Genomic DNA, 72,089 nt, shown 5'->3' on the forward strand with positions numbered 1-72,089 from the left:
GTTTGAAAGAAATGGAAAGAATTTTGTGGAATGGTTGAAAAACAAGTTTTAATGACTCCAACCTAAATGTTTGTAAACCTCCGACAATAACTATAGCTCGGTGGGGCAACCACATATCACAAGCATAGTAAGTACACTGATCCTCAATAAAGTAGTTATTAGCAATGTCAGAGCTAGAAAAAGCAGGGAGGGCAACACTTTGGAGTTGTCAACCATGATGGAGAGGTTGACAACTCTCCAACAGGTGGTGGGCCGACATCCAAGCTGAGATTCTAACATTAATTAATCAATCAACCAATGAACACATATTGTCCATGCTGTGAATATTATCTGACTAAACATTTGAACCCAACATCTAAAGTGAAGTAAACCCAGGAGCAAAACAACCTCTGATTCACATGCAGTCAGATCCCTTCACAGTCAGATCAGCCTGCCATTCACATTAAGCCAACCACTTCAGTCCAGTTAATCTTCAAACAGTGCATCCCTTTATATATTTATGCACAGACACACGTGGCCTAACACTGATCAGGGAACTGTGTTTAATAGAGAGCCTCTTACAAACAACTAAACCCTGGAGAAAAGAATACATACTGATCCCATGCCACTCTCAGCCACGTACTGCCTCAACACACACACAAATGCATGCGCGCATACACACACATGCACACTTGGTGCGCACCCACAAACAGACACACATCTGCGTGCACACACACAGACACATGCAAACACATATAGACACACACAGATACAGACACAGCCAATCACATTAGCCACCAGCACGGCTTTGTTTCAGATGTAGCTACACATAGGCAGCCACTCGTATGCCGGAGAGGTTGGATGTACTGCAGGAGGTCACCCCTCTGATCTATTGTTTTTCAAACTCATTCATTATTTCTACGGTGTTTTGAACACTGTAGGTGTAAATCTTCATGTTCAGTGTTTTGGATAAAACACAACGAAATGTGTCTGTGGTACGATAACGGGTGAGAGCTTAAGTATGACTAAAATATTCAAGACATACTTCCAGTCTATGCAAACAAACATTTCCAAGAGTTTCATTGGAAGCACATAACCGATATACACACACCGTTAAGCTAAATGATAGTGAACACGGCATCTTAGCTCAAATATACAGTCAGATCCATAATTTTTGGCACCACAACGTATCTTAGCTCAAAATAGAATGGCTATCAATATTGTTTACATCTTTGAAACAATAAATGATTACATCAAACTCATAGTTACCTTCTCCTGCACGCCACAAACACATATTTGACCAGAGCCAGTTTTGGGCTGTGTCAGTGTAACAGTCATCACCAGGTTTTGGTGATAGGTTCAGCATAGAGGGGAAGTCTTCCCACGGAGTATCACATGCACGCACATACTCAAGCACATACACACACAAAACAGAACCACTGCTTACAGTGTGGAAGCTTAAATTCACCAACCCGGAATGTTCTTTCATGTCCACATCGATCCAACTTATTTAGTTATTTATCTCTTAGCAGGGGAAAAAACATACATACATTCATTCATCTCTCCCTTTGTTCCTCTGTCTTCTCTGTCTCAAGAGCAGAGCTGAGCAATGTTCTCTAAATGGTTTCAAGACGTGAATTGTTGAATTAAAGCTCAACATTTTCTGGCCAACTTTATGTGCTTTCCAACTAGTTTTCCCACCATGTAGAAACCCACTGTTTTGAACATCCTCCTTTTATAGTTAATTGTGTTTTAATTGGCTATCTTGGAGCCATCTGTAGACATGATGTGAGAAAAAGTACTGTATAGTTCGACACTGTGCTACCCTATCCTTCCTCACTGAGTTTCTATGTTCAGGGGATCATTTTCACGCCAAATGAAATGTGTCATAGACAAATAAAAAGCCCAATTGTCCCCCTAGGTAGCTGAGGGGGTTCTCTTTACTCCATGGTTCCCCCTCTGGTTTGGGGGAACGGAGCACTGAATCAACTTTAAAGCCGATGTAGGCTACTCTCAGTATTTGATGCTGTTCTGTTGCATTAACCTCCATCCCGCAATGCCCATATTTAATGTGTCGAGTCGGGCTTTCTCTCACACTGGGCTCAATGGTGCAGAGCTCTCCAGGTCTCACTGGGGAGCTACCATCATACAGCCGCTGTCACGCCTTGGTCTTAGTATTTTGTGTTTTCTTTATTATTTGGTCAGGCCAGGGTGTGACATGGGCTTATGTTGTTGTATTTCGTTTTGGGGTTTTTGTATTATTGGGATTGCGGCTGAGTAGGGGTGTTGTATGGGCTTGGCTGCCTGAGGCGGTTCTCAATCAGAGTCAGGTGATTCTCGTTGTCTCTGATTGGGAACCGTATTTAGGTAGCCTGGTTTCACTTTGTATTTTGTGGGTGATTGTTCCTGTCTCTGTGTAGTTTCACCAGATAGGCTGTAATAGGTTTCACGTTCCGTTTGTTGTTTTGTGTTTTGTAATAGTTATTTCATGTGTCGCTTTTTCCAATAAAGTCATGAGTAACTACCACGCTGCATTTCGGTCCGACTCTCTTTCTACAAACGAAGAACGACGTTACAGCCGCACTGGCGCACTCTACCGCACCGCAATGCACCGTGTGTGTTTGTGTGTGTGTGTGTGTGTGTGAGTGCATATTCAGCAGCACCCAACGAGTCCATTCAGCGTATTCGTAAGTGATTACAGAAATCAATGCCTGGCTGTCACTGCTGAGGGCCCAATGCAGGGACCAGGATAATCAAAGAGCCTGTACCTGTTCACGTCCCCTAGCCACCTGTACACACACACTATGTACACAAACTATTTTGACTCATCACATGCGCTGATGTTACTATTTATTATCTATCCTGTTGCCTAGTCATTTTATCCCTACCTACAGTATATGTGCATATATCTACATCAATTACCTCGTACCCCTGCACATGGACTCTGTACTGGTCCCCCATGTATATAGCCATGTTATCATGGACTCTGTACTGGTCCCCCATGTACAGTGCCTTGCGAAAGTATTCGGCCCCCTTTGCCACATTTCAGGCTTCAAACATAAAGATATAAAACTGTATTTTTTTGTGAAGAATCAACAACAAGTGGGACACAATCATGAAGTGGAACGACATTTATTGGATATTTCAAACTTTTTTAACAAATCAAAAACTGAAAAATTGGGCGTGCAAAATTATTCTCAGTCTCAGTCTGTTACGACATAGTCTGTAACACGCTGTGGACTCTCCCTGTCTCAGTCTGTTACAGCACGTCACAGTCTGTAACACGCTGTGGACTCTCCCTGTCTCAGTCTGTTACGACACAGTCTGTAACACCCTGTGGACTCTCCCAGTTTCAGTCTGTCACAACACAGTCTATAACACGCTGTGGACTCTCCCTGTCTCAGTCTGTTACAGTACAGTACAGTTGTCTAGGGTTTTTTTGTAGGTTATGGGATTGTGGTTAGTGGGGTTGTCTAGAAAAGTCTATGGTTGCCTGGAGTGGCTCTCAATCAGAGGCAGGTGTTTATCGTTGTCTCTGATTGGGAACCATATTTAGGCAGTCATATTCTTTGAGTGTTTTGTGGGTGATTGTTCCTGTCTCAGCGTTTGTTTCCACCAGATAAGGCTGTTTAGGTTTTATATATGCCATTTAGCAGACGCTTTTATCCAAAGCGACTTACAGTCATGTGTGCATACATTCTACGTATGGGTGGTCCCGGGAATCGAACCCACTACCCTGGCGTTACAAGCGCTGGCGTTACAAGCCCAACTGAGCTACAGAAGGACCACAGGTTTTCACGTTACGTTTATTGTTTTGTATTGTTCGTGTTTATCATCTTCATTAAAGATGTATCGAAATAAACACGCTGCATTTTGGTCCGCCTCTCTTTCGATGGAAGATTGCATTAACAGTATCAGTCTGTTAAGACACATTCTATATCACGCTGTGGACTCTCCCTGTCTCAGTCTGTTACAACACAGTCTGTAACACCCTGTGGACTCTCCCTGTATCAGTCTGTTACGACACGGCACAGTCTATAACACCCTGTGGACTCTCCCTGTATCAGTCTGTTACGACACAGTCTATAACACCCTGTGGACTCTCCCTGTATCAGTCTGTTACGACACAGTCTATAACACCCTGTAGACTCTCCCTGTATCAGTCTGTTATGACACGGCACAGTCTATAACACCCTGTGGACTCTCCCTGTATCAGTCTGTTACGACACGGCACAGTCTATAACACCCTGTGGACTCTCCCTGTATCAGTCTGTTACGACACAGTCTATAACACCCTGTAGACTCTCCCTGTATCAGTCTGTTATGACATGGTCTATAACACCCTGTGGACTCTGCCTGTATCAGTCTGTTATGACACAGTCTATAACACCCTGTAGACTCTCCCTGTATCAGTCTGTTATGACATGGTCTATAACACGCTGTGGACTCTCCCTGTATCAGTCTGTTATGACATGGTCTATAACACGCTGTGGACTCTCCCTGTCTCAGTCTGTTACGACACAGTCTATAACACCCTGTGGACTCTCCCTGTATCAGTCTGTTATGACATGGTCTATAACACCCTGTGGACTCTCCCTGTCTCAGTCTGTTATGACACGGCACAGTCTATAACACCCTGTGGACTCTCCCTGTATCAGTCTGTTATGACATGGTCTATAACACCCTGTGGACTCTCCCTGTCTCAGTCTGTTATGACACGGCACAGTCTATAACACCCTGTGGACTCTCCCTGTCTCAGTCTGTTATGACATGGTCTATAACACGCTGTAGACTCTCCCTGTATCAGTCTGTTACGACACAGTCTATAACACCCTGTGGAATCTCCCAGTTTCAGTCTGTTACAACACAGTCTATAACACCCTGTGGACTCTCCCTGTATCAGTCTGTTACGACACAGTCTATAACACCCTGTAGACTCTCCCTGTATCAGTCTGTTATGACACGGCACAGTCTATAACACCCTGTGGACTCTCCCTGTATCAGTCTGTTACGACACGGCACAGTCTATAACACCCTGTGGACTCTCCCTGTATCAGTCTGTTACGACACAGTCTATAACACCCTGTAGACTCTCCCTGTATCAGTCTGTTATGACACGGCACAGTCTATAACACCCTGTGGACTCTCCATGTCTCAGTCTGTTATGACACAGTACTGTAACAACCTGTGGACTCTCCATGTCTCAGATTGTTACGACACAGTACTGTTACACCCTGTGGACTCTCCCTGTCTCAGTCTGTTACAACACAGTCTATAACACCCTGTGGACTCTCCCAGTTTCAGTCTGTTACAACACAGTCTATAACACCCTGTGGACTCTCCCTGTATCAGTCTGTTACGACACAGTCTATAACACCCTGTGGACTCTCCCTGTATCAGTCTGTTATGACATGGTCTATAACACCCTGTGGACTCTGCCTGTATCAGTCTGTTATGACACAGTCTATAACACCCTGTGGACTCTCCCTGTATCAGTCTGTTACGACACAGTCTATAACACCCTGTGGACTCTCCCTGTATCAGTCTGTTACGACACAGTCTATAACACCCTGTAGACTCTCCCTGTATCAGTCTGTTATGACACGGCACAGTCTATAACACCCTGTGGACTCTCCCTGTATCAGTCTGTTACGACACGGCACAGTCTATAACACCCTGTGGACTCTCCCTGTATCAGTCTGTTACGACACAGTCTATAACACCCTGTAGACTCTCCCTGTATCAGTCTGTTATGACATGGTCTATAACACCCTGTGGACTCTCCCTGTATCAGTCTGTTACGACACAGTACTATAACACCCTGTGGACTCTCCATGTCTCAGTCTGTTACGACACAGTACTGTAACAACCTGTGGACTCTCCATGTCTCAGATTGTTACGACACAGTACTGTTACACCCTGTGGACTCTCCCTGTCTCAGTCTGTTACAACACAGTCTATAACACCCTGTGGACTCTCCCTGTCTCAGTCTGTTACAACACAGTCTATAACACCCTGTGGACTCTCCCAGTTTCAGTCTGTTACAACACAGTCTATAACACCCTGTGGACTCTCCCAGTTTCAGTCTGTTACAACACAGTCTATAACACCCTGTGGACTCTCCCAGTTTCAGTCTGTTACAACACAGTACTGTAACACCCTGTGGACTCTCCCAGTTTCAGTCTGTTACAGTACAGTACTGTAACACCCTGTGGACTCTCCCTGTTTCAGTCTGTTACAGTACAGTACTGTAACACCCTGTGGACTCTCCCAGTTTCAGTCTGTTACAGTACAGTACTGTAACACCCTGTGGACTCTCCCAGTTTCAGTCTGTTACAGTACAGTACTGTAACACCCTGTGGACTCTCCCAGTTTCAGTCTGTTACAGTACAGTACTGTAACACCCTGTGGACTCTCCCAGTTTCAGTCTGTTACAGTACAGTACTGTAACACCCTGTGGACTCTCCCAGTTTCAGTCTGTTACAGTACAGTACTGTAACACCCTGTGGACTCTCCCAGTTTCAGTCTGTTACAGTACAGTACTGTAACACCCTGTGGACTCTCCCAGTTTCAGTCTGTTACAACACAGTCTATACCACCATGTGGACTCTCCCAGTTTCAGTCTGTTACAACACAGTCTATACCACCATGTGGACTCTCCCAGTTTCAGTCTGTTACAACACAGTCTATACCACCATGTGGACTCTCCCAGTTTCAGTCTGTTACAGTACAGTACTGTAACACCCTGTGGACTCTCCCAGTTTCAGTCTGTTACAGTACAGTACTGTAACACCCTGTGGACTCTCCCAGTTTCAGTCTGTTACAACACAGTCTATACCACCATGTGGACTCTCCCAGTTTCAGTCTGTTACAGTACAGTACTGTAACACCCTGTGGACTCTCCCAGTTTCAGTCTGTTACAGTACAGTACTGTAACACCCTGTGGACTCTCCCAGTTTCAGTCTGTTACAGTACAGTACTGTAACACCCTGTGGACTCTCCCAGTTTCAGTCTGTTACAACACAGTCTATACCACCATGTGGACTCTCCCAGTTTCAGTCTGTTACAGTACAGTACTGTAACACCCTGTGGACTCTCCCAGTTTCAGTCTGTTACAGTACAGTACTGTAACACCCTGTGGACTCTCCCAGTTTCAGTCTGTTACAGTACAGTACTGTAACACCCTGTGGACTCTCCTAGTTTCAGTCTGTTACAGTACAGTACTGTAACACCCTGTGGACTCTCCTAGTTTCAGTCTGTTACAGTACAGTACTGTAACACCCTGTCGGATGCCTTCTCTCCCCAGAGCCAAGTGCCAGGATTGATCTAGCTGTAAAATGGAACAGTACTTCTTTATGAGACTCTGTTGTTTTAGTGTTGGCTGAGGTTGGGGACTACAGTAAATCAGCTGCTTTGAGATGCTACTGTGTTTGCAAAGCAGTACTACTAGCACCTGTCACACCCTAATTCTCATATCGTTACCCCCATCTCCTACTAGATTGTCATACTTGCACTGACTTTGCTGAAAACCACGTTACTGAGAAAAAAATGTGGTTGTCTCACCCAGCTATCTTAAGATGAATGTGCTAAATGTAAGTCACTCTTAATAAGAGCATTTGCTAAATGACTGAAATGTAATGTCATTTTTTTTATATATATGTTTGACCAGGCACATAAGGTATTATACTTAAGCAATAAGGCACGATGTGGTGTGGTATATGGCCAATATACCACGGCTAAAGGCTACAGCCCTTACCCGTGGTATATTGGCCATATACCATAAATCGCTTAGGTGCCTTTTTGCTATTATAAACTGGTTACCGACGTAATTAGAGCAGTAAAAATAAATGTTTTGTCATATTATATTATTATGGTATATGGTCTGATATACCACAGCTGTCAGCCAATCAGCATTCAGGGCTCAAACCACCCAGTTTATAATACAGATCATGTCACATCTGTGGAACATCAACCAGAAAATTTAGTGATTGGATATTTTCTCACAGTGATCAATGTGATAATCAATAGATTTGCTTCCATTCATCCACAAGACCATTAGTGAGGTCAGTCCAGATGGTGTCCATATAACCATTTACATCCCCATGCATCACCGTACAGCCAGCCCTGCTGACAGAATCTTTTCCCCCAACTTCCACCACAGCAAATTGATTCTACACATCACAGATTATGCCAACATTGTACAGGGACACAGGGTGGAAGTGTAATGGAGTGAATCAGGAGGAAATTATATACTTCTCTCTCTCTTTCTGTAATTAAGCAACATAAATCTGATTAGTGGATGTTATTTTAGTATCAGAAGTGTTTAGCGAGAGTGAGAAGGAGAGAGAGAGAGAGAGAGAGAGAGAGAGAGAGAGAGAGAGAGAGAGAGAGAGAGAGGCATGTTTATTGCGACCATGATGCTGCTGGCTGACTGAGTATTCTGAACACAGGGGTCAGACTTTAAGATGCTGCTGGCCCTGACTGAGTACTATTAACACAGGGGTCAGACTTTAAGATGCTGCTGGCCCTGACTGAGTACTATTAACACAGGGGTCAGACTTTAAGATGCTGCTGGCCCTGACTGAGTACTATTAACACAGGGGTCAGACTTTAAGATGCTGCTGGCACTGACTGAGTACTATTAACACAGGGGTCAGACTTTAAGATGCTGCTGGCCCTGACTGAGTACTATTAACACAGGGGTCAGACTTTAAGATGCTGCTGGCCCTGACTGAGTACTATTAACACAGGGGTCAGACTTTAAGATGCTGCTGGCCCTGACTGAGTACTATTAACACAGGGGTCAGACTTTAAGATGCTGCTGGCACTGACTGAGTACTATTAACACAGGGGTCAGAATTAAGATGCTGCTGGCCCTGACTGAGTACTATTAACACAGGGGTCAGACTTTAAGATGCTGCTGGCCCTGACTGAGTACTATTAACACAGGGGTCAGACTTTAAGATGCTGCTGGCCCTGACTGAGTACTATTAACACAGGGGTCAGACTTTAAGATGCTGCTGGCCCTGACTGAGTACTATTAACACAGGGGTCAGACTTTAAGATGCTGCTGGCCCTGACTGAGTACTATTAACACAGGGGTCAGACTTTAAGATGCTGCTGGCCCTGACTGAGTACTATTAATCAGGGGTCATACTTTAAGATGCTGCTGGCCCTGACTGAGTACTATTAACACAGGGGTCAGACTTTAAGATGCTGCTGGCCCTGACTGAGTACTATTAACACAGGGGTCAGACTTTAAGATGCTGCTGGCCCTGACTGAGTACTATTAACACAGGGGTCAGACTTTAAGATGCTGCTGGCCCTGACTGAGTACTATTAACACAGGGGTCAGACTTTAAGATGCTGCTGGCCCTGACTGAGTACTATTAACACAGGGGTCAGACTTTAAGATGCTGCTGGCCCTGACTGAGTACTATTAACACAGGGGTCAGACTTTAAGATGCTGCTGGCCCTGACTGAGTACTATTAACACAGGGGTCAGACTTTAAGATGCTGCTGGCCCTGACTGAGTACTATTAACACAGGGGTCAGACTTTAAGATGCTGCTGGCCCTGACTGAGTACTATTAACACAGGGGTCAGACTTTAAGATGCTGCTGGCCCTGACTGAGTACTATTAACACAGGGGTCAGACTTTAAGATGCTGCTGGCCCTGACTGAGTACTATTAACACAGGGGTCAGACTTTAAGATGCTGCTGGCCCTGACTGAGTACTATTAACACAGGGGTCAGACTTTAAGATGCTGCTGGCGCTGACTGAGTACTATTAACACAGGGGTCAGACTTTAAGATGCTGCTGGCCCTGACTGAGTACTATTAACACAGGGGTCAGACTTTAAGATGCTGCTGGCCCTGACTGAGTACTATTAACACAGGGGTCAGACTTTAAGATGCTGCTGGCCCTGACTGAGTACTATTAACACAGGGGTCAGACTTTAAGATGCTGCTGGCCCTGACTGAGTACTATTAACACAGGGGTCAGACTTTAAGATGCTGCTGGCCCTGACTGAGTACTATTAACACAGGGGTCAGACTTTAAGATGCTGCTGGCCCTGACTGAGTACTATTAACACAGGGGTCAGACTTTAAGATGCTGCTGGCCCTGACTGAGTACTATTAACAAGGGGTCAGACTTTAAGATGCTGCTGGCCCTGACTGAGTACTATTAACACAGGGGTCAGACTTTAAGATGCTGCTGGCCCTGACTGAGTACTATTAACACAGGGGTCAGACTTTAAGATGCTGCTGGCCCTGACTGAGTACTATTAACACAGGGGTCAGACTTTAAGATGCTGCTGGCCCTGACTGAGTACTATTAACACAGGGGTCAGACTTTAAGATGCTGCTGGCCCTGACTGAGTACTATTAACACAGGGGTCAGACTTTAAGATGCTGCTGGCCCTGACTGAGTACTATTAACACAGGGGTCAGACTTTAAGATGCTGCTGGCCCTGACTGAGTACTATTAACACAGGGGTCAGACTTTAAGATGCTGCTGGCCCTGACTGCGTACTATTAACACAGGGGTCAGACTTTAAGATGCTGCTGGCCCTGACTGCGTACTATTAACACAGGGGTCAGACTTTAAGATGCTGCTGGCCCTGACTGAGTACTATTAACACAGGGGTCAGACTTTAAGATGCTGCTGGCCCTGACTGAGTACTATTAACACAGGGGTCAGACTTTAAGATGCTGCTGGCCCTGACTGAGTACTATTAACACAGGGGTCAGACTTTAAGATGCTGCTGGCCCTGACTGCATAATCTGAACACGGGGAACAGCCTTTAAGATGCAGAGATACAGTATTTTGCCCTTTGCCTCTGTAACACGTGAATATTCATGGACATTGCCGTTTAGTCAGTGAGCATAATAAACAAAAACAAAGTTCAATCCAAAACATCTCGCCCCATACATCATTTTATTCCATTAAGATAATTTTTTGCACAGGTTTTTTCGATGAACATTTTCTGGATATGAGAACAGTCAACCGAGAAGTAAACTCACATGTCAGCGCTATTGTTACATGTGTCAGCGCCACGGTTACATGTGTCAGCACCATGGTTACACGTGTCAGGGCCATATATCATAACTGCGTGGCATCCCTTGCATTGAGACTGTCAAGGTGGCCGCATAGTGGTTGATCGACAGTACATTACAATAATGACTCCTGGATGGATTCGGGTTGTGCTTGTCAGTCCTCACAAGATACTTAGACTCATCAGAGGTCCAATCTGTCATTGGAAATTCAGGATTAAGGGACATAAATTCAAATCCATTAATACAGAAAACAATTTGTGTATTAACTAGTACTTGACAGTGTGCAATAACTCTTGGGTTTGAACATGTTACCTTGTTGCAGAGACACACCATGTATTGTAAAGGCGGAACAAATAACTTTACAGTAACCTTCTGGCAGCTAGTGGCAAGTAATTTACCGTGAATTTACAGTACGGTACTGTATTTATTCTGTGTTGTGGATTACAGTACCATCAGAAATATAGAAACTATTTCACCACCCACACATTTTTTTCCATAATGCACCACAATTTACAGTATGCTGCAATATAACACATGCGGTATTTGACTTGATAATACATTCATTTACTGTGTAAATTACAGACGTCCTTTACAGTGTGGGAAGACAATCATGGCATGGACACTAGCCTGCAACATTGGAAGTTAGTTGTCAAAATATCTGGTTAGGACCTAAGGGATGCAATTTACAGTAGCTTGTACATTAGCTCTTACTCATCAGTTTCTGGCAAAATCACAGAGCTTAGCCAGTAGTATAACACAGTCCGTTGTTAGTTACATAACCGTACTTTAATACTAGTTTTACATGGCTCCTTACAAATGCTGTTTCCCTTATCTCAAACTACAAGCCCCATGTTATTTTAAGCCTGGGTGTTAATTGAATCCATAAAAGTATTACTCTTTGAAATGTAGAATACATTCCGCCTCGGCTTTTCCCCCCAAGCCAAATTATTAACGAGATTGAGTTTTTCTTTTCAGAACTATAATGAATGAGCTGTGCAGAGTAGCTCATACTACTGTACACCTGTCATCTATGAAAATATATTTATGGTGTATCTACTGTATGTGTCAGTCTGTCCGTCCGCCCGTGTGTCTTGTCCTTGTCCCTTGTCTGTCTGTCTTGTCCATCTGTTAGTCTTTCATTTCCAAAACCTGTTATCAACTTCAGCTGGTGGAATGCATTATCATGATTAACATTGCATAGCTTTCAGCTGCTGAGGATTTCTACTCATAGAGGACACTGTTCCTGTCCTCTGCTGAACTCTGTGTCGTAATCATAATGGTTTGCATATCAATGTTCCAGTTAATCATTGTGTCACTCACTCATCTGATAATGAACCCTTTGAAATTGGTTGTGAACAAGTTCCAAATGAATTTGCTCACAACATTCTGCTGTGGTCTTATTAGCATGCCGTGTTGTTTATTGCCAAGTAAATGTGTCCAATAAAAAAAGAAGTCTGCATCTGGCATGAAAACACTGTAAAAATCAAATACAGTGTGTTTAGTTCTAATAACTGGCTGATGGTATGTGAATGCAGTTGATTGGCATTTTAGTCATTCAGCAGATGCTCTGATCCGGAGCGACTTAGAGTGAGCTACACGGAACTCAGTTGAGTTGGACGAGGAACAGCCGCATATGTTTCCCACAGTGTTCATGCTTTATGTGATCCTGTAAGTGTAATCTTAAATGTTTACTCATTTACAGAAAATCAGTTCTTACAATGTTTCAGAATATGAAACAAAACAAAAAATGTACATTATTATTGCACAATCTGAGGTAGCCTCAAAGACAGTTTCAAAATATGTTTTTATGTTTGTTTCTACTGAACGTGGAATAACTCATTCCCATGTCTTTACACTCGATCAATCTCACCTATAGAACCCAGTGTGTTTGATTTATCAGCCTAATCTTCTGGATGAGTGTAGCCGATGCTTTTTACAGTTTCAACAGCGTTTATTTATCTATAAATGCAGACATAAATCAAGTGTGAGTGATGTTGTTAAGTTGATGTATGGCTGCTGATATTCAATAGATCTCCTCTGCTTTTATTCAAATTGATATTATAATCACCGGAGAGTAGTTAAGCAGAGAGTTAAGCTGTGTGTTTGTAGAAGCATGCCAGTGTGGCAGAACAGTTGTTCTCCCAAAGGACGGTGAAGCTCAGTGAAGTAAGTCCAATCAGCTGGTCCTCTTGTCTTAGTTTCCACAATGGATATTTGAACGCCTGGTTGTAGAGTGCTCAGCTATCGAGTGCATTGTGCTTTTCAAGGTATAATCTGAAATAGTATGTCATAATATACAGTGGGTCAACATCCTCCTTACAAAAATCCACAATTACAAAATAGAAATCTACTAAGACTATCACAATATACCTTAAAGGAGGACAGAAATTAGGAAGAGTCAATAGTGGCAGTCTTGGCAGATTTAACTTATCTCGCTTTTAGTAAACAGGAAGTTGCCCTGGTATGTATGACGATGTCACATTTCTGTGTCTACCTTTAAGAATCAACCCCTTCTTGTGGTCAAAAACCATTGGTAAGCCGTTCAGAGTTGCTTCAATACCACTGGCCCTATCCCTACTTCCTTACTTTCTTTCCAAACTCTGTCCTTAAAAATCCAGGATTTTATGTGGAGGATTGATGTATTAAAAACATCACCACAGTGAACAACACTATCCTAATACACACAATGTATCCATAAACTCCTCCAAGGACAATCTCAAATCCATCATACCATACTAAATGTCAGTGAAAATGATTGGGTTATTTTTGCAGTGCATGCAGCATCTCTGTAGTGGAGAGACGGCAGTTTGGGGAGAGAGCGGCTCCACTGATGCCAGGCGGCAGATGCTGTGTTGAGGTCAGATACATCCCATTAACCTGGCCGTCCCACCTAACTACAGTGCTTATTTACGCTGTCTGTCTGCTAGCCAGGGCTCTGTGTTTGGGAAACAACCCTATTGTCATGTTCAGCACTATGGACAGGCAGGCCCATGTATTATTCAGAGCTTCTCTCTGTCTCTCTCTCTTACTCCACCCTCACCTCTCTCTTTGTCTCTCTAGCGCCATCTTGTACTCTCTTTGATCCTCTTTCTCTCTCTTTTCCCTCTCTCACTATCTATTTCTCTCTCTCCATCTCTTCCTATCTATTTGTCTCTCTCTCCCCCAGGGAAGTGTTCCACTGAATAGGAATGAACCCTAATACACCTCCTGGGCTGCCAGGTAGTGAGACCAACTTCAACATACAGGGGATGTGTCCCAATGGACAAGGATGTTGCCTTTTGAGGCAGAATTTCTCGTCTGGACGTCAGAATTAGCATATCCCTATCACAAAGTACCTTCAAATGCTGCCTTCTAAGGTGCCTTCATTAGGGATATTTTGAAGGCAGCATCCCATGTATCCTTCGCCGGGGAGGCTATCCCAGAACACCTTGCTCCACAGCAAAAAAAACAACAATCAGAATTAATGGTGAATAGAAGTCCCTGCTTGGTAGCCAGCAGAAACCCGACCCGCTTCCTTACAGCTGCACTAGGGTCAGACAGTATTCCTGTGTAAATACAACCGAGTGGAGCCAGCGCGAGATATGGCTCAATCCGTGGTTGAGAAATGTGTTGTACTCTGAATTGTCCCATTGTCCCAACTGTTACACCAAGAAGATTGAAAGACTGCTAGTTTTTCCGGAGAACTGTCCTTTTCGTCCTCATGCTTAGGTAGCAGAAGCCACAGCAGCCATTTTGGAAGGGCAGTGTCAGCCAGTCAGCTCCTTTGTTGTTAAACACAACGTGCCATTCTATAATGGCTGCTGCTGCTACTGCTAGCTAGCATGAGGACAAAAATGGCAGCTTACTTAAAAACTAGCAGCCGTTCAAACATCTAGATAGCTAGCTTAATGCAGTGTATGTTTACTTAATGTTAGCAAACTTTTTTTTGTCACTTTCCCTTCCCATATTGTGTTGCATGATTGGGTTTGGTGTTAGTAATAAAAATGAGAGACTAAGTTATTCTAGTCTTACTGTAAACAACTGACCAAGCCAAAAACAAAACGAATGCACATTAATAAACGTAGTTGTGGCTACAGCGACATGAACCATCTGCTTATTCCAGGTTGAAGGACATCCCACCCTGACACCCTGCAGATGTAAAGAACTTGTTGGGAACCTCCCAGTCACCAGGACAATCACCATATACCCAGATTTTATATGAAGGAGTGTGTAACATCACAATGTAATATAGAAATAGATTCACCTATGTTATTGTTTATCATGCAGATTTGTCGGGACATTGCAATTAATGAAGCTCATTCTAAAACACACACTTGATTTTCTGTCCCAGGGGATTGCACTGTGCCCAAGTCTTCAATTTATGCCACAATTAGTTGAATGAGGTGTTAGTAAAGGACTGGGGGAAAAAACTGTAAACTCATGTCCTCTGTAAAAAAAAATAACTGAGGCTGTCAATGACAACATTTTGCCTCGTACTGAAAAAGTTTATGAATGGTGGAGGATAATCTGAGGGGTGAGGGGCATTTGAAATGCGGTCACTCTCCATCTCCACCCCTGACGTGGAAATGTGGTACCCTAAGAAGGAGACGGACTGTTGCAAGAACAGATATTTCTCAGCCTTGACGTACAGGTCATGCTACAACAGTCGAACAAGCACCTTGCACACCAGGGACACATGCTCGTCGCGTGTAGCGGAGTATATCAGAATGTCGTCGATATACACTACTACACCCTATCCGTGCAGGTCCTGGAAAATCTCGTCAACAAAGGCCTGGAAGACTGATGGAGCATTTGTCAACCCGTACGGCATGACAAGGTACTCATAGTTCCCTGAGGTGGTACTAAATTCCAACTTCCACTCGTCCCCGTCCCGGATACGCACCAGGTTGTAAGCGCTCCTGAGATCCAACTTTGTGAAGAAGCGCCCCGTGCATTGACTCGATCGCACTGGCGATGAGAGGCAGCGGGTAGCTATACCTCACAGTGATCTGATTGATACCCTGATAGTCAATACACGGGAGCAGACCTCCATCCTTCTTCTGGGCGCAGACCGCCATCCTTCTTCTTCACAAAAAATAAACTCAAGGAGGCAGGTGAAGTGGAGGGCCAAATGTATCCCTGCCCCAGGGATTCGGAGACATATGTTTCCATAGCCACCATCTCCTCCTGTGACCGAGGATACACGTGACTCCTGGGAAGTGCTGCGTACACCAGGAGATTTATCGCATAATCCCCCCCGTCGATGAGGTGGTAATTTAGCCGCCCTCGTCTTACAGAAGGCGAGAGACAAATTGGCATATTCTGAGGGGATGTGCACGGTGGAGACCTGGTCTGGACTTTCCACCGTAGTCGCACCAATGGAAACCCCCACACACCTCCCTGAGCACTCTTGTGACCACTCCTTGAGAGCCCTCTGTTGCCACGAAATAGTGGGGTCATGACAGGCCAACCAGGGTAAGCCCAGCACCATGGGAAACACAGGAGAATCAATTAGGAAGAGACTGATTCTTTCCTCATGACCCTCCTGCGTAACCATGTCAAGTGGAGCGGTGGCCTCCCTTATCAGCCCTGACCCTAATGGTTGCCTATCTAGTGCGTGCACAGGGAAAGGCATATCCACAGGAACAAGGGGAATCCCAAAACTATTAGCAAATGAACGATCAATAAAATTCCCAAATTCCCAGCTGCGCCTGAATCTGCTAGTGCCTTATGCAGGGAATGCGGGGAAAACTCAGGAAATGAAACAAACACAAACATGTGAGCAACAGGGGGCTCTGGGTGAGCCTGGTGCCGACTCACCTGGGGTGACACAATAGTGTCCTGCCGGCTGCCTCGACTCCCTGAGGGACCCCTCCTGCATCTACCAGCAGTGTGCCCTCTGCGGCCACAGATGGTGCAGGGAATGGCCCCTCCTCCGGTCGCCTAAGTGCAGGTGCTGGGGGATGGAACTGACAGGTCCCGATCCGGACGTCCGCGGGCAGTCAGCAGGTTGTCCAGCCGGATTGACAGGTCCACCAGCTGGTCCAATGTGATGGTGGTGTCTCTGCAGGCCAACTCCCGATGGACGTCCTCGCACAGACTGCACCTGTAGTGATTGATCAGGGCCCTGTCGTTCCATCCCCCGCTGGCGGCCAGGGTCCGGAAGTCCAAGGCGAAATCCTACACACTCCTCGTCCACTGCCTCAGGTGGAACAGACGTTCACTCTGCACAATGATCCAACGCCGCATCTCCCTCACACTATACGGCATTGGCCCACTCCAGGGCTTTGCTTGAGAGGCAGGAGACGAGGGCGGACACTCTCTCACGCCCCGGAGGAGCCGGGTGGACGGTCGCCAGATAGAGCTCCAGCTGTAGTAGAAAACCCTGGCATCCGGCAGCTGTCCCATCATACTCCCTCGGGAGCATGAGTCGAATCCCACTGGGACCAGGGGAAAGAGGGGTGGTCAGTGGGACCTGTTGTAGTGGAGCTGGTGGAGGCGCTGATAAACCTCCTCTCTCAAAACGATCCATAGTCTGCAGCACGCGATCCATGGCAGTGCCCAGACGTTGCAACATGGTCGCGTGCTGCTGAATGCGTTCCTCCACTGGAACAGGGAGGATGTCTGCTCCTGCTGACTCCATTCTTCGGGTGAGTGATTCTGCAATGAGTCCTGTGTGTTGCTGGTGAGAGAGTGCTTTACTCAAAAAAGACAAATATACAATGTAACATCTTGAGCACACACAGACGGACCGAAAATTACAATAAACACTCACTCACAAACCATGTGGGGACAGAGGGTTAAATAACAAACAAGTGATTGTGGGATTGACAACAGGTGTGTGAAACAAAGACAAAACTAATGGAAAATGAAAAGTGGATCGGCAGTAGCTAGAAAGCCGGTGACATCGACTGCCAAACGCCGCCCGAACAAGGAGAGGGATCGACTTTGGCGGAAGACTGGATGGGGACACATCCAGGTTGTCCTTGTCAATACACTGTCTGTCTTTTTCAAATCAAATGAAAATCTAATCAAATTGTATTGGTCACATACACATTGTTAGCAGATGTTAATGCGAGGGTAGTAAAACGCTTGTGCTTCTAGTTCCAACAGTGTCACGCACGTTGTTGTAAGAATCGGACCAAAATGCATCGTGGTTTGGGTTCATCATCTTTATTAACTGGCATAAAACAATAAAGAACAAAACGAACGTGCAGCTATACAGTGCTCAAGGCAACTATACACAAACAAGATCCCACAACCAACAGGTGGGAAAACGCTGCCTAAGTATGATCCCCAATCAGAGACAACGATAGACAGCTGCCTCTGATTGGGAACCATACCAGGCCAACCTATAAATAAAGAAACTAGAATGCCCACCCATGTCGCACCCTGACCAAACCCAAAATAGAGAATACAGGATCTCTAAAGTCAGGGCGTGACAAACAGTGCAACAATATCTAAGAATTCCACAACAATTACCTATTACGCACAAATCTAAGTAAAGGGATGGAATAAGAATATGTATACATAAATACAGTATACGAATGAGCAATGACTGAGCGGCAAAGGCAAGATTCAATCGATGGTATAAAATACAGTATATACACATGGGATGAGTAATGCAAGATATGTAAACATTATTATTAAAGTGGCATTAATAATGTGACTGGTGATCCATTTGTTAGAGTGGCCAATGATTTCAAGTCTGTATGTAGCTTTTATCACTCCCCAATTGTTTTCCTGGGCCTGTCAAAGACCACCACCACACAAATCCCACCACCACTCAAAACCCCAACCATGCTTATTTTGCATTTGAATCTTTGCAACATTATCAGAAGTCCGTGGTAAAAAAACTGTGGTGGTAGACAATACGTCTTCTTCTTAGTTGTCTTCTTCTTCTCTCCTAACTCCTCCAAGGGATGGTTTGATGTTTCCTACAAGAGCAAGGGTACCTCGAAATGTGAGCCGAAATCAAGAAGCGTTTTTCACACTGCATTCATCTTGATGTATGCATTTGCCTCATAGGCAATAGAAAAATCACTGGCTCTCAGTTCAACCTCCATAGTGATGCTTCTGTGAAAGGGAGAGTGTGTTAATGCTAATCTGGTATTTCTTATAAGCTCTGGCATTTCTGCCCTGTTCAACATCTTAATTGGCCCGGCCTACCTAATGCATCCTCATTATCTAGAGGCCCCCCCACAGGGCCGTGTACAGCCCTTTCAGATCCCACCAAACCCCAAAACTCATCATTCATCTCTTGAAATTCGTCACACGCTCACTGCCTCTGTAACGAATCAAATAAAAAAAGTTGTATCTTTTGCATCGGCCTATTGATTTCTGCAACAACACAATCACTCATCACAACATATAAACAAGCTAGTTACAGTGCCTTCTAAAGACATGATTGATATTGGGAAAAGAGGGTGGGCTATCAGCTAATCATTTATGTTGATGATTGATGTAGCTAGCTATCTTGATTATTGTTTTTACGGATTGTGATTTACTGTATCTTCAATGCTCTTGAATAATAGCTGAATATAACTTCATAATATTATATTTATAATCTTCTAACACGTGATATACACTGGGTGTACAAAACATTAAGAACACCTGCTCTTTCCATGACATGGACTGACCACGTGAATCCAGGTGAAAGCTCTGATCTCTTATTGATGTCACTTGTTAAATCCACTTCAATCAGTGTAGATGAAGGGGAGGAGACAGGTTAAAGAAATATTTATATTCCTTGATACATTTGAGACATGGATTGTGTATGTGTGCCATTCAGAGGGTGAATGGGCAAGACAAAATATTAAAGTTCCTTTGAACGGGGTATGGTAGTAGGTGCCAGGTGCACCGGTTTGTGTCAAGAACTGCAACTGGGTTTTTCACACATAACACTATCCTTTGTTTATCAAAGAATGGTCCACCATTCTTTGTTAATCAAAGGTTATGTTGCTGTGGCAGTGGTAACACTGTTGATATTTAAACTAGGTAGCTAGCTACACACACTCGACCGCTGACCGCATCTCAAGCCATGCATGTTTGGAAACCTGGCTTGCGCAAGTCTCCGTAACAGGGCAGACTGGGAAAAAGGCACAACCTGGTGCATGCAAGCTCTGTAGAGGGCAGACCAACGGACAGGGTAGGGATGGGGGGGCGAACTTGACGCCGTTGCGAAGACTTCAGGGCAGTGGGTTAAAAAAAACAACGACAAAAATTGTATACAAAAGAAAATTGAATTACACCAGCACCCAAAAGGGAGAGTGGAAGGGCAAAGGAGCAGGTGCAATGCCTGCCCCTAATCATTCTCTTTCTCTCTGCCTGTATGTCTGTGTTTCTGCTTTCATTCGCTCTTTCTGTCTGTATGTCTGTTTCTGCTTTCATTCTCACTCTCTCTCTGCCTGTATGTCTGTTTCTGCTTTCATTCTCACTCTCTCTGTCTGTATGTCTGTTTCTGCTTTCATTCTCACTCTCTCTCTGCCTGTATGTCTGTGTTTCTGCTTTCATTCGCTCTTTCTGTCTGTATGTCTGTTTCTGCTTTCATTCTCACTCTCTCTCTGTCTGTATGTCTGTTTCTGCTTTCATTCTCTCTCTCTGTCTGTATGTCTGTTTCTGCTTTCATTCTCTCTCTCTGTCTGTATGTCTGTGTTTCTGCTTTCATTCTCACTCTCTCTCTGCCTGTATGTCTGTGTTTCTGCTTTCATTCTCTCTCTCTCTCTGTCTGTATGTCTGTGTTTCTGCTTTCATTCTCACTCTCTCTCTGACTGTGTCTGTTTCTGCTTTCATTCTCTCTCTCTGTCTGTATGTCTGTGTTTCTGCTTTCATTCTCACTCTCTCTCTGTCTGTATGTCTGTATTTCTGCTTTCATTATCTCTCTCTCTCTGTCTGTATGTCTGTCTTTCTGTTTTCATTCTCTCTCTCTCTCTGTCTGTATGTCTGTCTTTCTGCTTTCATTCTCTCACTCTCTCTGTCTGTATGTCTGTCTTTCTGCTTTCATTCTCTCTCTCTCGCATGCACGAACGCATGCACACACAGACACACACATTATGTAGAGTGCGATTAGAGATGCTTTAGGAATCTACCCAGTTGCTGCATGCTTTAACCTTACTCTCTAGTTCCAATATATGTATGGCACTTGTATGTGTGTTGCTGCCTGGTCCTATGCTGTGGTTGTTTTCAGGTTGGTTGACCCCCTGTGTCTCTCCACAGGGGCCCAGGCGTGTTGTGGTAATTGCTTTGCTGCAACTGTGATATCTGGTTTCAGGAAGCGCATCATTGCCAGGAGTTTGATTGGAAACAGACACGCCATTGTTTCAATCCCGAGAAGAACAACACCTTTAATGTATCTGCCTTGATGCTTTTGCTTCCAATGAAATTAGAAAATGAATGTGGTATTGACAAAGCACACATGAAAGCAAAATTTAAGTAAAAAAAAACAAGCAAGCAAGCCTGGTGTTAATTTCTCCTCCTGGGTTTGTGTCTTCGGAAAAATTGTCGGCAGATTATATTTTAAAGAGAAGTGTCAGGACAAAGCTGGCTCTCTGAGGTTCCCTGACAACCTGGGAAATTGCACAGAGACAGGAACATGATTGGATGCATCAGTGCTGAGACAGATAAAGAAGGTAAAAAACGGTCACTGATGATAATAGTGCAGAAGGGTTTTGTCATATATACAAAGGATAGAAAACATGTACAGGGGAACCATCTGACCATACCGAGCTTTATTGCAATTGACAATTAGAAAACCCACATTCATTCCAGAGAGAGATTAATCCTAACCTTCATGATACACTATTTCTCAACGTCACTTGGAAGATCTACTCTCTGCTACCGAGTTTGTAGCTCAAGCTGGCTAATGTTAGCCACACATCATGCTCTTCATAGACTTTGGGTGGGAACCCATTAGCACTGCAGGCTCTGGTAACTTTTTTACATTTCACCTTCATTTAACTAGCCAAGTCAGTTATGGAAAAATTCTTATTTACAATGACGGCCTACCCCGGCCAAACCTGGACGACACTGGGCCAATTGTGCGTCGCCCTATGGGACTCCCAATCACGGCCGAATGTGATACAGTCTTCTTCTAACTGTGTAACGGTAGTACCTAATCTGTTCTCCTTTTTGTTTTGTCAACTTTTCAGCACGTTCTCTATGAAGTAGGCTATGTTAGTTTACTTTAATGTAGCTGTAAGCTAGGTGTTGATAGCAACATTCAGTGCTAATGAAACGTTAGCAAGTTAGTTGACTAGCAACCCTGCAAGTTGATTTGTAACAATCAATTCATGAAGAATTTGCTTGTACTGTAAGTTGTGCCATACTTCAGTTTTCAATCAGTTCCTCTCTGGTCTAAGTTACCCAAGGACAACACATCTGTCTCTTTTTTACACTGGAGACTGTGCCTGGTCACACAGACACACATGATCGATGCCCCCGACGCTCCATGCAATAAAGAGTGAACATGTTTAATGACGCGATACCCCATCCTCAAAAAGAAATTTTCCACTCCTTTTATTGTTTGATCCCTACTTCTCTGAGACCTCAGAAGCACCCTACTGTCTCTCTGCCAATCACTTCTGTGACTCAGCTGTCAACAACGTGTGTGACATCCTCTCTGAGCGTTTGAGAGGCCGGCATCTGCCTAAAGGCTTATCCAAGCTGTTCAACTGTGCAGGGCTGCTTACTGCTTGGCTGGCCCTCTCAAAACACTATTTTTCTTCAAATGTTTTTAACCTTCCCCCTCTCCTACTCTTCTCCCAGTGGTCCCCATTATCTGCTTAGTCTTCACTGCTGTTAATTGCTATTTTGGAAAGAAATTATTGAAATAATTTCTAATTATGTCAACTGCTATGATGATTTAACCTTAATGTCAAAGATACTCCAGTGCCACTCTAAATGAACAATGGCTCAGCACTGCTGACTGCTGGCTGGGAGGGAGGGAGAAATTAAATGCATCGAGACTGACTCCCAAGTAATCTCAAATGATCTTAAAGCTGAAAAACAGTCATAATCTTTATTAATACTGTAATAACCTCAATGTGTGTGTCTTTTGAGATTGTTTGAAGATATGCAGAAATGTCATTGTTTTGCGTAAGGATTCACTGCTGTTAATTGCTATTTTGGAAAATAAATGATTGAAACATTTTCAAATTATGTCAACTGCAAACAAATGGATGAGTTAACCCTTATGCAACCCTAATATCAAAGATACTCCAGTGCCGTTCTAAATGAACAATGGCTCAGCACTGCTGATTGCTGGCTGGGAGGGAGGGAGGGAGAGGCTGGCTCCCAAGTAATCTCAAATAATCTTAAAGGGAGAAAAACAGTCATAATCTTTATTAATACTACAATAACCTCAATGTGTATGTCTTTTGAGATTGTATGAAGATATGCAGAAATTTCATTGTTTTGTTATTGTGTGTCACGACACCTGCCCACCACAATAGATTGCAGAAGTCAGTGAACCTATATATAAAATCAGGCTTTTAAACAGTATTCTGTCACACCCTGATTTGTTTTCTCCTGTCTTTGTGCTTGTCTCCACCCCCCTCCAGGTGTCGCCCATCTTCCCCATTATCCCCTGTGTATTTATACCTGTGTTCTCTGTTTGTCTGTTACCAGTTTGTCTTGTTTGTCAAGCCAACCAGCGTTTTTGTGTCAGCTCCTACTTTCACCCAGTCTCTCTTTTCTCGTCCTCCTAGTTTTTGACACTTGCCTGTCCTGACCCTGTACCCACCCGCCTGACCACTCTACCTGCCCCTGACCCTGAGCCTGCCTGCCGTCTGTTGCCTTTGCCCCACCTCTGGATTACCAACCTCTGCCTGTACCCACCCGCCTCTGCCTGACCTGACACTGAGACTGCCTGCCGTCCTGTACCTTTGCCCATGTTGCTGTAATTAACATTGTTACTTCGACACGGTCTGCATCTGGGTCTTACCTTGATATCTGATATATTCAGATACTTTCTAACATCCTGCGTCAACAGACAAATACTTCAAGAATGCTCTGGAAAGTGGAAACGCCTCATTAAAAACTACCAATGGAGATTACTTTATGCGTGACAGTACTCTCTCTGCACATTTCAAATCTTGTCTGCAATAACAATGTCTGGCAATAACTGGAAGACTTGATGTGGTGATTCAGAAGCTGTTGAAGGATAATGCCCTCAGTGGGTAGTCTATGTCTGGATTGATATTTGATACTCCTTTTTGATTTATTGCGCTAATAGGATATGAGAAAATAAGATGTTGCCAGCAATATCATGTCTTTGTTCCTGTTCTGTTTTGCCATATGGCAATATTCATTCATTGCGTTTGGCTTTCAATTTCTTTAACTTCTTTTATGGGAATGTTTATTTTTGAATGCATTAGAAATGCTCGTAATGTTCTTAACAGAATATACAAAGTCAATTGCTCCAAGACCTAAAATAGCTTTTTTCATAATCTTATTTCTCCGATCGTCAGAATGTCAATGTTGATTTGAACTCTTGCCAGCCCGTCCTCTCATAAGCATGGATAGAGGGCGAAGCACCTGTATTTTGCAGACACAAGTACTATTGATTAAGCACTAACCTTTAAAGCAGGGATGCCTATTTCTTACCAAATGTCTTCATCTCAAGTTTAGAGGCCCTTTTGAGTCCCAGTGCATTTCTCCTCAACATTTTAACTATTTGGCAGTCTGGTACATTTGCGTGTCAGTCTGGTACATTTGCGTGTCATTCTCATGAATGCAACTGTCAATCTGTTTGGTGTGTTTTGAATTATAATGGGTGTACAAAACATTAAGAACACCTTCCTAATATTGAGTTGCAGCCCCTTTTGCCCTAAGAACAGCCTCAATTATTCGGCTGTTATTACCTCTACAAGGTGTTGAAAGCGTTCCACAGGGATGCTGGAGCATGTTGACTCCAATGCTTCCCACAGTTGTGTCAAGTTTACTGGATGTCCTTTGGGTGGTGGACCATTCTTGATACACACGGGAAACAGTTAAGTGAGAAAAACGCAGTGGTGTTGCAGTTCTTGACATACTCTCAAACCGGTGTGCCTGGCACCTACTACCATATCCTGTTCAAAGCGCTTAAATATTTTGTCTTGCCCATTCACCCTCTGGATGGCACACAGACACAATACATGTCTCAATTGTCTCAAGGATTTTCCCTGTCTCCTCCCCTTCATCTACACTGATTGACGTGGATTTAACAAGTGACATCAATAAGGGATCAAAGCTTTCACCTGGATTCACCTGGTCAGTCTATACCATGGGAAGCGCAGGTGTTCCTAATATACTGTGTATATCTCTGTTGTGTGTCTGGCATGTTTATGTTGCATTGCCATTGTTCTCCTATAGTATACTGTGCCAGGCTCCATTCAATAACATTGTAGCTATGTCATTAATGACCTAATCTTCACCAGGGGAAGAAATCATGGAGAAAATGGTGCCTGTCTTCTCAGTATCCTTCCTGCCTCTCTGCAGCTCAGTGCTCTAGCTTTCTCACATGCAGGTTGTCCAGACTAATATCCACAGAAGCAGCAAGCCTTTCATCCCATTGTGAAGCCAGCAGAGTGTTAAATGTCACAGCTTCGCCGTGGCTCAAATGAGATATTGAAATATTAAACTGTCTGAAAAACATTAAAAGTCCCCCCAGTACGGGAGAGTAATGTTTAATGCTGTGGATCTGGGCTGAAATGGCTCGGGCTTTGCATGTTTTAATATTTTCCAATTATGCATAATGCATTCTATCTGCTAATTATGAGGGGTCATAGGGAATACACACCACTGAGAAGGCTAGGAGACATGGACAGGGCTGTGGTGTGTGTGTGCATGCCTACGTGTGTGTGATGGAAGGGTGGATTGGTATGCAACACAGTGTGGCGGCCATTCAAACAGACCTCTGGAGAGTAATGAGGCAAACTGGAAATCTGCTCTAACAAGGAAATGTCCTGTTACACTGTTGAATAACAAATATGGGCTCTTTTAATATTGTCCACTTACAGCAAAGCCAGACATCGAAATGAACAAACAAAAGTCTTTGGTTTGTGCATAGTTCTTTGACAGGGGAATCACAATGTTATTGCCCAGAATGAGTCTTCTGAATGAGTATTATCATGAAAGTATTATCATTTAGTGCTGGCACCGGGCTGCCAATGCTAAAATATGGAGCGCAAAGGTAGCCATCAGCTCATTTTCAGGGATAAGATAGGCCCAAGTGGATTGAGCCAAACAACAATTTCCAGAAGCCAAGTGCTATCTCTTCACATTACCCACCGCAATGAGGTTCGGATATATATATATTTTTTTCCAAAGGCAGCTTCTCTATCTGTCGCTGAAAACAACACCTGCAGCGAAAGTGCTTAAAAATAATGTCAATCTCACTCCAAAGCCTTGACTTAAACCTGAGGGGTCAGAGAGCTCTCTCTTTTCCAATTTTAAAACATTCCACCGCCGTTGTGAGAGTTCGACCTTGGGAAGTGAACAGTTGGAACCAAAACAAGTCACAGAGTAAACACAAACTGCTCAGTCGTGTTGTGTCGTCTGGACTGACATGATAGTTTAGCAAACAGCCCTGCTGACAGCTGGGAATGCGGATGTTTCTCAATCAATCTTTGTCATAAATGTACTGTAAAGAAAACGTACCGTACGTGGATATTGATGATTTTCCTTGTGTTAGGTGCTTAAGAAGTGCAGACCTACAGAGTATTTACTGTATACAGTACAGGTAGCAGAAGTCACAGGGCCACTTCACAGGGTCTACCAAATGTGTAAGACAGTATAGTATATTGGTTATATACAGTCATTTAACATTATATTCAAAATGGGTGTTTTTCAGTGATAGCTATGGTACTTCTGTGTTGAGGTAGTTTCAACTTAACCCTACCATAGGGATACATTCTCTCTCTCTCTCTGTCTCTCTCTCTCTCTCTCTCTCTCTCTCTCTCTCTATCTCTCTCTCTCTGTCTCTCTCTCTCTCTCTCTCTCTCTCTCTCTCTCTCTCTCTCTCTCTCTCTCTCTCTCTCTCTCCAACTCTCTCTCTCTCTTCGTCTTCTTTATCTCTCTCTCTCTCTCTCTCTCTCTCTCTCTCTCTCTCTCTCTCTCTCTCTCTCTCTCTCTCTCTCTCTCTCTCTCTCTCTCTCTCTCTCTCTCTCTCTCTCTCTCTCTCTCTCTCTCTCTCTCTCTCTCTCTGTCTCTCTCTCTCTATCTCTCGCTCTCTCTCTCTCTCTACCAACTACTCTCTCTTTCGCTTTCTTTATCTCTCTCTCTCTCTACTCTCTCTCTCTCTCTCTCTCTCTCTCTGTCTTATGGATGTCATAAGGTGAATGCACCAATTTGTAAGTCGCTCTGGATAAGAGCGTCTGCTAAATGACTTAAATGTAATGTAATGTAATGTCTATCAAACTTTCTCTATCTCTAGCTGCTTATTTTTGTCATTCTCTCTGTCTCTCTCCATCTGTTTCTGTCACTCCTTGATCTTTACCGTTATTTCCACCTCTATCTCTCTTAGGCTCTCGCTCACTATATATACACACTGAATAAAAATATAAACGCATGTTGGTCCCATGTTTTATGAGCTGAAATAAAAGTTCCCAGAAATATTCCAGATGCACAAAAAGCTTATGTCTCTCAAATTGTGTGCACATATTTGTTTACATCCCTGTTAGTGAGCATTTCTCCTTTGCCTCGATAATTGTCCACCTGACAGGTGAGGCATATCAAAAAGCGAATTAAACAAAATGGTAATTACACAGGTGCACCTTGTGCTGGGGGAAAATAAAAGGCCACTCTAAAATGTGCAGTTTTGTCACACAATGCCACAGATGTCTCAAGTTTGGCAATTGGCATGCTGACTGCAGGAATGTCTACCAGAGCTGTTGCCAGAGAATTGAATGTTAATTTCTCTACCATAAGCCCCCTCCAATGTCGTTTTAGAAAATGTGCCGGTACATCCAACCGGCATCGTGTGGGCGAGAGGTTTGCTGATGTCAACGTTGTGAACAGAGTGCCCCATGGTGGTGGTGGGGTTATAGTATGGGCAGGCGTAAGCTACGGACCACCAACATAATTGTATCTTATCAATGGCAATTTGAATGCAAAGAGATACTGTTAAGAGATCCTGAGGCCCATTATCGTGTCACATACCTGCCCCCATCACCTCATGTTTCAGCATGATAATGCACGGTCCCATGTCGCAAGAATCTGTACACAATTCCTGGAAGCGGAAAATGTCCCATTTCTTCCATGGCCTGCATACTCACCAGACAAGTCACCCATTGAGCATGTTTTGGATACTCTGGATCAACGTGTACGGCAGCACCAATATCCAGCAACTTCGCAGAACCATTGAAGAGTGACGCAACTTTCCACAGGCCACAATCAACAGCCGGATCAACTCTATGAGAAGGAGATGTGTCACGCTGCATGAGGCAAATGGTGTTCACACCAGAAACTGACTGGTTTTCTGATCCACGCCTCTACCTTTTGTTTAAAGTGTCTGTGACCAACAGATGCATATCTGTATTCCCCATCATGTGAAATCCATAGATTAGGGCCTAATGAATTGATTTATATTAACTGATTTACTTATGAACTGTAACTCAGTAAAAATCTTTGAAATTGTTGCAAGTTGCGTTTATATTTTTGTTCAGTGTATATATTTTTCTATCTCTCTCCATACGTTATAATGTTCTATATAACTATAAACTTTAAAGGCCCAGTGCAGTCAAAAACGAGATTTCCCTGTGTTTTATACATATTTCCAAACTATGAGGTTGGAATAATACTGTGAGATTGTGAAAACGATGATAATTGTAACGTGCACGCTGGGAGTCGGGAATCAAGTACACAAAGTGTAAATCAATGAACATGGAAAAAAACAAGAAACACTGTAGCATACGGACATGAAACAGGAACAGAAACAATAACGCCTGAAGAAAGAACCAAGGGGAGTGACTGATAAAGGGAAGGTAATCAGGAAGGGGATGGAGTCCAGGTGAGTGTCATGAGGCGCAGGTGGGCGTAACAATGGTGACAGGTGGGCGTAATAATAAGACAACTGGCCACATCGAGTGCCGGAGATGGGTAGCGCGACTGAACGTGACAATAATGCCTTTTAAGTGTAAGAGCTGTTTGAAAAGACCGCCTGATATGTGAGCCTGTTTTGGTAGGATGGACTTTTGGCCTGCCTGGTAACATTACCAACATTGTATTAGTTAATAGACCAATATTAAAGACAGTTCCAAAGGTAGTTTTCACCCTTCCGATTCAGACCACTCACAGACAGTCCGAGCAAAATTGCTTTCTGTTTATTTTTTACCACTTTAATTGAAAACAATCACAGTCAGATACATAATTGTTACCCAGAAATGATTTGATATTGACATAAAAACAGCTGCATTGGACCTTTACATATCTTCTCACTGCCAGGCTAGTAGAGAGAGGGGAGAAAGAGAGAGAGAGACGTGTGATAAGGAGTTTGTCAGCTATTCCCTATGCTCAGCCATCCTATGCCTTTTTATGAGGGCTACTGACACCTTCTCTGAGTGCTGGTATCTATCATTTGCCTTTACCCACAATCCCTGTAATAATACTGTATGGCAGCCATGCCGACGCTGCTGTCTATATTTAGTCCAGTCAATGTCAGGTAAGGACAAGGGAGAGGAGAGGATGTAATATCCACTGTGTAAGCATATATGTGAAAACAGATACTGAACTACGGCCAAGGCCTTCCATGTAGCCCTTGAGCGCTCTCCACTCTCTATGTTCACAATTAGATAGAGTATTAAACAGCTGACTGTCAAATGTGGTTCCTGCTCATATGAGGGCACTTAGTGTGGTTCACACAGGTATGAGTTTAAGTTTTAAATGAACTTTCTAGTGTTTCCAGATTTCTATGAAATATGACCTGTAATTAATTACAATATGAGTGAAATAGTTTTCCTTCCAATTTAAAAATGAAGTCTGATGTTAAAAAGCAACTTTTCTGTGTTGGAATGGTGTGGGCATACCCAAACAACAGAAGCTTGATCGGCGTATGTAACAGTATAATTTTAAACCGTCCCCTCGCGCGAACCAGGGACCTTCTGCACACATCAACAACAGTCACCCACGAAGCATCGTTACCCATCGCTCCACAAAAGCCGCGGCCCTTGCAGAGCAAGGGGAACTACTACTTCAAGGTCTCAGAGCAAGTGACGTAACCGATTGAAACGCTATTTAGCGCACACCGCTAACTAAGCTAGCCGTTTCACATCCGTTACACTCACCCCCCTTTTGACCTTCCTCCTTTTTCCGCAGCAACCAGTAATCCGGGTCAACAGCATCAATGTAACAGTATAATTTTAAACCGTCCCCTCGCCTATAACCGGGCGCGAACCAGGTACCTTCGGCACAAAACGACAACAGTCACCCTCGAAGCATCGTTACCCATCGCTCCACAAAAGCCACGGCCCTTGCAGAGCAAGGGGAACTACTACTTCAAGGTCTCAGAGCAAGTGACGTAACCGATTGAAACGCTATTTAGCGCACACCGCTAACTAAGTTAGCCGTTTCACATCCGTTACACGTATACCAGTCATTAAAAATATTAATGTGAGTAGACCGCTGATTGGCCAGCTCATCATCCTCAGGAGGATGACATCGTCCTCTATATGGAAATAGCAAGGATTTTTGAAACAGTATGTTTGAGATACAAGTTTGAGGTTGTTTTTTTTTAAGTATCTTTCTTCAGTTTATGTTTTAGCCATAAATACCAGTATAGGATGAGTCAACAACATTAACTTTTTAGAATTTTTACGAAGTGAGATTTTACTTTAACACTGGCCGTTTCAAAATTGGAGTCAATTATGTGGAATGGAGTCTCAAGCCGATTGTCCAACCACTCGTAGTAAAGTAGACAGCTGTCTCTCCTAGAGAACGATCCTCTAGAGCAGTCCCCATAGAAACCTGTTGTGGTCGATACGCTCTCTGATAGAGAGAGCACGATACCTCTCTCTCGTCCCTCTCTCTCTCTCTCGTCCCTCTCTCTTTCCCGCCCTCTCTCTCTCCCCCCCTCTCTCTCTGATCTTTCTCCTTTGGTAGCTTACATGCAATTATCTGAACACGGTTTTACAGTATAGTGAGTTTTCTAAACACTACTTACTATTGCGCTGATGCATCAACTTGCTCTCATTTATCCCTGAATATGACTATTTAAGGTTTGCAAACACCAATTTCATAGGCAAACCATTGTCTCGCCCTTTCATTGGAATGGGAGCTAAATTATGCCATACTATTTGAGGAAAAACAATGACTGTATTTTTCCAACTCTTTCCTTTCTGCCGTCCGTTGTCTTTGTGTAGATTCCTGGCAGCCATAACAGGTGGATGACAAGTGGAGCAATTTCAGGTCAGTGGATTCAATTACGCTCTTCAGAAAATGATACCTTCTCCACCACGTCGGTGCTGTTTCTTAAGTGATACATTCATAGAGTAACACTGAGTCTATTTTCAGAGGTAGAGTGCTCCCGAGGGTCGGCTTGTGTAAATACTTTATGGAGCCTGACGGCATGTTGTTGTGGTGTGTTTTATGCTAGTGTGTGATTGGACTAGAGTCGCCAACAAAGACTTACTGTATCGCTGAACTGGGATCAACTTCATTCAGTATAAGGTGAGAACAATATACTGGTATTGACACTGTGAATGAGTAGTGTTACAACGGTTTCTATAATCACATTCCTTAAATTTAAATATTGTAGATCCATACACTGACAACCACAACATTTACTTTTGTTAGACTCTAGATTTCTGGTATGGACACCAAGAAAGCTCCAACTAGTTCTATTACACCAAACTGGATGCTTCAGCTGAGAACATAAAGATACAGAGTCACATTGTATTTTAACCACAATACTTTACATTTGGTGACATCACAGTAGGATGACCCAGGCTGGGCTAGGTGGCGGTCTGGCTCTGTCTTCCTTTCTTGCACCTGCATCTCGTTATCCTCACCTCACTCTCCAGCTATGACGTTGAAAGCCATCTCCTTGCTTCCTACAGAAACTAAACAGATGGACAGTAACTCAACCTCAACCTTATCATAACCAGAACAAGTGGATTCTATTCATTTCTGCAAAACATGTTCTAACACCTGACAAAAGGCTCATATACAACCCTTATGGAATCGTTCTTAGAGACAGGCCCCTTCGATACCTTCAATATGCCTAACTACAATAGACATAGATTATTCAGCCTAACCCATAACAGGATCATTATTACTGATATGCTAATTATACAAGAAAAGGTGCTCAGGTCATAATGGTCTCCAACACTTCAAAAAAGAAACCGCACAACAAAGAAGAAGACTGGCATAATAGATCAATCAATCAATCCGTCTGTCTGTGCTGCAATATGGTATGTTGAACAGAAATTGACTTATGAGTGGTGTCCAAAAGCAGAGTGATTGATATTCGTGTTGTGGTGATGTGATGGCAGGCAGGCCCATTCATCAGACATCACACAGAGATAGAGATGATGAGTCTGGTTGAGAGGGTTTGTGATTCCAGGAGGGGATATAACAGGGTGAGCACTGTGATATTTAGCTCTGTTCAGGCTACACCTCTAAGCTCAAGGTTGTACCTGTTCTACATAATATGTCAAATCAAAGCACCTTATTTGTCACATGCTTCGTAAACAACAGATGTAGACTAACAGTGAAATGCATGCTTACGTGTCCTTTCCCAACAATGCAGAGTTAAAGATCTAACCATATATAAATACTCAGTGAATAAAGAATGAACAATAAAGAGTCAAAATAACGTGCCCATACAGGGGTACTAGTACCGAGTTGATTTGCAGGGGTAAGAGGTCATTGAGGTAGCTATGTACATATAAGTAGGGATGAAGTAACAAGGCAACAGGATCGATAATAGATAGTAGCAGCAGTTTATGTGGTGAGTGTGAAAGTGTGGCGTCAGTTGGAATGTGTGCGCGTGTTCTATTTGTCTGGGCGTATGAAGTGTGTGTTGGGGTGTCAGTGTTAGTATGTGAGAGTATGTGGTTAGAGTCCAGTATGTGTGCATAGACTCAGTGCAGGAGAGTTAGTGCAAAAAGGTATATGTGTGTGTTGGGGTGTGTATGTGTGTGCTGGGGTGCCAGTGTACGTATGTGTGAGTGTGTGGGTAGAGTCCAGTATGTATGCAAAAAAGGGTCATTGCAGATAGTCCGGAAAGCCATTTGATTTGCTATTAAGCAGTCTTGTGGCTTGGGGATAGAAGCTGTTCAGGGTCCTGTTGGTTCCAGACTTGGTGCATTGGTACTGTGGCAGAGAAAACTGTCTACTGGAAGCTGGAATATATGACCATTTTTGGGGCCTTCCTCTGGCATTCTGACATCCTGGTGCCATTCACCAATCAAAATGACATGGAAATCACAACAGGCGCTCCAAGAAAAACAGAACTAACACTTTCATTCCGTTTTCCCTTTTCATTATATTGTTATTTTCCCCCCTTTCCCCCCCCAAATGGCAGTCTTATTTCATCACTGCAACTCCCATACGGATTCATGAGAGGTGAAGGTCAAGAGCTGTGCTTCCTCCAAAAAACAACCAAAGCCACACTGCCCACTTAACCCAGAAGCCAGCCAATGTGTCGGAAGAAACACCTTATACACCTGGCGACCGTGTATTGCGCCTGTCCCGCTACAGGATTCATTGGTGCACGATGGGACAAGGACATCCCTGCCGGCCAACCATAACCCCTAACCCAGACAACGCTGGGCCGCCCCATGGGTCTCCCGGCCACGACAGAGCCTGGACTGGAACTCAGAATCTCTAGTGGCACAGCTAGCACTGTGATGCTGTGCCTCAGACCACTGCACCACTTGGGAAGCCCTATTTGTTACGAGTATTTAACGATCATAAATGGAAAACCATCTGAGTATCTTCAAACCCTTTCAGTTAGCAATGTATTATTTAGAGGTTCAGTACCAAACCTCTCCACTCAGACACCTTTTAATGACTTATTCTATTAGAGCCTCATTTGTTAATTGACTCAACAGAGTTTAATAGAAAGATTGCAAGGACAGCAGCCTGTGTGAATCAGAGCCGGACTACAGAGAAGTCCTCTACTTGTGACAGATATACAGATCCTACTCACATCCTTTCTAGCAGAAAGACAGCAGCAGTGTAGTAGAAGGTGGAGACAACTGTCTTGTTAGCAATGCATTACTCTGACTGTTGACATTCTGATGAACCTATATAAAATACATGATAAATAGGGAATTTTTGATCTGACTTTGGTCATTTGTTGTTGTGTGGTTCCACATCTTAGGTATCTTGTTTTAAAAATGAGAAAGTAGTTGAGGTCTGAAGGTTGTTTTACTGATGACATAGACATTCTACCATTGAGGGTTAGAGAGAAACTCCTTCAGAACGTCAAACCTTCAACTGCTGAATGTCTGAAGGTCTACAGTAGGGATCAGTTACATTTCAGCGTACAACTCTGATGAAATAAACTCAATTTGACTCACCTTTTCCCCGTTCAATTACCCAGATTACCCAGATTGTGTTTTCTGAAATATTCTGAATGGAATCAAAATGTACAGTAATTGCGCCTGATTGGGATTGTTGGCATCTTTCAAACCTCTTCGCCATCCTCCTTTCCATCCAATCTTCCGTTAATGACTATTCCTCTTTTCTCTCCTGATTGACTTCCTACGGTATTCCCATCCCCCATTCTTAGGCACAGTCTGTTATTAAGCAAATTACTTCCTGGCCCAGTGGCCCTTATAATCTAATACGTTCACACACTAGGTTAATGACAGTGTCATACAGTACAGTGGGGATGGGAGTGAGAGGCGACCCCACCGAGCATGACGCTCTGGTACGTACATATAACCTTTGACCTCTGCCCTCCGGAGAGGTCAGTCCATGTGGTGTGGTGCCTGGCTGGGGCTGGCTGGATCCCATGGGATGTGTGATAGTATTGAAGAAAACAGAAGGTACCAGATGCTCCAGTGTTGCCCAGAAACATCATCATTAATCAGGCTGGGAGGGAGGTACTGTAGAGGTAATAGATACACACTTCTTGGGTGAACACCGTTACAGTTTATTATGTAGGTGTAGCAATAAGGGCAGCAGATGTACAGCAAATTACCTTGTACAGTAGTTGGGTATGGTGTGTCTGAGAGATGGCTGTAATACATATCGTGCTACTGGTGGTCTTCAGTTGCTTTATTGTTAAGTAGATTTAGCAGTAAAGTCATCAGATGTGAACTAATTAGCTTGTACATCAATCTATTAGCACTGTGTTTGCTCTGTAGATACATTCAAATGACATCTATGGCTATTCTACTTACTTGTTCTGTACATTCCAGTCGGTTGCTGTATAGCAGAGAATGGATTCTCAGTTACTAAAGAAGTAGCACCAATCTCTCAGCAGTAAGTTGAAGGCCTACAGTTACAGAATGACAGTAGCTACTATAAAACTTTAAGCCACTTGTGCTGCTGCAGCTGCTGCTGGCACGGGGCAGAGTAGACAGCTGATTGATGTAATGCAGTGGCTCAACACTCAATCACAATACTCAGCGTCCTTAGAGAGGGAGATCAAGGGGGGAAATTAATTACATTTCAAATTTGATTTCATTTTTATTTGTACAACTTTCCCCCTTTGTAGATTAAAACTGAGTCATTCAACATACAGTTGATGTAAATCCTCACTGAGGTTAAATACCCACTTCTCTACCCCCTTCTAGTCCCCTTCACTCCCCTCTTCTCTGTAGTTTTGTTTGCAGCTTGTTTTTCTCGGTCAAACAGTATCCATGAGTGACTGAGGACTTTTCACTTCTTGTTTTCTTTAGACTGATCCAAATATCCCCAATCGGAAATCTTTGACTGTGGGTTAATTGCTGTGTTGGAAGGCGTCGACCTCATCTGCCGAGCCTTGAATGAATCCTTTCTGTGTCTCCTGCAAGCCGAACATTAGAAGAACAAAAATAAATAGCTTGAATCCTCCGGGTTGGCAGTGCCAACAGACACAGTCTCTGGCCCAGCGCCTGTTTTCAGGAGAATACACTTTCATTTGCTGGAGGCTTTGCTCCATCGACAAGATGATATAGGTAGATGATGTGTGGTGGGGATTTTGTTACATTGCATGAAACATTTTCTCTTTTAATTTGAAAGCAGGGTGTTTATTTTTACACATCAACATTGATTACAAGTGAGCAGATTTATCAAGGCTGTGATAGGCTTTAGCACCTCTGAATGTGACGTAATGTTTTGATTTGGGTTTTAGCTTTTGTTATCAATTATCAAGGAGCATAGTAGCTATACAGTGGCGGTTGGTGACGTTTAAGATGAGGGAGTACAATTAATTTTTTTAATGAACATGGCCTTATTTACATATTGGATGACTGTCATTCATATTCCATTCACCTAGTTCAATATAATATCGATAGGTTTAGGGTATTACATGATACTAGAATTTTCTCTATACCTATCATGAGGCTGCTACAACCTAGCCTATGAAATAAAGTTTACAGCATAGGCGCACAGGTCGAGAGAGAAATTTGAATAAACAATTTTCACTCTGGCTATCTACTCTGATTTCAGAGGACTCTCGTCTGTGTGCCAGAGCCCAGAATACCACGCAACACCCGTTGAATATGACCAGTGTCAGTAAATGTTGGCAAAAAAAAAACATAATTAAATTTAATTGTTGCCAGCAGTACAGTTAGAGTCACTAACACTCTAAATAACATGAAGTAGTCTGGAAGTAGCTAGACAACTTTAGCCAGTTAGCTTCGGGGCTTGACTGCCGTTGTGAGGTCAGAACGCTCGGATCAATCCTACTAAATGCTTTGAGAGCGATGCCCTGAATTTACAAATGGACAATCTGACAACACTTTGAATTTTAGAACGCCCAAAGTGCACTCTGGCAGTCCAGATTGAATTTACGTACCTACCCAAGGTGACAGATACATTCAATACAGCCTTGCACACTCTTGTATGTATCTAGCTGATCTATGGTGTAATCTTTAGTCCAACAGTTGCAAACAAGTTTCTATTGGACAAATTCTGGTATGTTATCCCTGTTTCATTCTGTTTGCTTCCATTTAAGAAATGTTTTTCAACAGAATCGGCAGAATGAATACACCCCTGATAACATGCAACCACAGTTCACTTTCATAGCAGCCACATACAAACAGCTCGTTGTGTATATAATTCCTTCTCGAAACTATCTACGCGCTCTCCTCCTCTTACGTTTTCCTTAGCTTGTGGACTTCAGTGCACAACACATCAGCTGTCTGTGACCAGGCAAAAAAAAACTTTCCAAACCAAACCTTCATATTATGAGTGCAAACAGCTACACACAGTCTCCATTGTTTTCACATCATAGTCAATCACCATTGCTACTAGAACTAAAGCATTAGTAAACCTGCTACAATCATGCAGTACAGTGTCCAGTCAGCAGCATATACACCGGTGGGCCCCAGTGGCAATAAATTAATAAAACCAAAAGCTTACCTTGACTTGGAAGAGTTCCAGTGTTGGATAGCCATAAACAGCTAACTAACATAGCATCCATCTCTGTTTGAGCCAGGTGTTTGAATAGGCTAAACTAGTTAGCTGCATTTGATGCTAGCTAAGTAAGTGAAAGTGAAAACAAATATACTACGAAATATAGCTCTCTCTCGCTCGCTCTCTCTCCCTCTCTCTTTTGCTTCTCTTTAATTTAGGAAGAAATTAATTTGTTAACCTATTAAGGATCTGGCCCATTTTTTCAATTTTTGCCTAAAAATGACATACCCAAATCTAACTGCCTGTAACTCAGGCCCTGAAGCAAGGATATGCATATTCTTGGTACCATTTGAAAGGAAACACTTTTATTTTTTTGTGGAAATGTGAAAGGAATGTAGGAGAATATAACAAAATACATCTGGTAAAAGATAATACAAAGAAATAAACAACCGTTCTTTTGCATTTTTTTGTACCATCATCTTTGAAATGCAAGAGAAAGGCTATAATGTATTATTCCAGCCCAGCTGAAATTGAGATTGTGGTCACTAGATGGCAGCAGTGTATGGGAAAAGTTTTCCGCAGATCCAATGAACCATTGCATTTCTGTTCAAAATGTTGTATCAAGACTGCCCAAATGTGCCTAATTTGTTTATTAATAACTTTCATGTTCAAAACGGTGCACTCTCCTCAAACAATAGCATGGTATTATTTTACTGTAATACCTACTGGTAATTGGACAGTGCAGTTAGATTAACAAGAATTTAAGCTTTCTGACAAAATCAGATATGTCTACAGTGGCAAGAAAAAGTATGTGAACCCTTTGGAATTTCTGGATTTCTGCATAAATTGGTTATAACATTTTATCTGATCTTTGTCTAAGTCACAAAAATAGATAAACACACTGTTCTTAAACTAATAACACACAAATTATTGTATTTTAGTGTCTATATTGAATGCATCATTTAAACGTTCACAGTGTAGGTTGGAAAAAGTATGTCAACCCCTAGCCTAATGACTTCTCCAAAAGCTAATTGGAGTCAGGAGTCAGCTAACCTTGAGACCAATCAATGAGACGAGATAGGAGATGCTGGGTCGAGCTGCCCTGCTCTATAAAAAGCATTCACAAAATGTGAGTTTGCTATTCACAAGAAGCATTGCCTGATTTGAACCATGCCTTGAAGAAATGAGGGTCTCAAATGGTTACAAAAGTATCTAAATCCTTGATGTTGATCTGTCCACGGTAAGGCAAACTTTCTATAAATGGAGAAAGTTCAGCACTGTTGCTACTCTCCCTAGGAGGGGCTGTCTTATGAAGATGACTGCAAGAACACAGCGCAGAATGCTCAATGAGGTTAAGAAGAATCCTAGTGTCAGCTCATAGACTTACAAAAATCTCTGGGACATGCTAACATCTCTGTTGACGAGTCTACGATACGAAAAACACAAAACAAGAATGGTGTTCATGGGAGGACGCCACGGAAGAAGCCACTGCTGTCCAAAAAAAACATTGCTACACGTGTGAGATTCGCAAAAGAGCACCTGGATGTTCCAAAATATTATGTGGACAGAATATTTTAAAATAAAGTTTAGTTGTTTGGAAGGAACATACAACACTATGTGTGGAGAAAAAAGGCACAGCACACCAACATCAAAACCTCATCCCCACTGTAAAGTATGGTGGAGGGAGCATTGTGGTTTGGGACTGCTTTGCTGCTGCAGGGCCTGGACAGCTTGCAATCATCGACGGAAAACTGAATTCCCAAGTTAATCAAGACATTTTTCAGGAGAATTTAAGGCTATCTGTAAGGCTAAACTACTCACCACATGCACTGCTGTGCTAGCTAACTGTAGCTTATGCTTTCAATTCTAGATTAATTCTCTGATGCTTTGTTCGGGTGGAAAACATGTCAGTTAATGCTGCAAGAGCTCTGATAGATTGGTGGACGTCCTTTGGAAGTTGTCATAATTACAGTGTAAGTCTATAGAAGGGGGTGAGAACCACGAGCCTCCTAAGTTTTGCGTTGAAGTCAATGTACCCAGAGTAGGACAGCGGTTAGCTGTCCTCTATCTACACCACGGTGCTACCCTACAGAGTGCTGCTGATGCTACTGTAGACCTTCATTGCAAAACAGTGTGTTTTAATCAATTATTTGGTGACGTGAATCTATTTAGTATAATCTATAATCCTTCTATCTATGAAGGATAACTTTTTAAAATATTTCACTATTTTTATTTTTGAGAAATTCACTGAGGAGGATGGTCCTGTCCTCCCTTTCCTCCTCTGAGGAGCCTCCACTGTAGCTATAATCATTGCAATGAATTCCTAGAAATCCATACAGACATTTCAGGGGACACTGCTGATCACAATAATATGTTGAAGTAGATAGAAATAGATTGGTACAAGAGCAAACCAAGTCAAAATGGAAAATACACTCTAAACCATTTTTATATTCCTGTCTTGGTATTTATTGTTGTGGCTCATGCCCATGGCTATTTGTTAGTCATGCAGTTGTAAAAAATCTCAAGGGGAATAAGACAAAAAACATGTTTGACGTTCCCTATGTGAAGATTAGCTTTTATATGATCTCCTCTCTGAAGAATGAACACGCTACTCAGTAGCTCCACACATCAGATGTTATCCTACAGCATGGTATAAGCTCTGCCTCAGGTATGCAAACAACATTACCACAAAGCACTGAGTGAGCGGAAAACACTCCTATTCTCTCTCTCTCTCTCTCTCTCTCTCTCTCTCTCTCTCTCTCTCTCTCTCTCTCTCTCTTCCCAGAGGGAATGATGGGGATAAGTAGCCGGGATATATGAGACAACATGATTTAGGAGCACTAGTGTTATGAGTAAGCCTATAATATTAGCTACTTCCAAAAACTTTTCAAATCAAAATCAAGTCAAATTTGATTTGTCACACGCTGAAATGCTTACTTACAAGTACTTAACCAGCAATGCAGTTAAAACATTTTTTAAAGAAGAATTAAAAGTAACAAATAATTAAAGAGCAGCAGTAAAATAACAATAGCGAGGCTATTAGTTGAGGTAATTGAGGTAGCATGTACATGTAGGTAGAGTTATTAAAGTGACTATGAATAGATAATAACAGAGAGTAGCAGCAGCGTAAAAGGGGGGAGCAATGCAAATAGTCTGGGTAGTCATCTGATTAGACATTCAGGAGTCTTATGGCTTGAGGGTAGAAGCTGTTTAGAAGCCTCGTGGACCTAGACTTGGCACTCAAGTATCGCTTACCATGCGGTAGCAGAGAGGACAGTCTATCCTAGGGTGGCTGGAGTCTTTGACAATTTTTAGGGCCTTCCTCTGACACTGCCTGGTACTGAGGACCTGGATGGCAGGAAGCTTGGCCCCAGTGATGTACTGGGCCGTACTCACTACCCTCTGTATGCCTTGCAGTCAGAGGCCGAACAGTTGCCATACCAGGCAGTGATGCAACCAGTAAAGATGTTCTCGATGGTGCAGCTGTAGAACCTTTTGAGGATCTGAGGACCCATGACAAATCTCAGTCTCCTGAGGGGAAATAGGTTTTGTCGTGTCCTCTTCACGATTGTCTTGGTGTGCTTGGACCATTCTAGTTTGTTGGTGATGTGGACACCAAGGAACTTGAAGCTCTCAACCTGCTCCAAGTGGAGACCCATCAATGAGAGTGGGGTCGTGTTCGGGCCTTCTTTTCCAGTAGTCGACAATCATCTCCTTTGTCCTGATAACATTGAGGGAGATGTTGTTGTCCTGGCACCACACGGCCAGGTCTCTGACCTCCTCCCTATAGGCTGTCTCGTCGTTGTTGGTGATCAAGCCTACCACTGTTGTGTCATCTGCAAACTTAATGATGGTGTTGGAGTTGTGCCTGGCTATGCAGTCATGAGTGAATAGGGAGTACAGGAGGGGACTGAGCACGCACCCCTGAGGGGCCCCTGTGTTGATGATGAGCGTGGCGGATGTGTTGTTACCTACCCTTACGACCTGGGGCAGCCCATCAGGAAGTCCAGGATACAGTTGTAGAGGGAGGTGTTTAGTCCCAGGGTCATTAGCTTAGTGATTAGCTTTGAGTGCACTATTGTTTTTGAATGCTGAGCTGTAGTCAATGAATAGCATTTTCACATAGGTGTTCCTTTTGTCCAGGTGGGAAAGGGCAGTGTGGAGTGCATTAGAGATTGCATCATCTGTGGACCTGTTGGGGCGGTATGCAAATTGGAGTGGTTCTATGGTTTCTGGGATAATGGTGTTGATGTGAGCCATGACCAGCCTTTCAAAGCATTTCATGGCTGCAGACGTGATCACACAGTCATCCGGAACAGCTGATGCTCCCATGCATTTTTCAGTGTTACTTGCCTCGAAGCGAGCATGGAAGTAATTTAGCTTGTCCGGTAGCCTTGTGTCACTGAGCAGCTCTCGGCTGTGTTTCCCTTTGTAGTCTGCCACATCTGGCGAGCATTGAAGCCGGTGTAGTACGATTCGATCTTAGTCCTGTATTGACACTTTGCCTGTTTGATGGTTCGTCTGAGGGCATAGCGGTAATTCTTAGCGGGAGTCGCGCTCCTTGAAAGCGGCATCTCTACCATCCATGGCTTCTGGTTTGGGTATGTACGTACAGTCACTGTGGGGACGACGTCATCGATGCACTTATTGATGAAGCCAGTGAGTGATGTGGTGTACTCCTCAATGCCATCGGAAGAATCCCGGAACATATTCCAATCTGTTCTAGCAAAACAGTCCTGTAGCTTAGCATCTGCTTCATCTGAACACTTTTTTATTGACTGAGTCACTGGTACTTCCTGTTTTAATTTCTGCTTGTAAGCACTAATCAGGTGGATAGAATTATGGTCAGATTTGCCAAAAGGAGGGCGAGGGAGATCTTTGTACGTGTCTCTGTTTGGAGTAAAGGTGATCAAGAGTTTTTTTTCCCTCTGGTTGCACATTTAACATGCTGGTAGAAATTTGTTAAAACGGATTTATGTTTCCCTGCATTAAAGACCCCGGACACTTGGAGCACCGCCTCAGGATGAGCGTTTTCCTGTTTGCTTATGGCAGTATACAGCTCATTGAGTGCAGTCTTAGTGCCATTATCAGACTGTGGTGGTATGTAGACAGCTACGAAAAAAACAAATGAAAACTTTCTAGGTAGATAGTGTGGTCTACAGCTTATCATGAGATACTCTGCCTCAGACTAGCAAAACCTTGACAAACAATGCAAAAAAAATAAAAAATAACACAGTTGGTTCGCAGCATGTAAAACGTCAGCCATCCTCTCCAGTGCCATTCTACCATTCTACCATTCTATTCTGTCAGTTCCTAATCTTTAGTTTAGTATTGTCTATATGTAGATGGTGTTAATTTAGCCCTCTAAACATGATGCACAGTTGCATCGCAAACTAGTTTTGAACACTAGTGTGTTCATATTATTTTTTATAAATGTATGGTCAAAGGTTGGGAGGTTTTGTGATTCCAGGAGAAGATATAACATGGTGAGCACTGTGGTATTTAGCCCTGTCCAGGCTTTACCTCTGAACTCAAGGTTGTACCCATTGTACATAATATGTCATTTGCCAGGTGCCATTCACCTATCAGGGCTGTGTGAAAATCACGACAGGAGCTCCAAGAAAAGCGTGACCTAATACTTTTTCATTATAGTGTTACGAGTATTTAACGATCGTGAAGGGAAAGTCATCTCAGTATCCTTCCAACCCTTTCAGTTAGCGATGTATTATTTAGAGGTTCAGTACCAAACCTCTCCATTCAGACCCCTTTCATTACTTATTCGATTAGAGCCTCATCTGTTCATTGACTTGATGGAGTTTAATAGAAAGATTCCAAGGACAGCAGGCTTGGTGAATGAGGGCCGGACTCGAGAAGTGGAAGGCCCAAGGACAGCAGGCTTGGTGAATCAGGGCCGGACTCGAGAAGTGGAAGGCCCAAGGGCAGTGGTTATGTCACAAGTTCTTTCCTCTCATCATCCCTCAACCCCTTTTTCATTCCTTTGCTTTTTTCACCAGAGGAGTTGGGTTGGTCTTAACAACATCAGTGCTTATTTGTCTCACAACTTCAAACATCTCATCCCCCCCAGTGAATTCAGGGAGAGAGCAATTAAACCCATAAACAAAAGTGAAACCAGAAATCCAGAGGGGAAGCATGGGGAATCCAGACGGTCCATCCTGTTATTCCACTGGGTTCAGACCAAGGTCAAGTGTTAAACACCACAATGTCTCCCCTGTGCTCTCTCTGACACTGGGATGCTAACAATGTACAACCGGTGTGATGGGGTTATACTGTACTCACAAGCACACACACATGCACACATACACACACTGCTTGCTTGTGTTTGTTGTGTTGTAACTTCCATTGTCCTCCAGAGAGTGTCTGAAAACCTTCCAAAAGCCTATTCAACTCATGCATCTTGGTTGGACTGCCTACAAGGTAGCAACAGCATGCCTTCCTCTCCAACACACATGCAGAAAACATGTTCCAGTACTGTAGGCCAAGTCTTCCTTAATGATTTATTAATGTATTCCCATGAAGGCATGTTTCTTCACTGTTGTGCTCTGACCTATTTAGCGATGCTCACTATGGGTAATAAACGATGTCAGTCTTATATAATTTACTGAGTCTCCAAAGGACAATTTTCACCTGTTGTAGCACACCATGGAGTCTGTTTACTAATGCATAATTTATGCTGTGCAATTAAACGGAATCAAGCACACTATCATAGCTATAATAGCCCAAATGAAAGCATGTTCCGAATGCCTTTGATATTTGGGTTTCACACTGTCAAGGGGAGAAATAATTTGGACTTGCTGATAAAGCATGTTGAGATATAATGAGCGACCATAAACACTCACAAAATCATACTGGTCCCTCCTCCATAATAAACAGGTATGCAGTTTCTAGCCAAACAGAAGGGGACATCATCTCAGGCTTCTTCTACGGTAAGCTCAGAAGACAGTTTTGCCTTCATGTTCTATAAGATGTTTCAGATTCAAAGTGATCAGTTATTCATTGATATGAAATCAGAAACACAAGCATTTGTTTCTGTCTGACTGTGAGTCTCATTTAGGTAGCCTCAGCATGCATCCACAATTATGGGCTGCTATTTAGATGGTTCCTTCTATTAAGGAATGTCGTCCAGGTCCTGAGGCAGCAAAGCACCACGAAAACCATCACACTACCACCATGCTTTACCGCTGGTATGAGGTTCTTACTGTGGAATGCAGTGTTTGGATTTCGCCAGACATAAAGGGACCCATCTCGTTCAAAAAGCTGACTCAAGTTTGCCAAAACACACCTGGAAGCACCTGGATGATCATCAAGACTCTTGGAAGAATGTTCTATGGAGAGATGAGTCAAAATAATAACATTTTGGATGACATGGGTCCCATTATGCCTGGCAAAAATTAACACTGCATTCCACAGTAAGAACCAAAGGTGCTTGGGTATGCTTTGCTGCCCCAGGACCTGGATGACTTGCCTTAATAGAATGAACCATGAAATCGGCTCTGTATCAGAGAATTCTACAGGAGAATGTCAGGGCATCTGTCTGTGAGCTGAAGCTGAAGTGTAGCTGGGTCATGGAGCAAGACAATGATCCAAAACACACAAGTCTACATGAAAATGCCTAAAAAGCAACACATTTGAAGATTTGGAATGGCCTAGTCAAAGTCCAGACCCAATCCCAATTGAGATGTGATAGGCCTTGAAACGAGCAGTTCATGCTTGAAACCCCACAAAGGTATCAGAGTTAAAGCAGTTCTGCATGCAAGAGTGGGCCAAAATTCCTCCACAGCGACGTGAGAGACTGATCAACAACTACAGGAAGCATTTGGTTGCAGTCATTGCAGCTAAAGGTGGCACAAGCCGTTATTGAGTGCATATGGGAAATGACTTTTTCACACATAGTAATTGGGTGTTGCATAACTTTGTAACTTAAATAAATAAATATTCTTTTTTTTTTGTTATTTGTAAACTAATTTGTATAGCTAATATTATGTTTTGGTTGAAGATCTGATAACATTTAGTATAAAGAAATTGGCCAAAATAGACAAAATCAGGAAGGGAGCAAATACTTTTCCACTGCATTGTACTAGGTAGTTATCTACGGAGGAGTGGCTAATATGGAGGAACTTTGAACGTCTGAATGTTTGCTCAAAGCCCTGGTCTAGAGCAAGCTAACAGGCTTGTGTGCAGTGGCACCAGAATTCAATACAAGTTGTTGTGACGTGACTTATATTAATCTGATGACTGTTATGTATCGAATCAACTAACTATGTTATTTTTACTCACTTAAATGAATCATGTAACATTTAACTCATTAGGATTTTTGGGAACCTCGGAAGAAGTTATTTAATGAGCTACCATCTCCCGAATTAAACTCTAGATGATATATAAAATATCTATCGATAACAGTCATTTATTAATCATCACCTCATATCAGCCTCATAATTCTGAATGTCGCATACTCTTTGCATCTGCACAAACCCCAGCCTTACTTATACCTTGTACCACACAAATAAATGTTGTTATTTATTTACTAACTAAATGATAACACAGGATACACACACACACGGTATAGGTTATTGATTAGAAACTTAATATGATGAAAACAGGTCCCTAGTGGACTAACATCAACATGACTGCTTGTTTATCAAAAGAGGGAAGAGGGGAGAAAGAAATAAAGAAAGAGAGACGACACTTATACTCTTGTAACTATGCTCACAGTAATCCTAATACTTTGCCCCGAACCACCACCCGTTTGGGTAATAAATAATGAATGTATTTACTTGAATGACTTCCTTCGTCGTGTATCTCTGTTGGACAAAGGCCTTCGTGAAAAAGGTCAGTTGGGCCTTCTCCCGAGCTCTCAAGGGTAAGGCTGTGATTGTTCACAAGAGGTCACAATGTCCTTCTTCTTAGTTGTCCGTGGCTTCACTTCCACTCGTTCTGGAAGAGTCGTCCTCTGAAGACAGCTAATCAGCCGTATCAATGATCCCCAGTGGGGTGATGAGAACATTGTAGTCGACGATGATTTGAAGAGAGTAACATGATTGTGCTACTTAAATTCACTTTCTTAGATACAGTACTTCTAACAGCTCCTCAGCCGTAACAGCGGTTGTTATTGAGGCTACTTTGTCGTCTTCACCTCATGTTGATTTTCAGGGTTGTAACCAATGGAGACCTAAGCTGCAGCTTGAGTCCTTCTGGTCTGGTATGTAAATTCTCAAATCATTCTTTACCTATCTTAATGAAAATATTATCTTCATCCTTGATATTTCCTACACAACGTAAAGGATATAAACCTGACATACACAGTGTAAAAACTCTTCAATTTACAATATTTTCGTTATATAATTTTCAGGCCATTTGTAATGACATCACAAAATAGACATTAATTTCCCATATTCCATCTCTCATCATTCCCAACATCTGGATAATAGACATATTGTCCCAGTGTTCACTTTTGGACATTAGAGTTTTTGGGCGGTAAAATGTCTCTGTAACAAAGAGATTCCAATAACCACTACTGAAGACCAAAAAGAGTCCTACGCTACATCAAATCAAATCAAATCACATTTATTTGTCACATACACATGGTAACAGATGTTAATGCGAGTGTAGCGAAATGCTTGCGCTTCTAGTTCCGACAATGCAGTAATAACCAACAAGTAATCTAACAATTCCAAAACTACTGTCTTATACACAGTGTAATGGGATAAAGAATATGTACATAAAGATATATGAATGAGTGATGGTACAGAGCAGCATAGGCAAGATACAGTAGATGGTATCGAGTACAGTATATACATATGAGATGAGTATGTAAACAAAGTGGCATAGTTTCAAGTGGCTAGTGATACATGTATTACATAAGGATGCAGTAGATGACATACAATTTATAACCGGGTGTGTGGTGTCATAAAACACCCACATCAATCCCTTATCCCCTCTGCGGGAGAGAGGGGTCTGGTGGAAGGCAGATCCAATGTAAACCTGATCTTTGGATCCTCACAGGAGAGTCATGACAATGTCTTACCTAAATCCAATGTGAAACGTGATAACTAACCGTATCCTTAACTAGCCTAGAACAATCTGGCAGGCAGACAATGGAAGGAGAAGTTTCTGAGTGACAGAGTGAGTGATTTGCATAAGCACTTTGATGGCAAAAAAAATGCTTTGAACTTTAAAAAAAACTTTATTAACCGATTCTCAGGAATTTAAAATAACGGTTCTGTTCTGGAAGACTAGAGATCACATTTGTTCCTTGTTCTGTTTCCGTCCCTCAAAATGTTTAGTTATTTTCCAGTTTTCAGTTCTGTTCCCTGAACTGGCTCCAACCCCTGATGCTGAGGTAAGGTGACAATGGATGAATTGATTGACAGAGAAAGAGTGTTCTGTCTGTGCTCCAATCGATGACAGGAGGAGGCTTTGTAGAAGACAATTACCCTCCATTATAACAGCTTTAAAGATGTCCCTAGCACCAGGAGAATGTGTATGTAAAACAGGTTGTCCTAATCCATCTATTGATTCTGCAAGTCTATAAGTGCATCTAATCATGTTTATACAGTGGGGAGAACAAATATTTGATACACTGCCGATTTTGCAGGTTTTCCTACTTACAAAGCATGTAGAGGTCTGTAGTTGTTGTCATAGGTACACTTCAACTGTGAGAGACGGAATCTAAAACAAAAATCCAGAAAATCAATTTTTTTTACCTATGATAAAAATTACAGACCTCTACATGCTTTGTAAGTAGGAAAACCTGCAAAATCGGCAGTGTATCAAATACTTGTTCTCCCCACTGTATATTATATTGTGTTGTTCTTTGGCTTTGGCAAAAAATGTACCCTCGAAAATGTTTTCCTGAAAATGTTTTGTGATGTTGTGGATATATAACCTGGAACTATATGTGACAGATAAGCGGAGTTAATAGTCTAATAAATAAAATAGCTGGAGCACACCCAGAGAGAATTATTTTGTGTGGAGGTGCTGACTAATGGCGAATAAACTGTAAGCTATAAAAGTTCATAAAGAGAGTCGCACACTTTATATTTACACCCAGTAATTTATTGGGTAAATTACTGTGAGTTTATATATAGAGAACGTGCGACTCTTTTTTTATATTTTTTATAGCTTATAGATAAGCGAAGTGTAGCCAGAGGTGTTGCCCAGTCTCCCCACTGTAGCCCCTCGGATGCGTGTGTGAGAGGTGCAGGGTGCAGACAGGTGGGTGAATGAATGACAGCTGTCTGAGGAGAGAAGTATCTAACAAAAAATGCCCAGATTTGCATCAGAGGAGCTGATGAGTAAACACTTGGCGACTAGAATAACAGCCAGTGATAGGGCCAGGGAGTTTCCAGCTGAACTGTACGAGGATGGAGCAGTACTTTCCTTAGTCTGTCAGCATTCAATCGACGACATACTGTGTCATACTGCGGTGGAGCACCTGAGGTCTCTCCGACACAAAATAGGAGGGCTAGTGGACCAGGTAAACATTCTGATGCTTTAGCTAGCTACAGATGTATCAACTAGCTTGAAGATTTGTTCTCGTTAGCTAATATCTGTTCATAACAATTACATTTTTGTCTGTATCTATATAGAGGCAAGTTAACTAGCTATCTAATGTGCCTGGCAGGCTTCCCATGTTTTCACTCCAGCTCCTTCAAGTCATTTAGGCTAACTTAGTTGAGGTAATGTTAGCTAGCTAACAAGTTAGCCAAAGTGACGTGGTAGAGCTACCACAACAAGTGACAAGTCAGGAATTATAAAAGCAGCAACTATCATTGTTTGAAAATGTCTTTGTGTGTGAGACATACTGTCAGGTTAATGGGCTGTGTGTGTGTGTGTGTGTGTGTGTGTGTGTGTGTGTGTGTGTGTGTGTGTGTGTGTGTGTGTGTGTGTGTGTGTGTGTGTGTGTGTGTGTGTGTGTGTGTGTGTGTGTGTGTGTGTGTGTGTGTGTGTGTGACGTGCCGTTATGTCCCTTTGGGTTTAGGGTGGTGTCAATACTGTGAAGTCTAAATATTAAGAGTTGTTAACAATGATGTGTGTGTCGCTTGTCTGGCAAAGACCCCCTCCACAGCTGAGAGAAATTAGTTCATCTTGGACTTCACAAGAATATTAATCAAAGTAGATACACCTCTTGAGAAGGGGCTCAAATTCTTCACATTTCTTAAGAAACATTGCAAGCAGGGAGGGTCTGTCCCAGCACCATCCCATCTGCGTACAGAGTACCTGCCAGAGCTCTATCCACAATATGAGCAGGACATCAAAGATGATGTAGAGGGAAAGGACATTTATGTCATCCTTGATGAGATCAATACCTTTGGAAGATGTGCACTCGCTATCCTAATCCAGCCAGTGGGTGAACGACCTGTTGTAGCAGACCGGGCTTTCTCGGATAAAGTCCACTTTACCACCGTGTCCCAAGCTGTCATTTCCTGCCTCAACAACACTGGGGTTGACTTAAACAATGTGTGGGCTTTTGTAAGCGACTCAGCTAGCTACATGAAAAAGGCTTTCACCCGCATCTTGAAGGGCCTCTTCCCCAACTACGGACACATCACCTGCTTTGCCCATCTCCTGAGCCTGGTGCTGGAGGTTTTTCCAGAGGTGTTTGAGGACGTGAACAGGCTGTGTGCTCTGGTGAATAAGGTGTTTTTTCAGGCGCCCCAGCGTCGTCTGGAGCTGTAATCATTCATGCTGGAAATTGGCCATTCTCCTGTGATGCCTGGGCATGCTGTGCAGACCAGGTGGGGCTCCTGGATACGTGCTGTGGAGTACCTGGCAGAGTACATGGATGTGCTCACCGACTTCACTACGACCTTACCATAAACGGTAAAGTGTGTCCAGGACCTTTGTGAGCTGCTGAGGGAACACAAGACCCAGCTGAAGGCCCAGACAGTGCTCATTGTGGAGCATAGTGTGGAGATAGTGGCTAACCTGACAAAGCTGGAGGAGACCTCTGTGCCAACAGCCCACAACATCGCCAGCAAGCTGGAGGACCTACAAATGCAGTCTGAGTATAGCAGAACAGCTGGGGCTGAGGACTGGCTCCCTCATACAACAGAGCTGCTGGGGCAGTTTCCAGAGTTGTTCCAGTCTGCCATGGCATCATGCTCAATCAAGCTGCAGACTGTGCTGGAGAAGCACCCCTGCCTTCACCTGTTCACGTCACTAACTGTTCTAGATTCAGCCCAGTTGGTAGGCGCAAGAAAGGACATTAAGGATTATGTCCATGCCATCCCTGCTCTGAGCCAGGTGTCTGCAGAGGAGTGGCACAGATATGTGGGCATCAACAAGGCAGACGCTATGGAACTGTGCAGTGAGCTGGTGGGACGCTAGGCAGGACAGGATGCCAGTCTTAGCTCACATTGTGGTGATACATCTGTTCCTCCCAACTACCTCTGTGGATGTTGAGAGACTTTTCTCACGTTATCAGATGCTACTTAGTCAGCGTAGGAGTCTCACAGAGAATTTTTTTTAAATGTTGTTGATTGCAAAGTATAATAGCATTAAGCACTAAAACGTCAGTCACACACACACCCACACCCACCAACTCTACCACTCTTTCAGTGTTTTGGTTTGAAGTAATTTCATAATAGTTCATTAATAGTTATATGGGGATTGGAATGAAGAGACAGAATTGTCAATCCATTCTATTTGGTGTATATGTATTTATAGATAGATTCATCAATGTATTATTTGTATTCGTATGCCTTTACACTTTGTTGATGACGCTCAACTGTTTTATCTGTCATGTTTTTCAATAAGGAAACACTTACGATAACAGGATCATATAAAGGTTGAGTCTGTGTAGAGGTTATATTTGACTGAGATTTAGTAGAAGAATAACCATAGGTTCATTGTCATCTAATACACAGAATTAAGCATTTATTTACATAAAACCATGTTCCCAGTGTGATTAAATAATGTTTCCACACTAGAGGCAAAACAAAAAGGCTTTCCGCAGATTTTCAGCAGAAATCGCCGCAGAAAGTATTAAAAATGATTCCAGATTCCATTTGGGTCATTGGTTCAAGCCCTGCTCCTGCTTTCTAACATATAAGAGGAATGAGCTTGGCTGTGAAAGAGTTTGAGTCTGTGGGTTCATTAGTCAAATAAGCATCCATCCCATTTTTACTCTCCAAATGTGTCTGTTCCGTTTGGTTAACATTCAGTTCAACCCTGCGAACAGTAAAGATCCTCTCTGTGATTCTCCCATAAGTAGCAATTTCAAGGCTTTTGTATTTTCGTCATGAGGCTGAAATAATTAAAAAGCATTTAAGTGTGAACAATTTTAATAGCTGATAGTCTAAGATGGGCCTGGAATATAATACTTTGCTGTGAACCAAGGTTGAGGCGAAACCATTATCACTAGAAAAAGAATCCCGGCCTTTGCGTTGTTGGTACAGCGTGTGGTATCTTTACCTCTGTGGAAATGCATCCACAGTGGCCAACCGCACGCTGTTCTAATAGAATGGCTGGTTCCTTTGACTGATCACTTCTATTACTTGGCCAATTACAGGACCATTCAAATGAATGGCATAGGAATGGGGTATTATCGTTCATCAATTAGAGCCTACTGCTACTCTGTGGGTAACACTGAAAGTAACCATTCATCATCTCCTCGGAGAGAGACGTGCCGTTATGTCCCATTGGGTTTACTGTGGTGTCAATACTGTGAAGTCTGAGTATTAAGAGTTGTTCACAATGATAATTGTACTGCATTGGCAATGGAAGTGACGATTCACGCTGTGCTTTTGTGCTGCAGGGTTACAGGTTATTCAGGCCTATGATGAGGGAATATATATGATGTATGGATAAAGAGGTGTAAGAATTAAGATCCTACAACATCAGTGAATAGCACCATATCTGTTCATCTTTCTAGCTATCTGTCGATCTCTCTGTTCCCCCATCTATTTCTTCATCCTTTTGTCAGTCTGTCTGTGTATCCGTCTACCCCTCAATCTATCAGACTTGTTTATGGTTAGTACTCCCTGTTACACACTGTGGGTGTGGACATTACCTCTCTTTCTTTCTCGCCCCCTCTTTCTCTCTGAATCGACCAACTGTATCTCCTCTCTCTCTCTCTCTCTCTCTCTCTCTCTCTCTCTCTCTCTCTCTCTCTCTCTCTCTCTCTCTCTCTCTCTCTCTCTCTCTCTCTCTCTCTCTCTCTCTCTCTCTCTCTCTCTCTCTCTCTCTCTCACACACTCTCTCTCCCTCTCTCTCTCTCTCTCTCTCTCTCTCTCCTCTCTCTCTCTCTCTCTCTCTCTCTCTCTCTCTCTCTCTCTCTCTCTCTCTCTCTCTCTCTCTCTCTCTCTCTCTCACACACACACACACTTTCTCCCCCCCTCTCTCTCTCTCTCTCTCTCTCTCTCTCTCTCTCTCACACACACTTTCTCCCCTCTCTCCCCCTCTCTCTCTCCCTCCATCTCTCTGATCTCAGACAGTCTGATGTTCTTTGGGGGACTTCTGGGTTCCTAATGAGATCCTGGGTCCAAATGAGGTGATGACTCAACCAAACAAAACAAAACCTCACATCCATGCTGTGACTCAGACCTGACTGTTCTGTCTCTGCAGCTCTCCTGTTCCAGGCCAGCATCAGTGGTGTGTGTGTGTGTGTGTGTGTGTGTGTGTGTGTGTGTGTGTGTGTGTGTGTGTGTGTGTGTGTGTGTGTGTGTGTGTGTGTGTGTGTGTGTGTGTGTGTGTGTGTGTGTGTGTGTGTGTGTGTGTGTGTGTGTGTGTGTGTGTGTGTGACAACCTGACTAACATCAGTGATATGAAGCTTGGATGTAGCCAGCCACACATATCTCCTCTGAGACTACCTCTGTACTAACACACAGCACAACTCAACCGAAGACTGACAGTTTGTATAACAATAGTAATCAGACATGGACATAAAAAGGCCCCCGGGCAGAATAAGGTTTAGTTCAGCATCTAGAGGTTCCTCAAACACAAGCGTCACTGGATGGTCCACAGACATTTGTCTGTTTATTTGTTAAGGACATAAGAAGAAGTAGACTGTTGACGGTCTTTGTTCCAGACCAAACAAGGTGCCTGAAATATAGAACTAACTGGTTTGAGAAAATGATGAAGATAGTCACTGGAAGATAGTGGAAGTTCAACACAAGGTGGTTTTGTTAGGGACATGAGAAAATACACTGACTGTCAGATCCAGAGCATTACACCATGTCATCAACATGCTATGTGTCATCCACAGGATCTAGCATCAAACATGATTTATTTAAACATATCAGTGATTTTACAGTCCCATTGGGCAGTTAACATGTTTAATAATACATATGACACACACATACACACACATTGTGAAATCTCCTTATGATCCCTTGGGTTAAATGAAATGCCAGGTTGCTAGGGGTTACATGTATACATCAATCATACCATCACACTCACTGTCTCTCCATCTCTCTCTCTCTGTGTCTCTCTCTGTCTCTCCATCTCTGTGTCTCTCTCTGTCTCTGTCTCTCTCTGTCTCTCCATCTCTGTCTCTGTCTCGGTCTCTCCATCTCTCTCTCTCTCTCTCTCTGTCTCTCTCTCTCTCTCTCCATCTCTCTCTCTGTCTCTGTCTCGCTCTGTCTCTCCATCTCTCTCTCTGGGGATTACAAAAATCCATGTGCTGTATCCCTACTGAACAGAAGTGGAATTTCAAATGTTCCGTGGCATACATTGGGAGTCTACTTAAACCGTGGTGTAAGGGCATTGCAACAAAGGACAATGTCAAATGTAAAGTGCTGCTTGTCAAAGGGTTATGTTATGACATGGTAAAGATGAAGGAGGAAGGGAAAACCAAGATTTCAGGAGATTTCTGAATGTTTGCATGCAGAGAGCGAATCAATGCACAGAAAAGCATATATAGTATTCTTTAAAGTACGGAACTGTATACTATAGCTGCGTCCTAAATACTCTCAAAAGCAGGATAGGTTGAGAATTGATTGTTTCTCTCAACTGTTTTAGACTTCTTAGGCCTCTGCTGACTTTCAAAGCAGCTCACTTTAGCTCAGAGAGAGAGAGAGAGATAGAGGTGTGTGTGTGTGTGTGTGTGTGTGTGTGTGTGTGTGTGTGTGTGTGTGTGTGTGTGTGTGTGTGTGTGTGTGTGTGTGTGTGTGTGTGTGTGTGTGTGTGTGTGTGTGTGTGTGTGTGTGTGTGTGTGTGTGTGTGTGTGCGTGTGCGTGTGTGTGTGTGGTGTGCTGTACTGTATCCTGGGACAGATTACTTGTGCTCCTACTGAGTGCCTCTGGCCCCTTAGAATTTGCCTTCGATTGTTTGGCATAGAGGTCTTATAAAAACAATGGGAAAATGTGGCCAAAATAATCAAAGACACACACGCGAATGCACACGCGCACGCACACACTACTGTATGTTCTGACTGCCCATCATGGTGTCAATTTCACCTCTAGCTTTCCACAGTGAGTTACCCTCTACCTCTAAAAGCCCTCCTTTGGTATTAGGCATCAAATCAGCTTTCACCTTGTCTTTTCTTCTTTCCTTTCTTTCTTTTCTTTCCTCTACTTGCCAATTGGAACACACCTAACATCAAAGCAACCCAAAACTAGCTAATATAAAAAGAGAAAAATACACTCCAAAATTCCCTGAAAGCCCCTATACAAACTAAACACTGTGTTTTGCTTCTAATCTTCTCCAAAGCACTGTGGGTAATATGCTTAATCTAGCTGGCCTTGCTGGGGTCTGATAGGCTGAGGGAGACAGTGCTGGCAGGCATGCTGTGTTCCAAGGCTATGGTTTGGGTTCTGTCGTTCTGGGGCTTTAGACAGGATGCTGGTTAATATGCATGGACTGACTAGTTAGAGCCCTGTTAGTGTAACAAGGTGGTCTTGAGACTGCAGTACTGTAGTCTACGTTTCAGGCTAAGACAGCACACTAGTGGACTACAGAAGGCTATGTGCAAGGCTATGACAGGCAGTGTAGCAAGGGTAAGCTATAAGCCTGGCTCAGTCTCCATGCTTCAAGGTATTATGTAAGGCTGTTTAGATACAGTGGGTTTAGCAGGTGCACTGTATGCACATTCTGATGGAGTCTCAGTCTGAAAATTCAATTTCCGCTCACAGATCTCAAGTTAGTGAAGTCAGCTCATAGTGAACACTAAGTCCTATCCTCAGAGGAACCTGCCAAGGCCCGTAGGCAGTACACATAAAGTTTGGCACACTGACACCTCTGTCAGAGTAATCTGCACCCCCTCTCTCTCTCCCTCCATCTCTCTGATCTCAGACAGTCTGATGTTCTTTGGGGGACTTCTGGGTTCCTAATGAGATCCTGGGTCCAAATGAGGTGATGACTCAACCAAACAAAACAAAACCTCACATCCATGCTGTGACTCAGACCTGACTGTTCTGTCTCTGCAGCTCTCCTGTTCCAGGCCAGCATCAGTGGTGTGTGTGTGTGTGTGTGTGTGTGTGTGTGTGTGTGTGTGTGTGTGTGTGTGTGTGTGTGTGTGTGTGTGTGTGTGTGTGTGTGTGTGTGTGTGTGTGTGTGTGTGTGTGTGTGTGTGTGTGTGTGTGTGTGTGTGTGTGTGTGTGTGTGTGTGTGTGTGTGTGTGACAACCTGACTAACATCAGTGATATGAAGCTTGGATGTAGCCAGCCACACATATCTCCTCTGAGACTACCTCTGTACTAACACACAGCACAACTCAACCGAAGACTGACAGTTTGTATAACAATAGTAATCAGACATGGACATAAAAAGGCCCCCGGGCAGAATAAGGTTTAGTTCAGCATCTAGAGGTTCCTCAAACACAAGCGTCACTGGATGGTCCACAGACATTTGTCTGTTTATTTGTTAAGGACATAAGAAGAAGTAGACTGTTGACGGTCTTTGTTCCAGACCAAACAAGGTGCCTGAAATATAGAACTAACTGGTTTGAGAAAATGATGAAGATAGTCACTGGAAGATAGTGGAAGTTCAACACAAGGTGGTTTTGTTAGGGACATGAGAAAATACACTGACTGTCAGATCCAGAGCATTACACCATGTCATCAACATGCTATGTGTCATCCACAGGATCTAGCATCAAACATGATTTATTTAAACATATCAGTGATTTTACAGTCCCATTGGGCAGTTAACATGTTTAATAATACATATGACACACACATACACACACATTGTGAAATCTCCTTATGATCCCTTGGGTTAAATGAAATGCCAGGTTGCTAGGGGTTACATGTATACATCAATCATACCATCACACTCACTGTCTCTCCATCTCTCTCTCTCTGTGTCTCTCTCTGTCTCTCCATCTCTGTGTCTCTCTCTGTCTCTGTCTCTCTCTGTCTCTCCATCTCTGTCTCTGTCTCGGTCTCTCCATCTCTCTCTCTCTCTCTGTCTCTCTCTCTCTCTCTCCATCTCTCTCTCTGTCTCTGTCTCGCTCTGTCTCTCCATCTCTCTCTCTGGGGATTACAAAATCCATGTGCTGTATCCCTACTGAACAGAAGTGGAATTTCAAATGTTCCGTGGCATACATTGGGAGTCTACTTAAACCGTGGTGTAAGGGCATTGCAACAAAGGACAATGTCAAATGTAAAGTGCTGCTTGTCAAAGGGTTATGTTATGACATGGTAAAGATGAAGGAGGAAGGGAAAACCAAGATTTCAGGAGATTTCTGAATGTTTGCATGCAGAGAGCGAATCAATGCACAGAAAAGCATATATAGTATTCTTTAAAGTACGGAACTGTATACTATAGCTGCGTCCTAAATACTCTCAAAAGCAGGATAGGTTGAGAATTGATTGTTTCTCTCAACTGTTTTAGACTTCTTAGGCCTCTGCTGACTTTCAAAGCAGCTCACTTTAGCTCAGAGAGAGAGAGAGAGAGTGTAGTGTGTGTGTGTGTGTGTGTGTGTGTGTGTGTGTGTGTGTGTGTGTGTGTGTGTGTGTGTGTGTGTGTGTGTGTGTGTGTGTGTGTGTGTGTGTGTGTGTGTGTGTGTGTGTGTGTGTGTGTGTGTGTGTGTGTGTGTGTGTGCGTGTGCGTGTGTGTGTGTGGTGTGCTGTACTGTATCCTGGGACAGATTACTTGTGCTCCTACTCGAGTGCCTCTGGCCCCTTAGAATTTGCCTTCGATTGTTTGGCATAGAGGTCTTATAAAAACAATGGGAAAATGTGGCCAAAATAATCAAAAGACACACACACGCGAATGCACACGCGCACGCACACACTACTGTATGTTCTGACTGCCCATCATGGTGTCAATTTCACCTCTAGCTTTCCACAGTGAGTTACCCTCTACCTCTAAAAGCCCTCCTTTGGTATTAGGCATCAAATCAGCTTTCACCTTGTCTTTTTCTTCTTTCCTTTCTTTCTTTTCTTTCCTCTACTTGCCAATTGGAACACACCTAACATCAAAGCAACCCAAAACTAGCTAATATAAAAAGAGAAAAAATACACTCCAAAATTCCCTGAAAGCCCCTATACAAACTAAACACTGTGTTTTGCTTCTAATCTTCTCCAAAGCACTGTGGGTAATATGCTTAATCTAGCTGGCCTTGCTGGGGTCTGATAGGCTGAGGGAGACAGTGCTGGCAGGCATGCTGTGTTCCAAGGCTATGGTTTGGGTTCTGTCGTTCTGGGGCTTTAGACAGGATGCTGGTTAATATGCATGGACTGACTAGTTAGAGCCCTGTTAGTGTAACAAGGTGGTCTTGAGACTGCAGTACTGTAGTCTACGTTTCAGGCTAAGACAGCACACTAGTGGACTACAGAAGGCTATGTTCAAGGCTATGACAGGCAGTGTAGCAAGGGTAAGCTATAAGCCTGGCTCAGTCTCCATGCTTCAAGGTATTATGTAAGGCTGTTTAGATACAGTGGGTTTAGCAGGTGCACTGTATGCACATTCTGATGGAGTCTCAGTCTGAAAATTCAATTTCCGCTCACAGATCTCAAGTTAGTGAAGTCAGCTCATAGTGAACACTAAGTCCTATCCTCAGAGGAACCTGCCAAGGCCCGTAGGCAGTACACATAAAGTTTGGCACACTGACACCTCTGTCAGAGTAATCTGCACCCCCCCCCATATCTCCTCTTCCCTCCACCCTCTCCCTCCCTAATCAACCATATATTACAGCTGTGGCCAGACAGGACTCTCCAGGAACAGACTGCACAGCCCTGAGGTATGACACACACTCTCTCAGCACAACATTGTTTCTATCTTCATCTCCCTACTCTCTCCATCTTTCTCTCTCTGTCGTTCCCTCCCTCTCTCCCCCACTTGACCTGAGACTTGTATCAACATGTACATCGCTGTCTTGTTTATATGAAATGAAATAAAGAACAAGGTTGATTTAATAAATATAGTTTATTGGTGCACTCTTGAAGGAAAGTGGAAGTTGAATTAAATGTGTCCGTTTGTCATCAAAGACGTACAAGTTAAAAGCAAAACATTTTAACAACAAATAAACCACTTTCAATTTCCCTCCAAAAAGGGCTGAATACATTTGGTAAACACAACGTTTGCATGGCGGGAATACTAAAACAACGCCAGCGTAATTTATCAACAGAAAGTGCACACAGCACCCTACCCTGAAGAGAGAAGAAGGGCATTGAAATTGTCTAGAGAAGCTACAGTTACATTACCATTAGGATTCCATGGCCCTATGAGGTACTGTGTCTACATAGCAGGGGGAAAATACACATGTATTTCTGAATACATATCTTATTCCAGCTCTGCAAGGGGGGTTCACAGTGGCAAATCAATCAATTATTCAGTCACTGAAATACTCCATTCTTTCACAATTAGCTTGCAGAGAGAGAGAGAGAGAGAGAGAGAGAGAGAGAGAGAGAGAGAGAGAGAGAGAGAGAGAGAGAGAGAGAGAGGGAGAAACTACAATACATACTTTACATATATCTACAATACATACTTCATGTAAGTAAATCACTGTAAATTATTCTGTAAATGTTGTGGTTTGAGGAACATTTTTAAGCTTAATACATAGTCCAAAACTACTTTATCAGTTGCCAACAATTTATATTTAGTTAGAGTGTTGCATACTGTTTGGGTTTTATTGAGACGCTGATGGAGATTAGAGAAACACTGATGTTTGCCCAGAGTGAGTGTCTCTCTGCGTGTCTGTATGACTACACCAATTAGGTCAGGATGCTGGTGACCGTACTGATGTCGGATCTTAATTTGATCGCTTTTCTGTTGCAGAAAATTTTCCTGCGCTGCAGGAACTGCAGATGAGCTTTGTAATTTACATAAATTCACTGAAAACCCACACTAACACACAGTTATATTAACAGTATTGCACTTTTCATGTAGCCTGCTTTTGTCCAGCTAATAGCCGAACCACCTATCAAGCATCATTATGGACTAAAAGTTCAAATCCTGTTATCGAGGGTGCAGCGAAATGCTTATGTTGCTAGCTCCTAACAATGCAGTAAAATGTCAAACAGGTACACAAAATATCAATAAAAACAACAGAAAACCCCACCAGAAAAAAACTACAAGAAATCAAGAAATGTCAGAACGAATCCAGAGAACAACCAAAATATCACAGTAACAGGATTCCAAATACAGTCAATAAGTATCTACACCAGATTAATTTACACAAGATAAACTAAGAATGATGTGTACAGCAGTAGATATATGAGTTAGCTATGTCAAGAATCAAGTATATGCATAAATATGTGGTGTGTATAAACAGTGTAACTAATATACAAGGTACAAAACCCCATAGCAAAATGTATAGAATTGCAGGAAATTAGCTTCCCGACCTGAGTCCAGAATATAAATAATACGTATATAGGTACAGTTGAAGTCAGAAGTCTGCATAGACTTAGGTTGGAGTCATTAAAACTCATTTTTCAACCACTCCATACATTTCTTGTTAACAAACTATAGTTTTGGCAAGTCGGTTAGGACATCTACTTTGTGCATGACACAAAGTAGACACAGATTAATTCACTTATAATTCACTGTATCACAATTCCAGTGGGTCAGAAGTGTACATACAGTAAGTTGACTGTGCCTTTAAACAGCTTGGAAAATTCCAGAAAATGATGTTATGGCTTTAGAAGCTTCTGATAAGCTAATTGACATCATTTGAATCAATTGCAGGTGTACCTGTGGATGTATTTCAAGGCCTATCTTCACACTCAGTGCCTCTTTGCTTGACATCATGGAAAAATCAAAAGAAATCAGCCAAGACCTCAGAAAAAAAATTGTAGACCTCCAGAAGTCCGTTTCATCCCTGGGAGCAATTTCCAAATGCCTGAAGGTACCACGTTCATCTGTATAGACAATAGTATGCAAGTATAAACACCATGGGACCACGGGAAGGAGATGCATTCTGTCTCCTAGAGATGAATGTACGTACATTGATAAAAAAGCCAGGCTACGGTTTGCAAGTGTATGTAAACTACCGACTTCACCTGTAGATAATCCTTTAACAACACCAATATGGGCACACAAAAACATAATGATGTTGGAGATGCTGGAGGAAACAGGTACAAAAGTATCTATATCCACAGTAAAACAAGTCCTATATCGACATGAACTGAAAGGCCACTCAGCAAGGAAGAAGCCACTGTTCTAAAGCTGCCATAAAAAAGCCAGACTATGGTTTGCAACTGCACATGGGGACAAAGATCGTACTTTTTGGAGAAATGTCCTCTGGTGTGATGAAACAAAAATACAACTGTTTGGCCATAATGACCATCGTTATGTTTGGAGGAAAAATGGGGAGGCTTGCAAGCTGAAGATCTCCATCCCAACAGTGAAGCACGGGGGTATCAGCGTCATGTTGTGGGGGTGCATTGTGGCAGGAGGGACTGGTGCACTTCACAAAATAGATGGCATTTTGAGGGAGGAAAAGTATGTGGATATATTGAAGCAACATCTCAAGACATCAGTCAGGAAGTTAAACCTTGGTCGCAAATGGGTATTCCAAATGGACAATGACCCCAAGCATAGTTCCAAAGTTGTGGCAAAATGGCTTGAGGACAACAAAGTCAAGGTATTGGAGTGACCATCACAAAGCCCTGACCTCAATCCTATAGAAAATTTGTGGGCAGAACTGAAAAAGCGTGTGTGAGTCAAGGTATTGGACTCAGTTACACAAGCTCTGTCAGGAGGAACGGGCCAAAATTCACCCAACTCATTGTGGGAAGCTTGTGGAAGGCTACCCGAAACATTTGACCCAAGTTAAACAATTTAAAGGCAATGCTACCAAATACTAATTGCGTGTAGGTAAACTTCTGACCCACTGGGAGAATGTGATGAAAGAAATCATTCTCTCTACTATTATTCTGACATTTCACATTCTTAAAATATAGTGGTGTTCCTAACTGACCAAAGACTGGACTTTTTACTAGGATTAAATGTCAGGAATTGTGAAAAACTTATTTTAAAAGTATTTGGCTAAGTTGTATGTAAATGTCCGACTTCACCTGTATGTGAATGGTGTGTATAGACAGTATGGACTGTATATCAATAGAAAATGTGTGTATAGCAGTAGTTAAATAAGAGGAGCCATGACTAAAATACAGTATATACATATGAAATGGGTAAAAACTTATGTAAACATTATTAAAGTGACCTGTGTTGAATGACTCTATGTACAGCAGTCTCTAAGGTGCAGAGTAGAGTACCGGGTGGTAGCCGGCTAGTGACAGTGTCTGAGATTCAGGGCAGGGTACTGGGAGGAGGCCGGCTAGTTTGATGGGCTGGAGAAAGAAGCTGTTAATCAGTCTCTCAGTCCCAGCTTTCATGCACCACTACTCTCTCCGCCTTCTAGATGGTAGCGGGGTGAACAGGCAGTGGCTCGGGTGACTGGGGTCCTTGATGTTGTACGTCAATACTGGTCAAATTAAGATCCTACATCTGTACACACACATAAACACAGTCCACACACAAATCAAACACAGGCAGGCAGGCACAGCTTTGTGTGTGAGAGAGTGTTTGTGTGTGCGTCCAGTCACCATCATTCTGACCTAATTGGTGTAGTCATATTCCTAACAAAGTGACATGGTGCTTTGAATGACCCCCCGTGGCTCTGTGCAATGAGTCTGACAGAGGAGCATCAGCCTGGTCTAATTGCAGTGTTGTTCTGTGCTGAGCAGCAGAGGACACTTTGGCAGAGACATTAATAGACGCAGGCCTAACAGCTCTTAGTGTGACTATATGGTCCTGTCTGCATGTTCATCTCTGAAATGTAGAATATGAAAATACACAAACGTTTTTGGAGATGCTTTTTTCGAGAATATTTTACAGTCAACTCACAAACATATACATATCTATTCATATCCTATGCATGCAGAAATGCACACACACACACATAAACACACACACTTCAAGTTCAGTTCCACCTTGATGCCAGTCAGGTAAAGCATATGCAGAGAAGGCTAGAGTCATCAATCCTCAACCGACCCCCCAGAGAAAGACGCTAAGTTCCCCAGGTGAGCACGGGTCCAAACAGTGTGTGTGTGTGTGTGTGTGTGTGTGTGTGTGTGTGTGTGTGTGTGTGTGTGTGTGTGTGTGTGTGTGTGTGTGTGTGTGTGTGTGTGTACAGTCAAGGGCCAAGCTGGCTCAGCACTTCTGTAAACTCCTACAAACTAAGTTCATAGACATCTCATGGGACTATTATCCCTGATATATAATCAACTCTGTGGAAGAAAAGTGGCCAACTCTGCTCCTGGTTGTTTGTAGTGTGAAGATTATTTTGTTTTAGCTCAGCACTGAATAAATGAATAGGGGTTTAACTAGAAGACCATATGCTGATTAGTGGAATCAGGTGTGTTATACGTCGACTGAAACAAAAGCCTGCTGCCTACACCTTCAACCCTTTTGTCAAGCCCTGTTCAAGAACTATTCGAATATCGTAATATGAAATCAGAATAGATATTGACAAATAGAACATAGTATATTTAAGTAGTAAGGCCCGAGGGGGAGTGGTATATGGCCAATATACCATGGCTAAGGGCTGTTCTTATGCACAACGCAACGTTGAGAGCCTGGATACAGCCCTTAGCCATGGTATATTGGCCATATACCACAAACCCCTAAGGTGCCTTATTGCTTTTATAAACTGGTTACCATCGTAAATATTGTGTGGTTTATGGTCTGTCAGCCAATCAGCATTCAAGGCTTGAACCACCCAGTTTATAATATACTACGTAGCCTACTATATACTATGTAGACACATACTGTTTACTATGATCTATTTGTCGAAAACAAATATTAGTTTCCAGACAAGGCTGTGCCTCCATAGACACATGTTCAGCCAGACAGCCCATGGCTCAGCTGGGTGATTTTATGGGTCTAGCAGCAGACTAGCAGATGTCCCTCTGACTATCATCAAAGAGCTATATGCAAACTCACTGTTACATTCCTGCAAAAACACTTTGGTCATCCAAATCAATGACATACACCTTGAATAAACATCTCCAGGCTTGAATTGAACTCAATGAAAACGTCTGTGAAGGGTTTTGGTTGAACGAAGATACACTGTCATACCAGATGCTTTAGGTAAAGTCAAATATGGGTTTTCACCTGAGTAGAATTAGCTTCACGTAACTGACTACTTTGTAATGTCTTTGTAACATGTCTTACCATGAAAGCATGAAGTGAAAATTAAATGAAACGTTGCCCTAAGAGAAATTCAATGATGAATCTACCAAAAAGAACGTGTTGATGTACATGTACTTGCCAAGACTATGTAAACTCACTGTGTTGCGATGATATTGCCTATATAAGAAATAGGCCTTTAAGGTAGTATGGGTGTGGTTGGATGCCTGTCCAACCCACAGGTAACATCTTGAATTAGACTTCAGGCCTAAAGTTTGAGAAGGGCCTAGCATTATTTGCGAAAAAATATGGATTTCAGTGCTCTTTTCTCAAGATTCCACACTGCTTTAGTGGAAAAACCAAACATTTATAGTTTATAGGCATCGCCTTCTATAGATTGGTATATTTTGAGGAATGTTCCAGGAACCAGATAAGAGTAATCTTGCCATGTGTCCAATGATAAGTCTTAAAGGTGCTCCCGAGTGGCGCAGCTGTCTAAGGCACAGCACCTCAGGCATCACTACAGACCCTGATTCGATCCCGGCTGTATCACAACCGGCCGTGATCGGGAGTCCCATGGGGTGGCGCACAATTGGCCCAACATCGTTAGGGTAGGGCTTGGCAGTCATTGTAAAATACGAATTTGTTCTTAACTGGATTGCCTAGTTAAATAAAGGTTTTTGGTTCCAGGTAGAGCTCTTTTGCATTCCAGGTAGAACCCTCTGTGGAAGGGGTTCTACATGGAACCGAAAAGGGATCAACCTGGAAACAAAAAGAGTCTTCAAAGGGTTCTCCTATGGGGACAGCCCAAAAAAAAATTGGGGTACTAGATAGCACATTTTTTTCTAAGAGTATAAGACATTTGTCTGGGAATGCTTTGTTGATCGATCTCTCCTCATCTCTCTCACCTACTCTCCTCTCTGTGGGTGTGTTTAAGGCACTGTGGTCATAGTTAATGTACATTGGGATAGCCTCAAACTGAGAGTCAGACACCAAGTAATAATCACTGATGCTTTGGGGAGATGAAAGGATTGGTTCTGAAATTGAACTGCTCTGGAGGCCGCACAGCAGTGTGTGTGTGTGTGTGTGTGTGTGTGTGTGTGTGTGTGTGTGTGTGTGTGTGTGTGTGTGTGTGCGTGCGTGCGTGCGTGCGTGCGTGCGTGCGTGCGTGTGTGTGTGTGTGATGTATTGTGTAGTGCACAGTATATTCAGTGTGTTTGTTTTTATTATGTGTCTTCTTTGTGCCTCAGCAGCCCCGGTTGGAGGCAGTGATTGTGAACAGCAAGGCCAAGCTGGGAGAGGAGAGGAGAAGCAGCTGACATATTATGTGCTTGCTCATCCTCCAGGGGACGAGCAATCCAGGGCCGTGAATTAGGAGGTAAACAGGTTGTGTGTCTATGGGTAAACATTTTAATTAGGAACCTCTTGACACCCCTCTGCAAATCATGTTGCTTATCCCCCTGTGATTTGGGACTGCTGTGTGTGTGTGTGCGCTCGTGTGTGTGCATGTGTGGCTGTGTGTCTGTGTGTGTGCACGTGTGTGTGTGAGCGAGCAAGCAAGCCCTGAACCTGTCCATCAGTATTCCCTGGTTGGAAACGACACCAATTCATTCTAGACAAGCACCACTAGGGAGTACTAGGGCCACCGCTGGCTCCCACAAAGGGTCCTAATTGGAGCTGCCAATAGGAGGCCAGAGTGTGGCATTTAATCACCCCCTACCTAAAACTGTAAAAGTCTACAATAGGAATCCAGAATATTCTGCATAACAATGAAGAAAACATCCTCTAACTTTGTTAACACAACAATAACTCATCACATCACACATTCTGAGTTACAAGGCATGATAGTTAAATAAAATAATAGATCCTGCACGTCAGCCTAATCTTACGTATAACTCGTAACTCAAAAGCTCCAACGCACGCCTTTATTGTAGCATCGATCCACGACTTGACTGAGAACAGTTTGGATTGTAACCTTGTCTTGTTACAACATAAAGGTATGAGTTGTTAGAGCATTTAAGTGTACAGGCCATTCAGTATGTTACTCCACTGTACTTAAACAATTCGACATTAACTTGTTTTTGCATTACTCTCTGACAAAATCATTCAATGCACGACATAATAAATATAACCACCATTCAATAAGTAGGTTGAATACAATCCTTTGAACATTATACATACAGTATGTCCTTTCTCAAATTCCTTCCTTTTGAAATCATAATGACACACTGTGACCTACTGCAGTAATTATAATGACACACTGTGACCTACTGCAGTAATTATAATGACACACTGTGACCTACTGCAGTAATTATAATGACACACTGTGACCTACTGCAGTAATCATAATGACACACTGTGACCTACTGCAGTAATTATAATGACACACTGTGACCTACTGCAGTAATCGTAATGACACACTGTGACCTACTGCAGTAATTATAATGACACACTGTGACCTACTGCAGTAATTATAATGACACACTGTGACCTACTGCAGTAATCGTAATGACACACTGTGACCTACTGCAGTAATTATAATGACACACTGTGACCTACTGCAGTAATCATAATGACACACTGTGACCTACTGCAGTAATTATAATGACACACTGTGACCTACTGCAGTAATTATAATGACACACTGTGACCTACTGCAGTAATTATAATGACACACTGTGACCTACTGCAGTAATTATAATGACACACTGTGACCTACTGCAGTAATTATAATGACACACTGTGACCTACTGCAGTAATCATAATGACACACTGTGACCTACTGCAGTAATTATAATGACACACTGTGACCTACTGCAGTAATCGTAATGACACACTGTGACCTACTGCAGTAATTATAATGACACACTGTGACCTACTGCAGTAATCATAATGACACACTGTGACCTACTGCAGTAATTATAATGACACACTGTGACCTACTGCAGTAATTATAATGACACACTGTGACCTACTGCAGTAATTATAATGACACACTGTGACCTTCTGCAGTAGTCGTAATGACACACTGTGACCTTCTGCAGTAATCGTAATGACACACTGTGACCTTCTGCAGTAACCCTGCTACCGCGGTCAGATCGCTATTGCTAAGCCAGTGTGATTACAATCAGGTACCCCTGGATGATCACAGGGTGAAGCGTTCTCATTTCAATAAAGACCCTTTTTGATACGTGCAAGGGGCAGAGTGCACCTTAGAGTCTGGCTCAGCGCAGGGGTGAACGTTCAATTGACTTCAACTCCAAAGCACATTGACAAACGATGCATTTTTGTCATTTGAATCTCGTGTAAGGCCTGACTCCCCCTTTACACAATCTTTAGGTTGATAAATACTGTAGCCCAGCCATACTAAGCCACTCAAAAGCCACTGCAGTACTTTACTCCCCTGATGTACTGCTACAGCCATTGTCTCAATTCCGGCAAAACAAGCTGAGTCGTTCAGAGATCAGAGTCACCTCCCAGCAGTTAGTTAATATGTTCTATTAGGAAAATAAAAGCTTATCTTTTCACTGACGCAGCACTGTGGGTAGCTTCCCTGTGGCTGCTTTCATGAGCAGGGTTGGTTGTGAAATGATTGATTAAAACACCCGTATTATCTGAGCATAATTTAAAACATAGATTTCTTTGGAAGGAAAGGCGGCCTAGAATGGATTGTTCCTTGAAATCGATTGTTTGTCAGTTCCAGTTTGTTGATTATTTTAATTGATTGGCCTGCTTTCGTCAAATGAGACGTATGGCTGTGGCAACATTTACATTAGGATTTGCCTGATCTATACAGTGTGAAATCTTTGACAGGGAGGAGGCACACTTCTCCCCTTACACACTCCAACAATGCAGGTTTTCAGTAGAGACACTACAGTACCGTCTGCCCTGCAGTCCTCTGCTGCCTATGCTTCTGTTAATTTCACTAATCACCTTGGCCATCTTCTCCACAGTCATCATCAATCAACTCTAGCTTCTCCTCTCTCCTCCACTGCTCCTCCTGCTACATATGTGTGCAAGCGTGCACGTGCGTGTGTGCACGCATGAGTGTATGTCATTCAGGCAGGGACCACAAGGCTACAGTTAGTTGCATAACAAGCTGCATTGACGAGCTATTGTGGGTAATGGTATGGAACGGGACGTGGATGACTATACATTGTAGGTTAAATGGACCATTCACCTCAACTACTAAATACAAATTGAAATGTGTGCTGTGCATATATGTATATTTTAAGTCTGAAAATGCTAGATTTGTCCTTCCTATAGCTTCCCAATGAACCACATCATGGCCTTAGAATTATCAATTGCAGGTCAATGGGGTCACTTAAATTTTTGTATTTTATTTTTTATTTCACCTTTATTTAACCAGGTAGACTAGTTTAGAACAAGTTCCTTACCTGGCCAAGATAAAGCATAGCAGTGTGAACAGACAACAACACAGAGTTACACATGGAGTAAACAATAAACAAGTCAATAACACAGTAGAAAAAAAGAAAAAAAAGTCTATATACATTGTGTGCAAAAGGCATGAGGAGGTAGGCGAATAATTACAATTTAGCAGATTAACACTGGAGTGATAAATTATCAGACGGTCATGTGCAGGTAGAGATACTGGTGTGCAAAAGAGCAGAAAAGTACATAAATAAAAACAGTATGGGGATGAGGTAGGTAAATTGGGTGGGATATTTATTGATGGACTATGTACAGCTACAGCGATCGGTTAGCTGCTCAGATAGCAGATGTTTAAAGTTGGAGATAAAAGTCTCCAACTTCAGCTATTTTTGCAATTCATTCCAGTCACAGGCAGCAGAGAACTGGAAGGAAAGGCAGCCAAATGAGGTGTTGGCTTTAGGGATGATCAGTGAGATACACCTGCTGGAGCGCGTGCTATGGGTGGGTGTTTGCCATCGTGACCAGTGAACTGAGATAAGGTGGAGCTTTACCTAGCATGGACTTGTAGATTAACTGGAGCCAGTGGGTCTGACGGTGAATATGTAGCGAGGGCCAGCCGACTAGAGCATACAGGTCGCAGTGGTGGGTGGTATAAGGTGCTTTAGTAACAAAACGGATGTCACTGTGATAAACTGCATCCAGTTTGCTTAGAAGAGTGTTGGAAGCTATTTTGTAGATGACATCGCCGAAGTCGAGGATCGACGGGATAGTCAGTTTTAATAGGGTATGTTTGGCGGCGTGAGTGAAGGAGGCTTTGTTGCGGAAGAGAAAGCCGACTCTAGATTTGATTTTAGATTGGAGATGTTTGATATGAGTCCGGAAGGAGAGTTTACAGTCTAGCCAGACACCTAGGTACTTATAGACGTCCACATATTCTAGGTCGGAACCATCCAGGGTGGTGATGCTAGTCGGGTGTGTGGGTGCAGGCAGCGAACTGTTGAAAAGCATGCATTTGGTTTTACTAGTGTTTAAGAGCAGTTGGAGGTCATGGAAGGAGTGTTGTATGGCATTGAAGCTCGTTTGGAGGTTAGATAGCACAGTGTCCAAGGAAGGGCCAGAAGTATACAGAATGGTGTCGTCTGCGTAGAGGTTGATCAGGGAATCGCCTGCAGCAAGAGCAACATCATTGATATATACAGAGAAAAGAGTCTGCCCGAGAATTGAAACCTGTGGCACCCCCATAGATACTGCCAGAGGACCGGACAGCATGCCCTCCGATTTGACACACTGAACTCTGTCTGCAAAGTAGTTGGTGAACCAGGCAAGGCAGTCATTAGAAAAACCGAGGCTGCCGATAAGAATATGGTGATTGACAGAGTCGAAAGCCTTGGCCAAATTGATGAAGACGGCTGCACAGTACTGTCTTTTATCGATGGCGGTTATGATATCGTTTAGTACCTTGAGCGTGGCTGAGGTGTACCCGTGACCGACTCGGAAACCAGATTGCACAGCTGAGAAGGTACGGTGGGATTCGAGATGGTCAGTGATCTGTTTGTTGACTTGGCTTTCGAAGACCTTAGATAGGCAGGGCAGGATTGATATAGGTCTGTAACAGTTTGGGTCCAGGGTGTCTCCCCCTTTGAAGAAGGGGATGACTGCGGCAACTTTCCAATCCTTGGGGATCTCAGACGATATGAAAGAGAGGTTGAATAGGCTGGTAATAGGGGTTGTGACAATGGCGGCGGATAGTTTCAGAAAGAGAGGGTCCAGATTGTCAAGGCCAGCTGATTTGTACGGGTCCAGGTTTTGCAGCTCTTTCAGAACATCTGCTATCTGGATTTGGGTGAAGGAGAAGCTGGGGAGGCTTGGGCGAGTAGCTGTGGGGGGCTGTTTCTTTCTTAAAGTGAATTGTTATTTGAAGAAGAGTGTCTGCTGGAAGGAAGGGAGAAGCATTACAAAGGAAAAGGGATAGAAGCATCACAAAGGAAAAGGGATAGAAGCATCACAAAGGAAAAGGGACAGAAGCATCACAAATGAAAAGGGATAGAAGCATTACAAAGGAAAAGGGATAGAAGCATCACAAAGGAAAAGGGATAGAAGCATCACAAAGGAAAAGAGATAGAAGCATTACAAAGGAAAAGGGATAGAAGCATCACATAGGAAAAGGGATAGAAGCATCACAAAGGAAAAGGGATAGAAGCATCACAAAGGAAAAGGGATAGAAGCATTACAAAGGAAAAGGGATAGAAGCATTACAAAGGACAAGAGATAGAAGCATTACAAAGGAAAAGGGATAGAAGCATCACATAGGAAAAGGGATAGAAGCATCACAAAGGAAAAGAGTTAGAAGCATTACAAAGGAAAAGGGATAGAAGCATCACAAAGGAAAAGAGATAGAAGCATTACAAAGGAAAAGGGATAGAAGCATTACAAAGGGGGATAGAAGCATTACAAAGGAAAAGGGATGGAAGCATCACAAAGGAAAAGGGATAGAAGCATCACAAAGGAAAAGAGATAGAAGCATTACAAAGGAAAAGAGATAGAAGCATCACGAAGGAAAGGGGATAGAAGCATTACAAAGGAAAAGGGATAGAAGCATTACAAAGGAAAGGGATAGAATGATTGGAATAAGAGCAGGAATATGGAAGAGAGATGTGTATTTAAAAGTTATTGAGATTTTGGCAGAACGACGAGGCCCTTCTCTCCCGCTGAATTATTTAGTTGCCATATTGCATGCTTTGGATTGAGCTTGGTCCCATTTGTGTCCTTGCCCTGGCCTGTTCAATTAAAGGGATATTTCACCCAAATTACATATTAGTTTCCTTACCCTGTAAGCAGTCTACAGGCAAGGTATGACAGCAAGCCATGATCTGGTTTACCTGGCCACTGTTTAAAATGGTAACATTTTAGCACTTGTGGCACAAATCCAATGCAAGTGACGAACCAGGTTTCTATCCAACCTTTTTATGAAAGTAAATGTTGGATAAAACATGTAATGACAGGCCTGATGGAAACAGAACATTTTTCTGTAATCTTTCCAAATGTCAACAGAAGGTGTCGGTAAAATTAATCAGAGAAATGTCGGTGGAACCGCTTATATGCACAAATATTGATATAATAACCATCATATCGAAGTAAACTTGGAGTCATGCGATGACTCGTTGTGTGGTCCTCCCACTACGACTCTGGAAACCATGCAGTTTATTAGGCTACATATGAAATAAGTTATGAACTTCATAGGGTGGTGAATGAGAAAGGTTATGAGCTTGATTCTCCTTTCCAATAAATATTGAGGGTCTTATTCTGGTGACATGATCATTGATGCTTGGTTGCCGTTGACAAAATAATCTTCCTCTTTTGTCCACACACAGCTTTTTATCTGCAAAAAGTCAAATTGATAGAAATGCATCCCTGGTGAGAAATTGAAACATGTTGTTTTTATGCAGATTTTAGAATATACACATGTAAATCTGTCACCAATTGGACGAAAACCTTGCCAATGGTATCTATGTTACCATGTTCACGCTTCATGTCCAAATAATTCAAAGGTATCTAAAAATGTATGGTATAACTCAATGAAGTAACTTATAGATTTGTTCTTTCAATGCATCTTTTGTTCATGAATTATTTGAAATAACACAACTCAAAATAACT

This window comes from Oncorhynchus keta, chromosome 28, assembly GCF_023373465.1.
Source record: "Oncorhynchus keta strain PuntledgeMale-10-30-2019 chromosome 28, Oket_V2, whole genome shotgun sequence".
Classification (NCBI taxonomy): domain Eukaryota; kingdom Metazoa; phylum Chordata; class Actinopteri; order Salmoniformes; family Salmonidae; genus Oncorhynchus; species Oncorhynchus keta.